We start from the raw sequence: 72,089 nt of genomic DNA on the forward strand, positions 1-72,089 counted from the left end.
AGTTATTTTTTGAACCGACTTATACTTTTGGCCATCACAACATGCCATGGCAATGAGTTCCACATGTTAGTTGTGGGTTATGTGAAAAAGTTATTCCTCTTGTTTGTATTAAACCTCCTGCTTATTAATTGTATTTGGTGATCCCTGGTTTTTCTATTGTGTGAGTGGGTAAATAACATTTCTATATTCACTTTTGCTATACCATTCATGATTTTATAGACCTGTATCATATCCTCCCTTAGTCATCTCTTTTTCTAAGATGAACAGCCCTACTCTTTTTAGTCTCTCCTTGTATGGAAGTGTTTCCCTGAGCCTTTTTCTTCTCCATTATATCCTTTTTGAGATAGGGCAATCAGAACTGGACATAATATTCACGATGGGGGCATACCATGGATTTATATAGTGGCATGGTATTTTCTGTCTTATTTTCCATCCCTTTCCTAATAGTTTCAACATAATGTTAGCCTTTTTGACTGCTGCTACACATTGAGTGGACATATTCAGAGATCTATCCATGATGACTCCAAGATCTCTTTCTTAAGTGGTAATAAATAATTTAGAACACATCATTGTATATGTATAGTTGAGATTATTGTTCCAAGTGTCTTACTTTGCACTTATCATCATTGAATTTTATCTGCCATTTTGTTGCCCGGTTACCCAGTTTTGTGAGATCTCTCTGTAATTCTTTGCAGTCTGGTTTGGAGTTACCTATCTTCAATAATTTTGTATAATCTGCAAACTTTGTCACTTCACTGTTCACCCCTTTTTCCAGATCATTGATGAATGTTGAACAGCACAGGTCCTAGTACAGATCCTTGCGGGAATCCGATGTTCATCTTCCTCCATAGTGAAAATTGACCATTTATTCCTGCCCTTTTTTACCTATGTTTTAACCAGTTACTGATCCATGAAAGGACCTTCTCTCTTATCCCATAGGTAATTAGTTACCTTAAGAGCCTTTGGTGAGAGACCTTGTCAAAAGCTTTTTGAAAATCCACATACACCATATCGGTTGGATCACCCTTATCCACATGCTTGCTGACTCCCGCAAAGAATTCTAATAGATAGCTGGGCATGATTTCCCTTTACAACAGCCATGTTGACTCTTCCCTAACAAAACATGTTTATCTATCTGTCTGATAAGTCTATTATTTTCTGTAGTTTCTACCAGTTTGCCTGGTACTGAAGTTAGGCTCTGTCAGGCTGTCTAGAGTGGCTCACAACCATGAGTGCCAACTTCAGGGAAGACTATTAAGAAGCAGGGCACAAACCCAAATTGGTTGTGTGTTCTATACTTAGATTTCACCATCCACGTACCAAGTGTGAACTTCTCAATCACTATAACAGCCTTATCATGGAGTCACAAACAGTCCTCTTGGGCACTCTGGTTTATCTGGCCACCCCAGCAAATTCCCTTTGTGATAGTTCGTCCCTTACATCAAAAATCACAACAATATACATAAAAAGAAAAGGAGGACTTGTGGCACCTTAGAGACTAACAAATTTATTTGAGCATAAGCTTTCGTGAGCTACAGCTCTCTTCATCGGATACAGACTAACACGGCTGCTACTCTGAAACAATATACATGTTACTCCCAGTCTCAAAGGGCCAATCATTTACCCCAGGTCATTTGTATCTCAGATCTCACCCCAGTGACAATGCTTGTAGCCAAGCCTATGATAAACTAACTAAAGATACATTAATTATAATTATATATTAAATAATTATATAAATAGGAAAAATAAATAAGAGTTATTTACAAGGTCAAAGCAGGTAAACATACCCACACAAATGAGTTACAGTCTTGGTTTCCAAAAGTAATAGAAGCTGCTGTAATGTGGAAGCTCTATATGTCCTTTAGGGCCAACCCAGGCTAAACAGCCAGGTATCCCATGTGTGTGGTGAGAAGTCTTGCCCTCTTCCTAAAATCCAAGTGGCATAGGGATAACAATTTCTTCTTGACTTTTATTCCCTTCCCCCACCACTCAAGTTGATGAGATGAGCATTTGTGCATGTCTCCTCTTCATGGATTTGGTGGGAGCAATCAACAAAGTATTTTATCCATGGATATTCCACAATGGTTTTTCTCTTGTTTATGGGCCTTCTTTTGTTGAAAAGTAGATGACACATCTTGTGGTAAACTTGGTAAACTTCTATCCTATTTGATGACTTACACAATTACAGAGCAAACACTTAAACAATACCTTATAACAAGGGATAAAAATCTTATAAGTGAGATTAATGCATGCAGCAACTTACAAGCATTTCATAAAGTCTAAACACTAAACATGTTTATAAATCTAATACCTATTTTAACAACACTAACACAGAGGTGAGTGAGAGAGGTTTCCAGCTATCCTTTTGTCAATGTTCAAATGAGGCCTAAGGCATAGGCATCAACTTCTGCAGTTCCAGGGTGGAGGAGGCGCTTGACTCCCCGTTCTGCCCCAGGACCCCACCCCCATTCCACCTCTTCCCCCAAGTCCCCACCCCACCTTTTCCTGCCCCTGGTCCTCCTCCTCTCCCACAGCACCTACTGCATGCTGCTGAACAGCTGATCTGTGGCACATGGGAGATGCTGGGAGGGGGAGAAGCTGACCTGCAGGGCCTGCCAGTGGGTGGAGGCACTGGGGGGGAGGGGCAAAGCTGATCCACAGAGCTACCAGTGGGTGCTGAGCACCCACTATTTTTGAAGCACCCACGTTGTCAGCACCTATGGCCTAATGAGCTGGCATCTGTCTGATAATTCTGTTCTTTACTATAATTTCCGTACCAATTTGCTTGGTACTGAAGTTAACTCACCGGCCTGTAGTTGCCATAATCATCTCTGGAGACCCTTTTAAAAGTAGGTGTTACATTAGTTACCCTCCAGTCATCTGGTAAAAAGGCTGATTTCCATGATAGGTTACATATTACAATTAGCAGCCGTGTTCGTCTGTATTCGCAAAAAAGAAAAGGAGGACTTGTGGCACCTTAGAGTTAGTCTCTAAGGTGCCACAAGTACTCCTTTTCATATTACAATTAGTAGTTCTACAATTTCACATCTGAGTTCCTTCAGAACTCTTGGATGAATACCATCTGGTCCTGGTGACTTCTTAATGTTTAGTTTATCAATTTGTTCTAAAACCTCTTCAACTGACACATCAATTTGGGACAGTATTTTAGGTTTGTTGCCAAAAAAAGAATAGCTCTGAGCATCCTCTGAAGTGAAGATCAGTGCAAAGAATTCATTTAGCATCTCTGTGATGGCCTTGTCTTCCTCAAGTAGTCCTTTAACACCTTTGTCACCTAGTGAGCCTACTGCCTGTTTGGCAGGCTTTCGGCTTCTCATGTACTTAAAAAAATTACACTTAGTTTTCATGTCTTTTGCAAATTACTTCTCAAGTTCATTCTTGACCTGCCTTATTATGCTTTTACATTTTGCTTGCCGGAGTTTGTGCTCCTTCCTATTTTCCTCATTAGGACTTGACTTCCAAATGTTAAAGGATGTCTTTTTGCTTGTAAGAACCTCAGTTTCTCTGCTGTTTAGCCATGGTGGGGTTCTTTTTGATTTGGGTTACACATTTAGTCAGCGTTTCTATTGTGGTGTTTTTAAGTAGTCTTCAAGCTGCTTGCAGGCAATTTCCGCTTGTGACAGTTTTTTAAAATTTCCGTCTAACTCGCATCCTCATTGTTGTGCAGTTCCCCCTTTTAAGGTTAGTGTTACAGTGGTGGTGTTTTTTTTGGTACTTTTCCCGGTGTAAGGATGCTTTATCTAATTGCATTATGGTTACTATTACCTCTCAGACCAGATCCTGTGCTCCACTTGGGAGTAAGCAAAGAATTACCCCTCCCCTTGTGCTCTAAGAAGCAGTCATTTATAGTGTTTAGAAATTTTATCTCTGCATCACACCCTGAGATGACATTTACCCAGTCAATGAGAGGATAACTGAAGAAATCACTCATTATTATTGCATTTTCCTCTAGCTTCTCTAACGTCCCTTAACATTTCACAATCACTATCACCATCCTGGTGAGGTGGTTGGTAGTATATTCCTGCTTTTACACTGTCATTATTCAAGCATGGAATTTCAATCCATAGCTATTCTATGGTACAGTTTTATCCATTTAACATTTTCACCTTATTTGACTTTATGTTATTTTTAACATATAGTGCCTGTCCCCCCACCAATGTGACCTACTTTGTCATTCCTATATGTTTTCTACCCTGTTATTACTGGTTTCAGAGTAACAGCCGTGTTAGTCTGTATTCGCAAAAAGAAAAGGAGTACTTGTGGCACCTTAGAGACTAACCAATTTATTTGAGCATGAGCTTTCGTGAGCTACATGCATCCGATGAAGTGAGCTGTAGCTCACGAAAGCTCATGCTCAAATAAATTGGTTAGTCTCTAAGGTGCCACAAGTACTCCTTTTCTTTTTTCCTGTTATTACTGTGTCCCATCGATTATCCTTGTCACAGTTCAGGGCAACTGCATCTGTGTTTCCCCTCAGTGATGCAGCAAGGGCATCCACTCCCAGGCTTGCAGCTCCTCAGCTATTGGTCCTCTTGGAGACACAAATCTCTCTCCCTTCTGACTGGGGTATTTCCAGGCTGTCCAGGTCCCTGCCTATGCTATGTATTTCCCCGCAAAGACAGTCTGCCTAAACATACCTGCTTGCTTTTTCTTTAGAGGCTGATTAGAGTGCTTGCTACAGATACAAGTTACCACAGTTTTCTAAGCAAGCCTACTTTACCCGTTCTTGGAACCAGCCAAGAAATAACCACAAATAAAGGTCAAACTTGAGTAATACCTGGGGTTAATTTATTACTTGCTTCCCTTAGTTGCACAATTATACTCACGCACACATCACATTCATTCTACTGGCAGACTGCAGGCACGGATGTTGCTTTCGATCTTAGGTGACTGGGGGTGATCAGGCTCCAGCTGCACAGAGATCGAACCGCTAGGTGACGAGAGTCCCCAGAGTCTCTTCGGGTCTGCGGGAGGCCTGTACTGCTCTGGTCCGGTCCCGAGTTCTTGCTGTCTTGGATTACATCTCTCTCTGGCTGCTACTGCCATAGGTAGATATACAGCCCCATATACACCTTGATTATCCTAACATCGTAATATTTTGGTTCAAGCCTTGCGATTGTTTCTTACACTCACACTATCTCACTTATTTCTTACATTGATTTACTGCATATTCATAAACATGACTACAGTTGGTGATACACAGCTTTAAGCAAGCGGGAGTGGAGGGGTGGAAACGGGACTTCCACTGCGGTTTGTGGTTTTGCCAGGAAACTGTGCAAACTGTTCTTCAAAGGGAAATGGGGTGGGGGGGGGCAATCTGGCTACAAAAAGCATTACAGAGAAAACCTATTAAAACAATAAAAGAACATACACACCTCCTAATATGCCAGAGATCACCCAACCCTAACAGAGGTTCTGGCAAGAGAAGTCCTTCAACCTTATGTTGATTTTTAAGTGGTAGCTGGTAAACACGGCAAATAATTAAGTTAAAATAAAAAACTAAGAGTGATTAAATAATGAATGTAAACGCTATTCGTGATTTCAAGTATATTGTAATTTAACTACCACTAACAATTGGTAAATACAGAAATTAGACCTGTAAGTATTATTAAGCCCTTTGCCCCCTCCCCCCCCCAAATATAGAAGTCAACCTATGTGTTACTGCCTACTGAGCACACCCTTGTGGCCAGGGGAACATCTACAGTGCCCCACCCTTGTTTTCTCCTTCAGGGGGTTACTTAAACAAACTACATGCGCCCCAAAGGAAAATTGGGATCCAATTTATTCAGTTCTCAGGTGTACACTGGCCCTCCAGGCCCCAACCCCAGTTCAGTGTCTCTTCCTCTTAGTTGCAGGGTTCCTGGCCCTCTTTCTCAGAGCTGTGTCAGAGTTCAGTGTCTCTGCTGGAACCAGTCGTGCTCTCTGCAGCTACTCCCTCAAGTCAGCAGCTTCTCAGGCTTCTCTTTCCTGAGCATCCCCCAGCTTACTCCCAGGCTGCCTGCCTCTGACAGGCTCACCAACTCTCTCACAATCACACCCCCTCCTGTGGCTTCCCACCACCTTTTATATTAAGGTCACCTTTTTAGTCTTAAATGGGGCTCATCGTGTAATCAGAGCTGGCTTTGCCCAAGGCTGTTCAGACCATGGGCCAGCCACCTTATTACATGCTGAGTATATGACCAGCAATTATGACTTCAGTGCCCTTTGGATCAGACTCTATGTCTCTTGCTTGGCAATTAATCATTCAGGGCAGGTGTGCTCTTGGTCTGCAGGTTCAATTTGGATTAGGATGAGATCAGGAATATTCTCATTCAAGGGTTCTCAGTTATGAAAATCTTTTTTCTCTCTTATAGAGTCCTCTTTTCTAGCTGCTTGTAAGGCAGGGACCAAAGCCAATTGATTTTTGGCAAGCTTTTCTGTGACCATCTTTTCTGTTTCATCTCCCTGTTTTGTTTTCGTTTAATTTCCCACCAGGTTTTATTGTTACACAAGTAATTGAAAATTGATTCCTTTCCCCTGGTATAGGGACTTACCTAAGAGCTATGGGGGTTTTCCTTTGTGACCGTTTCTTTGGTTCTTGTTGGCTGTATATTTGGTGGCTTCTTCTTTTTGATGTTGTGAATTACTTTATGGAATCACATATACATGCAATCCATAGGCACCTTTATAAATGTTCAAATAAACAAAATGGATTCAAATTCAGAGTTATATGTCTCTCATGCCTTGAAGGCTATTAAATCAAGATTGGTTGGCTTTATAAAAATATGCTCCAGCTCAGCTAGAAGTATGGACTTGATACAGGAATCTCTTGGTGAAATTCTATGGCCAATGTTATGTAGGAGGTATGAGCAGGTTACCCTAATGATCTCTTCTCACCAGAGCAGACAGATGATGCAGTGGTTCGTGTGCTAGCTGGAGATGTGGGTTTAATTCCCTGCCTCCCACAGTCTTCCTGTGTTATTTTGGGTAAATTACAGAGAGTACATCTACATTGCAATAAAAGACCCATGGCACAGCCAAGCTGGCTCAGGTCAGCTGACTTAGGTTTGCAGTGCTTGGGCTGTGGGGCTAAAAATTGCAGTGTAGGCATTTGGGCTTGGTCAGGAAAGAACTCAGAGCTTGGGCTCCAGACTAAGCCCAAACATCTACACTGCAACTTTTAGCAATTGACTTGAGCTCTGAGTCTCAGTGCTGCAGGTTTTTTATTGCAGTGTAGATGTATCCTTAGGGACAGATTTTTAAAGTCATTTAAGAGTAAGATGCAGATAGGTGCCTAAATCCTACTGATTTCAATGGAATTTGACACCTCACTGCGTTGTAAAGCACCCTTAATCTTTCTGTGCCTTAGAACCTTGTGACAGGATGCACTCACCCCGCACTGGATGGGGACAGGTTAATACTTCCCGGTGGGCTGAGGAAACTATGCCCCCATGTCCCTACTGGGAATTCTTAAAGTGTAGCACCAGTATAAGAGGGAGCAACCCGGCTCAGTCTTGGCTAGCTACCGGAGAAGAAGGATGCATGCTGCAAGCCCCAGCCTGGGAGCTACTGGAGCCCCAGACTGGGGGAGCTGGAGACATCGAGACTCAAGCAGATGTCCAGGCACCTGAGGACGCTACTCAGAGGTTGGAGCCCTCAGGTTCAGCACAACCTGAGGAGACCAGAGACCCCTGAAGATGCCTAGCCCAGGACTGCAGGAGTCACAGTAGGAAGTAGCCCAGGGAGGGACTAGCTATTTTCCCTACAGCAGTCAGCATGTTTTGGGCGGATCCCTGTTGACTAAGTGGTGAGCCTACTTGTCACTACCAGGGACCTGGGCTGAGACCCGGTGGAGCAGGGAGGGCCTGGTTCTCCCTACCATTGCTGCCACCCGCTTGGGAGGTGCCCATCCCTATTGACTCCTGCCACTACGCCTAACCACCCTGTGGACCATACGATTGCCAGGCATCTGGTTTTTGACTGGAATGCCTGGTTGAAAAGGGACCCTGGTGGCTCTGGTTGGCACTGCTGACCAGGCTGTTAAAAGTGCGGTCGGTGGTGCAGTGGGACTCTGGGGCTAAGGAAGGCTCCCTGCCGCCCTAGCTCTGCGCGGCTCCTGGAAGTGACCTTCAGGTCCTTCTGGCCCCTAGGCGCATGGATGGCCAGGGAAGTTCCGTGTGCTGCCCCTAGTGCCGGCTCTTCAGCTCCCATTGGCTGGGAACTGTGACCAATGGGAGCTGTGAGGACAGCACATGGAGCCTCCCTGGCCGCTCATTCACCTAGGGGTTGCAGGGACCTGGTGGCTGCTTCCTGGGAGTTGTGGTAAGCACCACTGGGACCCCAAACCTCCTCCTGCAGCCCAACCCCCTGCCCCAGCCCGGAGTCCCCTCCTGCACCCAAACTCCCTCCTGGAGCCTGCACCCACACACCCCCGATACCCCAATCCTCTGCCTCATTCCTGAACCCCCTCCTGCACCCCAAATCCCTTATCCCTGGCCCCACCCCAATGCCCACACCCCCAGCTGGAGCCCTCACTCCCTGCACTCCAACCCCCTGCTCCCACCTGGTGAAAGTGAGTGAGAGCGAGTGACGGCACGAGGAGCGGAGCTTGGGGCTGGGCAGGGCTGTTCAGTTTTGTGCGATTGGAATGTTGGCAACCCTAGTGGACCAGGGTGAACCTATTGACTCTAGCTGCTAGGCCTAACAGCCCCGAGAGTCAGGGTTTTACTAGGGACTAGGGCCACTAGGCTCTACTGCCCTGGGAGTCAGGGTATTGCTACTGACTCTGGCCACTAGACCTTACAGCCTGGGGAATCAGGGGATTGCAATAGACCCTGACTCCTAGGCCACACAACCCTACAGCAAAGAGCCAATCGGTGGACTTAAACTCTTAGGCCTAGAGGCAGAAGGTTGGCTTGAGAGACAGGGTGCACTCAGCCCGCACTGGACAGGGTCCCACCCCATCACATACTGTAATGGTAAAATGGAGTTAATAGCACTTTCCCACCTCCCAGGAGGATAAAAAGAATGAGGTGCTCAGACTACAGGGTCATATACATGAGGGCCATTTAAATACCTAAACAAGAATTGACATGACAGGAAAGCTGCAGTTTGGTTTTCATGCCCATTCACTCTATTAGGAAGAAACAAAGACATGTCAGCACTTCTCTTTAATCTGATAATCAACATTCACTGTATTTCAACTGGAGACCTAAAAAACCACATTGTTCCAAGTGAGTTAATTTAATCAATTAATCATGTCTAAACATACCCAATTTAGTAAAACATTTTTGATAGAGTTATGATCTGTTTAAGTAGTGTCATCTAAATTTCATTAAATTTTTAACCCTCATTAATTTCTAATTTTCAGGTTTCAAATGCTTTTCTATACTGCTGTGATGTTTTGGAATTGTTCTTGTCACATGCTTCCTAGACAGGGACACTAAATGAAACAAAATATATCCCTATTTTCATCTAGTGTAAAGTTAGCTGAATTAACTGAAAAGGTATCTTACTTTCACCTACTCTGGTTTGTTTTCAGGAGGCCCTATTTGAGCCTGTAGGTATGACCAGTATGACACCCCTGACATACAAATATACATGCTAATAATGGATTCTGTGAGAATCAATGTGGCTGTTCCTTCTGTCTTGCTGGAATAAATACCCATGGAGTTAGGAAAAGAATTTCCTGAAGCACCAGTTAATGTGGGCTTGCCATCCTCGTGCTCTTTAAGGAGAGGTAAATGAACCTGCCATCCCCTTCTCTCATATTTTTGGATTTTTTCTATATCCCAAAAGAAAGGAAACTTTCATTCAACCCGTCTTTGGTGATCAAAAAGAAACTATTCAATTAAATGTTTTAAACATCAGAACAAATACATGGTGCTTGTATGTTTAATGTGAGCACTGCTGTTCACCAAGGAAGTAATGTACTATATAATGAATTGGCTTCTTCACCTTTATTTCCACCAGACCCTCAAGTGTGGCTTTCACAAAGCAAATTCACTAGAGTCAACAGCTCTTCAGTTATTGTGGAAATGTTATGAGAATGTTCTGGTATGTCCGTGGTGGAGACTGAACTGCTGATGTTGAGTCCAGAAGCCTTTCTAGCAATAATCACCTGTTCTTCCCTCAGGCTTAAAGTTAACGCCAAGTGCTGAAAAGGAAAGTTAGTATTCGCTTTGTTGGCCACATAGCAATTATATAATATACTTGCTCTTGGGCAACCCAGGAATGTCTCTTACTTTGAGTATCATAAATAAGAGAGATAGGAATAGTGAAGTATCTTCTGCATGAAAGGCAATAATATACTTCAATATATTCTTCAAGAGCCTTTGGAAACAAATGTACTTGAAAATACAGTTGATAGGCTACAGTGAATTATGGTTAATCATTTCAACAGCTTTCTCGTTTATGCACTGTAGTTGGATGATTTCTTTAAAATGTCTGGCAGTTTTCATAATTTTCAAGAAATAAATTGCCTTGGTAACCTCTTGGTTTGAGCTAATGTATAGGTTGGTGTAGTAGTCTCACGTGTAGCATGCTGATACAGCTGTGTGATACCATTGCGCTAGTAGCTAATTCTGAACTGCAACGCCATTTTACTCAGCCCTCAAATTCAGGGAATTGCAAATGATTAAAGACTTTGGGGTTTGGCTGTAGGTGTGGATAGAATGAAGAGGCACTGTCTGGGAATTCCAAAAGCCCCAATACTACTCAATGGAGTGATTCTCGGCTAGGTTTGGGGGGTTTAGCGTGTTTCTGAAGGAGTCTAATTCTCAACAAGCCCAGCAGAAATAATTGATTTCTCAGGAGAAAGAGAAAACTCTGAGCATTCAAAAAGAATATTCCTATGATTGGAATGCCCATGCAAACAAATATTTGGACATCCCCCACACTCACCAGCCCTTTAAATGGTCTCAGGCTCCAGGAGTAAAAGACTGGAAGGAGGACATGAGCTAAAATGTCAGCTGGTACAGTGAAATGTGTGAGAAGGAAAACTTGAATCTTTTATCCACATAATGTCCTTAATCTCTTTACTATATTATATAATACAATCAAATTTTAAAAGTTTTTATTAATGGTACTTAGCATTGAGTTTTAACATCTTCAAAAAGCTGCCTGTTAAATCTAAGTGTGGATAAATTCTCTTCTGTTTGGTTCTGAAACAATTTAACTCAGCATAGCATGAAGTTGCATATGAATCCAAGGATGCTGGCAAAATCCCATCTACATATGAAAGAACAATTCTAATCCCACTGACAGATGGCAACACTTCCCTTGCACCTTACTGAGTGGAACTGAAACACAGAAAATGAGTTTGGCACACCAGCCTATGTATGTACCTATTTGGCAAGTTACCTTTAAATTTTTCACTGAATTTCCTCAACCTGATCAATAGGTAAATATCAAAATTCATCTTGTACAACAAGCATCTGCAGAGTTCCCATCTGACTCTTCAGAAAACCTGGCTCACTGGAGATATGACTGTCTGCCCTGTATCTGTGCTGCTTAGCTTTTCAGCTACATCCGCCCTCCAAATTATTCCACTTCACAGATGAATATGATGCTTTCTGCTGCTCACAGGCAGAGTGGGACTTATCTGTCCCCTTTGGTAGCTTTCCTATAGTAAGACCATTTCCTCTTCTCCTCTTAAGTAAGGAGCGAGGGCATGGCAGGCTCAGGGAAGGGCACGGTAAGGGGTGGAGTATGGGCAGGGCCTGTGGCAAAGCCAGGGGTTGAGCAGTGAGCACCCCCCAGCATATTGGAAAGTTGGCACCTGTAGCTCCAGCCCCAGAGTTGGTGCCTATACAAGGAGCCTCATATTAACTTCTGAAGAGCCAAAGTTTTAGCCTGCTCTAGGCTAAAAACTCATCCTAAGCCACATGGGCTAACAAGTTGGAATTATTTCTGTCAATAATAAACATGTGGACTTTAATCTTGCAAGTGCCAAATATTCCTGCCTGCCCTCTTTGTGTCTTGTATTTATTAGCTGTGGTTGGTGTTTCAGGTTCAGTTTATTTGGTGCCGCAGTCTAGCCAATTGGTCTTCACTAGAGGACTTTACAAAGTGCTGTGGGAGACGGGAGCATCTGGCTACTAATGGCTGAACTCCCTAGGATGCTCAATTACTGTGGAAGCTAAAATCAAAAGAGAAAGTAAAGTAAAAACTGAACTAACTGATGCTGACTGGAAAATGTTTTGTTTTTGTATAAAACAAAACAGAAATATGGCAATTACCTGTGTGTGTCAGAGAGAGAGAATGCTTGATTGTCTCAGTAAACAAGGCACAGCAATTACTAGTGCTGCCAAAAGCTCTTGGACCTGCTGTTGTACCTACACTTTTTTTCTTATTTAAATCTAAGGATTTTTACAATAGTCTGGGTGAAGATTTTTATAGCATATCTGCCCTCTCTCACTCACATCCACTATTAAAATTGTTATCTTCGATCACCATCTCATTACCTGTTTTTTAATACTAATTTAAATTCTCATGTTCTGGAGTTAAAGCTGCAGGGGGATATAAAATTCATTGAGGGGAATGTTGGGGTGCCATAAAGCAGCTGCTGTATTTCACCACAGAGGTGACTGCATTTCATTAGTCAGGGAAGACAACCTCTGAAAGTGGTCAGGTGAAGCCTGGATGTAGCTTCCTATAATCTGAAATTCCAAATGCATGACCTCTCCACTGAGAACACCCTTTTCTTCACTTCTCTCTTGGTGGTTTTGTCTTGACCTGTGGTAGCCCCATGTCCCCACTGAGTTCTGTTGTCTTTGCGAGTTGCAGATAGGCTCTAACGTCCTATCTCTATCTCATGGACTAACCCAAGGATCAGGAATGAGCATTTGACCTGGTATGTAGTGGAACAACTGCAGTGTGTCAAGTATTGGTGTGAAAAATTCTGTATGGAACTGCATGCTGTACAGGTCATAGTTTATGTGGCTTTCACCTTTATCTTGAGTAGAATGAACTGTAATACCTGTTACAGATGCTATGGATAGAGCTATTCTCAGACTACTGACAGGCTCCTTCTGCTGTCTGGGTGCAAAATAAATAAGGTGCCCCTGTCTGCGTATTCAGGAGTCTCTGCAATACCAATTTGAGCTAAATAGTCTGACTGTGTTTGAAGGCGATGAGGGTTCCTGGCTCCTACTCCCACATCCTTTCAGGATAGTCCCAAATTCCTTCACTGCGGAAGGGGTAGGAGATAGCAGTACCAAACACTTAACAGCTCAGCTTGGAGCTTGCCAAACCAATCTTGCTTGGCAAGGATACTGGAGTCTACTGTCCCTTTGTAAGCAAGGGGATGAGGTTGTGGGAAGGATTGGTGGGTGACCTTCTTGAGGACAGTTTTCCTGAAGCTTTCCAGGAGTCCCCCTTGGGAGTTGCTTAATAACTGTTCAGAACTTCCTGACTTTAAAGCCTTATTCCTCCCCTGACATGACTGACACCCCATCACAAGTGCTGACCAAAAAAACCCCCAAAACTTTGTATTCTTTTTTTGTTGTCGTTGTAGCAAAATTGAATTGACAAGAATGTCTGATAATTTTCACTGAAAAGCTGGTAGAAATTTTTCAGTTTCTGAAATCGAGTCTAATTTTCAAAAAAACAAAACAAAACCCTTGCGAAAATGTTTACTGATTTGTCCCCCAAGCAGCTATAAAGCCATACAACCAGTTTATTGTGTTGTGAAATCACTTCAGTGTGCTGAGAAACCCTCTTCTGTGATGTAGAGCTGATAAGCATACACTGAAAATTGGCTGACCGTAGAAATATAGCATCATAGAAATCAAATGCCCCTCTAATGGTATGATCTTGACTCAGAAATGTAGTCCCATGAAGTCAACTTCAGGATGAGTAAGCCATGAAAAACTTGGCCCTTAGTTACTCATTCACCATTTTGTGAATGCTAAAATTGTTCTTACAATTCATTTTCTAGTGCTAGATTTGCTAATGTACAATAAACTGCCTAAAGACAATTATTGCACCAATAGCTTCATGTCCTCATTGATAATACATTAATTGTTTTGATTCCAGAAAGGGAAAACATGAAACAGACATATATCTGCTCTTATTCATGTGTTTCAAGATAACTACCTACTTCCCTTATACCAGTACTGTGAGATAACTAACTGAGATAATATGTTATAGTCTTTAATCATAAGTGAAAGACTAAAATAGCTGTCAGCCAGGGGTGGTGGGAGTCTGGATATCAGCCCAGTGGGGCTCCAGCTGTTAGCTCCTGGGTGGTGGGGCTCCATCTGTTAGCCCAGCTGGGCTCCAGCTGTCAGCTCGAGGACAGTGGAGCTCCAGCTGTCAACTCTGGGGCAGAGGAGCTCCAGCAGTCAGCCCCAGGATGGTGGGGCTCCGGCTGTCAGCCCCGGAGCAGTGGAGCTCCATCTGTCAGCTCTGGGGTGGTGGAGCTCCAGCTGTTAGCCTGGCGGGGCTCTAGCTGTCAGCCCTGGGGTGGTAGGGCTTAAGTTGTTGCAAGCGCTCCTGGTGAGGACACACATCACCAATACAAGGAGCATAGCGTGAACACTAGAGCCAATTTAATTACTGCAGTGGCTGTAGATTGACCTATCTTAAGTCAACTTAATTTTGTAGTGTAGACATGCCCTTTGTGACTGAACATCCTCTTAACTGGAAGATCCTCATATCTGTGAAACTGGAAAGACTAGAATATGGTTCCCAAAGGAGTAAAGGACTTTGGAAGGGGAAGAGACTGACAACACTGACGTGGGACCTGATAAAGGCCTAGCCTATTGCAACAGGAATTGCCAGAATTGATCTGAACCAAGATCTATCCAGTCTAGTATCTTTTCTCCAATAATGGCCAACACCAGATGCTTCAGAGAAAGGTGTAAGAACCCCACAGTATTCAGCTGTGCAATAGTTTGCCCCCCTACATTGGCTCTCATTAGGGCTGGCTAAAATGGGGAATCGCTTTTCACAAAAAAAAATTGCAGTTCTGAGAAAATTTCCTGAATTTGTTACTAGAAGCCAATGTAAACCTGGAGTGAATGTGGCCCATTATTTGCCCATAACCCCCACTGCAAGAAAAGAATCTGGAAGTACCCCTAAAAGGCTTTTGGCAAGCACTAAACCTAGCTGCAGGCATGCAGATCTCTTGCTGAATGGTTTCACCTTTGAAATATAAATTTAACAGAACAGCCAACCTGAGAAAACAAATTGCTATGAGCTGCTTATTCTAGTCAAAACTTTAACTGATGTAATTTACAATCACTGTCTATCCTGCAGCGTGAGCCAAGAAAAGAAATAATTCAGAAATTAAAACTGCTTTACCCTGCTTTTTCTGAATGCTTTTCTATATCCTAGAATTAGTTGTCTGGTCTCACCAGCACCCAGAAGTGGAGCTGAAATTGAACTGACTGAATAGAATCAAGAGCAGGGAAGAGTCCTATTGCTATAGTGCACAATAAAATGACTCTGCACTTTGCCTGGTGTCTAAGTAATGGGGCATGTCTCTCTTCTATGCAACTATAATGAATCTGTGGTCACACAGAGGTGCCTTGGTGGTGAGGAACTATGGAGGAGGGAGAGGAGAAAATATAAACACCAAAAGCACTTTGAATTAAAAAAGCAAATGCTTTAGCTGTGAGTACATACAGTAGAAGGCTCTTAAGCCCATTGGGACCAATGATTAAAGGCAAACATAATCACCCACTTAAAGCCAGTGTATTAAACAATGATGTTTCCACCAGCTCTGTGTTATGTGAAGAAACACAAAGGTGTTTTTTCTCCTTTAATTTATCCTGTTTGTTGAGAGCTATTATTGATTGCACAATTTCTGTTTGTTTGTATAGATACTGATATATCCTCCATCCCAATAATATCAGAGTATCTCCAAAGTAATTAAAAATAAATGGGAAAAATATAATTCTCATTCTTACCAGCTTTTAGGACACTCAGATGAGACTCAGCTGATTTATATGCCATGTGAACACAATGCACGGGCACAATCAGGGCCCTGTCATCACTGACAGCTCTTATCCTTGACAGTTTACACCACCTTCATTTGGAGAAGTTATTTCCTGATTGAATCCCCTCTTTGTTCCCCTATGACACCCTCTTCAGCCATGCCCCAACAGTATGACCTCCTCTCAGCACTGCTGACCATCAATTAATGATTAATTATTATTATTATTATATTTTATGCAAGCGCTCCGATCCTGCTACAGTTCTGCTGGCCCTTACCCAATGATCCATCTCTGAATAACGAGCTAAGATTCAACCCTTTGGGCATGCCTGGCCCCCTAGAATCCTCCTACTCTGGAACCATGCTTCTCTTCCACCCCACACCCCACACTTCTCAGCCTGCTACTGATGGAACTTGCAGCTGGTGAAACAGTAATGGCTTGCTGGAGACTGGGGAGAGCATGACTGGGAGGAGGGGGATACTGTGGGGAGGTGGCAGAAGCTGAGAGAGCATTCTCAGCTGGATCACCGGGGGAGCTGGACTGTGGACGAATTTCTTGGAGGGTGAGGAGGATATAATATGAAGATCATAGCTGGATTACAGTAACTCACTCTACCTGAAGTTGAATGTGAAGACAATGCACAGGTTCTTGCAGGTATGGAATGTGTCTGCCTGCCTAATCTGTGGTCTAGATCAGTGTGAGTTTTAGGCCCATATTCAAGTCCTTCCATTGGCTACCAGTCAGTTTCAGGTGTCATCTCAAGTTCTTGGTCCTAATCCTCAAAGCAGTTCATGGAGAAAGGTCCAGGTATATTAAAGACTGAATTTCAGTCTATGAACTGCTGAGATAGCTGAGCTCCTTGGGATAATACAGATCACAAAGCCCAGGATGACACACATGAGAGATGGTGACAAAACATCCTGGCTTGTTCTGCAGCTGGATCTCCTCAAACTTCCAGAGGAGATCAGGCAAATTCTGAATCTGACCACTCTTAGGAAATGCTGCAAAACCTTCTGCTTTAAAAAAGCCTTTACCCCACATCAAGAATAACACAACACTGATAGCCCCTCTCCTACCCATGCATCAAAACTACCCCCAAAATAAAAGTCTATAACTAACACATCATCCAACCAAAAATACCACAAGAAGAATTTTACTCCAAAAAGGGAGACAAATGCAAAGTACTCCAGTTAGGAAGGAACAATCAATTGCACACATACAAAATGGGAAATGACTGCCTAGGAAGGAGTACTGTGGAAAGAGATTTGGGGGTCATAGTGGACCATAAGATAAATATGAGTTAACAGTGTAACACTGCTGCAAAAAAAGTGAACATCCTTCTGGATGTATTAGCAGGAGTGTTGTAAGCAAGGCACAAGAAGTAATTCTTCCACTCTATTCTGTGCTGATTAGGCCTCAGCTGGAGTATTGTATCCAGTTCTGGGTGCCACATTTCAGGAAAGATGTGGACAAATTGGAGAAAGTCCAGAGAAGAGCAACAAAAATGATTAAAGGTATAGAAAACAAGACCTGTAAGGGAAGACTGAAAATATTGGGTATGTTTAGTCTGGAAAAGAGAAGACTGAGAGGAGGGAGAAGAATTGTTCCCCTTTAACCTCTGAGGATCAGACAAGAAGCAAAGGGCTTAAATTTCAGCAAGGGCAATTTAGGTGGGACATTAGAAAAAACTTCCTATCTGTCAGGGTGGTTAAGCACTGTAATAAATTGCCTAAGGAGGTTATGGAATCTCTGTCATTGGAGATTTTTAAGAGCTGGTTAGACAAACACCTATCAGGGATGGTCTAGATGATACTTAGTCCTGCTATGAGTGCAGGGGACGGGACTAGATGACCTCTCATGGTCCCTTCCAGTCCTACGATTCTATGCTTCAATGATTCTATGATGCCAGAGACTCCATAAGGTTCGCTAAAGACTTCTCTATTGCTATTAATTTTACATGTAAGATGCTCGGATAGTATGGTGATAGGCAGCAGTATTGAGTCTTCAGAATTCTGAAAAGGGAACATTGCAGGGGGACACTTCTGGTAAGAGGGGTATATTTGGGAAAAGCATGCATGACAGTGGGAACAGAGAGGAGATTGTCAGCCAGAAAACTAGGGAAGCTTGCTTACTGAGAAGGTGATCATCAAAGATGACAGCTACCCTACCAGAATCAGTGTAAGGCAGCTCTAGTGTGGCCATAAAGACAAACTCTACATGACTATGGATGGGTAATTTGGTGGCATTATTTGTATTTTAATTGTTGAGAAATAACTGACTAAAGCACAAACCATTGATTTCTCTAGTGCAAGAAAAGCCTCAGGACCAGATGTCCTAAGTTCTTTAGACTCCTAACTTTGACCTGATCCATGAAAATAAGGAACCTAAATATCTTTGAGGCTCTGGGCCTAAATGAAAGAGATGAGTTATTACTTTATTTCTGAACACTGAAGACTGTGGTCACTAACCCTTGTAGGAGTGAGTCCAGTAGTCCACATCTAACAGCTGCAAAAGTTCTGTCCCCCAGAAACCTAAGGCTTCCCCTATTGGTCAACAGTTTCACTGTTACAGTGGAACACTGCAGTTATGGGAGGTCAAGATCATGAAAAGAATAGTAATCACTCCGGTAGATGGGTCAATCCCACAATAGAGATATCTTGGAATGCATTTTTTATTCAATGGGAAGCCTGTGCTCAGAACAGAACACTAGGGCGATACATCAACCTGATGCTAATCAGCTGGTCTCAGTGTATTTTGTACCATCTTGAGCTCATTCCAGACATGTAGCTTCATTCCTAAATACAATGATTTGCAATAATAAAGAATGGAGATTAAAAATGTATGGATGACCGTGGCCAGGTATATCTCTGATAGGATGACCTGCAGTCCTCTCGTTGCTTTCAGATCGAAGCTGCCCTGGCCATCTGAACATCCAATAGCACTGAGAATATCAAAAGAACTCCAAGCCTGCAGACTGGATTAACCCAACAGCAGATGCCCTCAGTGGTATGAGATATGAGAAAGTGAACTCTTTTCAGGTATTTCCCTTTCACTACCAACATTACCTTAGACTTGTATTGCTTCAACTTTAGTCAACTGCTCTTCATGCTGGTGTTGATCTTGACTAGGCATTGAGAAAGCTGGGTGATGACGTCAGGAAGGTGTAGAGCTGGATATCATCTGAGTACTTCAGCTCATATTGTTGGAGCAGCTTCATTCAGATGTTGAATAATAGGAAACAAAGTGTTTGCGCCTCGTTGGAATCAGCAGGTGACATTGTACTCAAGTGAAATGCTGAGCAAAAATGAAATGGGCTACAAAGACGTTGCATTTTACTTTAGAGCTGTAATAAAGTGGTTTTGAAAGCCTGGAAAGACAAAGAAGCTAAAATTGTCAATATGTTTAATGTTTCAATATGCTCTTGCAAGGTCACATTTGCCGAGTTTCAATACACAGATGCCTAGTCAGTCATTATTCATTCATGGAAGACATCCCTTGCCACCTAGAATTATACACAGAAAAGCAAAATTTATTTTAACAGGCTTTTTGGTCTTACATGAAAAATGTTGTTTGTCACCCTTTTATTCAATTTCTCAAAACAACAACAACAAAAAACAAATAAACCAACCAAACAAAAGCAACCCTGGGTTTGTCCAGAAAAGTATAAGGAAATCTTGCCTGATTTCAATGTTTTCAGCAGAATATATAACTTAAAAATTATTAATTTTGTCTAATAAAAAAGCAGAAGACCTTGCAAAAATACAGTTTTAGTAAAATCCTTTGGTAAACTGCATGGCTGTAATGCCTTGGGATCTGAAAACTTTCTAAAAATTGCTAACTTTCTTTAGATGGTAATGAATATCAGTATTTTATATGGAATTGCAAGTGGTTTTGCGATTTCTAATGGTATCTTCAAATCTTTAGAGCACAGTAAATGGTCCTAAATGTATATGTTATTCAAGGGGTTCAGAAATGCACAACATTTGCATAGCTGTCATATCCTCTATAATTCACTGTCACATCAGCAAATTCAGAGCATCTTTCAGTTGGCTTGAAAACATTTGCTACTATGCAAGAAATACGCAAGTGTTTATATAATAAACTTTTGTTAATTCTAAAATTGTTTGGTTTTTAGGTTCTTGCTTTTAGGGAAATAGGCAAAATGTATTCTTCATTTGAAGATGAAAAATGGTAATTTGTATGTGTAATAACTAGTCCATTGCCTTCAATTTTTTTAAAGTTGTAATACTTTGAGTTATTATTTTGTGTTAGATATAATGGGGAAATTCTGATAACTTTTCAGTTTTAATTCTACATTGAGTGCTCTTCCCTCCTTCTAAGGAAATAAACCATAAGAAGGTGAAGATTCACATAATACCAATGGCTCTTTGTTATCATACAGCTATTCCAGGGGGCAGTGGTTTGTGTTTACATTAGCGTTTAATAGAGAGGTCACATGGCAAGGATGTGCACACCAGAAAAAGTAGAATGTCCAGGTATAAAGCATAAGCATACCCTGCCATTCTAACTCTGCTAGCTCCATGATCTAGTTCATGGGTGGTCACTTTCTCCCAACACCATAGAGCCTCAGGACTGCCACCTGTCAAGTGTTTCTCCCTAATCCATTCAGGATCTTCAGCAAGCAGGAAGTACCCCTTACCCTCACCATATGTTTATGTTTATGGTGGCGTGTAGAGTGCAGAAACTGCACACCCAGCTAGCACAGGAACAAATGACAGTGTAGCTAGTGAGGCATAGATTAGGCGAGTAGAGTAGAGCGTGCTACATACCTGATCCCCCAAAGTATAGAATCATAGAAATGTCAGACTGGAAGGGACCTCAAGAGGTTGTCAAGTCCAGCCCTCTGTTCTGAGGCAGGATGAAATAAACCTAGACCATCCTAGGAAGAAAGCCAATGTTTGTTAATATTTTAAAAGGGTAAATGGCATGACTTGGGTAATTAATGCTCTCTCAGTCTGACATCCATCTCAAGCAAGATATTAGACTGGCTGATATGGGACTCGATTACTAAACAATTAAATGAAGGTAAGATAATTAATGCCAATCAACATGGGTTTATGAAAAAAGATCCTGTCAAAGTAACTTGATATCTTTTTTTTCCATGAGATTACAAGTTGGCAAGTTTGTTCATGTAACATACTTAGACTTCTTTAAGGCATTTGACTTGGTACCATGTGACATTATGATTAAAAAAACCTAGAACAGTGTAAAATTAACATGTCACACATTTAATGGATTAAAAGTTGGATAACTGGTAGTTCTCACAATGTAATTGTAAACAGGGAATCATTATTGAGTGGATGTGTTTCTAGTGAGGTTCCATAGGGATTGATTCTTGGCCCTGCACTATTTAACATTTTTATTAGTGACCTGAAAGGAAATATAAAATCATCACTGATGAAGTTTGCAGATGCTGCAAAAATTGGGGGAGTGGTGAATAATGAAGAGGACAGATCATTGATTCAAAGTGATCTGGATCTTTTTGTAAGCTAGGCACAAGCAAACTATATGCTTTTTAATATGGCTAAATGTAAATGTATAAATTGAGGTTAAAAAAAAGTAGGCCATACTTACATAATAGATAAGTCTATCCTGAAAAACAGTGACTCTGAAAAAGATTTGGGGGTTGTGGTGGATAATCAACTGAACATGAGCTCCCACAGCAAAGCTGTGGACAAATCCTTGGATGCACAAATAGGGGAATCTTGAGGAGAAGTAGAGAAGTTATTTTACCTCTGTATTTGGCACTGGTGTGACCGGTCTGCAATATTGTGTCCAGTTCTGGTGTCTACAATTCAAGAAAGATGTTGATAAATTGTAGTGGGTTCAGAGAAGAACCAGGACAATGGTTAAAGGATTAAAAAGCATGCCTTATAAACAGTGATCACCTCAGGGAGCTTAGCAAAGAGAAGGTTACAGGGTAACTTGATTAGTCTATAAGTACCTGTATGGGAAAAAAAAACATTTAATAGTGGGCTCTTCAATCAAGCAGAGAAAGATATAACATGATCCAATGTCTAGACAAATTAAGACTGGAAATAAGGCATACATTTTGAACAATGAGGGTGATTAGCCACTGGAACAATTTACCAATCACTAATAATTTTTAAATCAAGATTGGATGTTTTTCCAGAAGATACACTCTAGGAATTTTTTGGGGGGAAATTCTATTACCTGTGTTGTACAGCAGGTCAGACTAGAGGATCATAATAGTCCTTTCTGGCCTTGGAGTCTATGAATACTTTTCTTTCCCTATTTCTAATTTCTATGATATTTTCAAAATCCTTTCAAATGGTAGAAAGCTCCCCGATCAAACTGTTTACAGGACTGTAAGATGTGTTATAGTGTGACACAACCCAGCTGGCAGACAGGCAGTTATCTAAGTCTCATGGCTTCTGTAGTTTAGTCATAGTGGGGCTTCTTATTACAGACTCTTTCAGAATAACTGAAAAAGGGACATGAAAACAGCTAGAGAGGCACTGAAGAAAACAAACTTGTTAAAAGTTCTGCAAAGCAATGAAAATGATAATTCTTGGGGGCTATTTTTGCTGTGTTTATGTCCTCAAGTGATTTTTATCATCCAGTTTTTAAAAAATTGTGTGTTTACCTCCGCTACACTTTAATTTTAGAGTGACCATTTATTACTATCTGCAGCACTAGTTTGTGTCTTGCTGTCTAAGTGTATATGCCCAATGATTTTATCATTGGGAAATGTTTAATTTCACTACCAATAAATAAAGACATAAAATAAAAACCCACTAACTGAGCCAGGTACTTAAGCACAAACCTTTCTATCAGAAGCCTTGACTTAGTGAGGTTTGTTTTATTGAATACCTTCTAGCATGTACTCTGACACATCTTTATTGGAAGTATTTTTCTATCCTCTTTCAATGAATATACAGCTGAAATTTACACTGCCGAATCCAGTCACTTTGATTAAGTTTAGCAAGATACATGACAGCTGTTGCATCAATTTTCATAAATAGACAGATAAATAAGATTCTGCTCTTTGGGAGCCTCATTAGAATTATATGTGGTGCTTGTGGGGTTCTTCTTCATTATATTTCAATCATCAGTGAATCTTTTTCTTTCAGCTAGGTTTATTTATTTTTTGAGTATATTGCCAAATCCCCTCAACTAGTCTATTTCCTCTCTTGGCTCATCTTTCTTTTCTATGTTTCTCTTCTACCTTAGAACAAGAAAGGGAGAAAGAAGCAGAGTTAGGGAACAGGGCAAGAGGACTGTGGCTAAAGAACTGGAGGCAAGAGGGCAAACTGTGGTCTTTATATATAGGGCTTAGCAGCCTCCTTGTTGTTGTTTGCTGGGGCCATAATGTATTGTCGCTGAATGTCTCAGACCATAGCATGGGAAATGAGGAGTACACTACAAGGCTAATACAAACAGTGCCTGATGCTTCCCTCTGAGTATCCAAGCACTACAAGTGGGGCCCAGGAGATGCCAAAGCAGGCACAGGGGAGCACAGAATGGGAGAATAATGCCTCAACTCCATGTTCCCCTTAGCACCTGCGAGAAGCTCACAGAAGCTCTTCAATTCCAAATTGGACTTTTGCAAATCAGCCTCTCTTTGCAGCTCCCAACATAAGATGGTGGGTATCCCCAAAATGAATGCAGGTCCTAGATGGAATTTAGGAATTTCCTTTTCCAGAAAATCTCATTCCCAGGGGAGCATTAATTCATGCCTGTGAAGAAGGAGGTGAGTAATTAAATATCTCACTGCTAGACATTTCAGAAGCAGAAAAAAGAGGCTACTGCTAAAAAATGGCAAAGCTCCCGATGAAGAGAAGATTATTGCTGAAATGCTTAAAGCTGGGAAAGAGGTGGCAGTACGTGAAATACATAAACTTTGTAATATTGTTTGGAGGAAATAAATGTGTCCAGAGGAGCGGAAGGAATGTGTGATCTGTAAATTACTGAAGAAAGGAAACCATCAGGGGTGTGACAATTGGCAAGGAATAACACTACAGAAAGTACCTAGAAAAGTGTTCTGTAGTGTGTTATTGAACAGAATCAAACTGGTCATAGATGAAAAACTACAGACTGAGCAAGCAGACTTTAGACCAAAAAGATTGTGTATAGATCACACTTTTACCCTGAGATGATTGATTGAGAAAGGGCTTGCTTATGAGAGAAGATTAGTCTTAAATTTTATAGATTTCACCAAAGCTTTCGACTGAGAAAGTTAATATGGAAGATCTTGTGAAAATATGGGCTTCCTAGAAATATAGTGTCCCTGTCTAAGATGCTGTATAAAGGTTCAAAATGCTGTCTAAGGACAAAATGGTTTGATTGATTGGTTTGATATTGTCACTGGAGTGTGACATGGATGTGTTAGTAAATGAACCAAACTACTATAACCATTTCATTCTCTCTAGGTGAGCCAAAGTCTCAATAAGCCATGTTTCTATAATTCTTTGTATTTAAGAGGAACCTATGATGAACTTTAGATGACCCCAGTACTTTGTGTTAAACTAATGATCAGGAAAATGTCTGTAATCAATCAGTAGGACTGCACTTAATAACCCACTTCACTTTTACTTTCATTTAGCTGACCTAGCCCAAAAAGGGACCACTTGTAACTGATACAGGGAAGGTGTTTTCTATTATTAATAAAATAATCTATTGAAAGATGCTTTTAACTTACCAACTATGGAAATCAGATACCATGAAAAGACCTGCCCAGTCAACAGGTCATTTTTTCTTGGTCTCTTTTCTGTAAACACCCATAATATTTAAAAGGCTGCCTATTATTATATATGTGTATTATAACTGACAAAATGATGTAATTGGTAAGGGATACACATAAATGCACTGTAATTGATAAAATTAGTAATTGACAAAATGGACGAGGAGCATATGTTATAGCAGATGTGTTCTGTAATCAATGTAACAGCAAACCATTAAGTGATGTGTTGATTAATGTTTAAGTCATTAAGAGCTAAATATGATTACAGATGTCATTAGTTTATTGATTAGGATATGTTGAGAATATTCAAACTAAGCAAAATGTCAGCAAAACCAATGCTGGGGGGGAAAAGCATGAGAAAGGATTTTCTTGTTGCTAACTCTCATGATTTTGTCATGAGTCTCATAATGGTCATTATTGTTTTCCTTAAAGCCTCAGCTCCTGGTGTTATGTGGATATTTGTAAAAGCGGCAAAGAGTCCTGTGGTACCTTATAGACTAACAGACGTATTGGAGCATAAGCTTTCGTGGGTGAATACATGCATCCGACGAAGTGGGTATTCACCCACGAAAGCTTATGCTCCAATACGTCTGTTAGTCTATAAGATGCCACAGGACTCTTTGCCGTTTTTACAGATCCAGACTAACATGGCTACCCCTCTGATACTGTGGATATTTGGTGATTTCGGCCTTCATTCTTAAAGCAAAAGTAAGTTTCTACTCTTGTGGCTGTGGAGAAAGCTTCAAAATGAGACCCCAGGGCACCTGAAAGGCTCAAAAAGCATAAGGCAAATATGAACACCAAATTTAGTATTTTTACATAGTCTCCTGATTTGAAAGCCAATCTCATGATTTTTGGTGAGCCTGACTCGTGATTTTTGAGCATATGCGGTTGGCAATACTGTAAACTAATATATAAAAGGTAAGTTTTGGGAAGATAGAAGTGAGCTGAAGCAGGCTGCTTTACTTCTCCAGTCTCAGTTTTGCTATATACGTTTCCTTTTCTGTATTCTGTATAGTGCTGTATCAAGTATTGCTTAATTTTCTTACAACTTCAACTGAGTTAGTTATTTGACATTGTGACTTATTAAATCTGAACATGCAACATGTGCATCTTATCACCTCACCTCTTCTTCACTGTGATAGATCACATGATCAAAAAGCAACATCAAATAAAAATATAGAAATTTTATGGAGAAGAGGAAAACAAGATCTTAACATTGGAGATAACATTATTCTGTTGGACGCAGATGGTGATGCCACTACCAATGTCAAACGTGAGGCTACCAAAGTAGGATTAAGAATCAGCCAAAAGAAAATGAAAGTCAAGATAGTTGAGAGGAGTCAATAATGATGATGCACCCATGATTGATAGTTAATAATATGGCATGGTTAAGGAATTTATATGACTTAGTGCACAATTAATGGCAATTGCCAATTCCATGAGGAGGTGGAATCAAGAACTGGGAAGGAAAGTGGAGTCTTTTCAAGATTGGCAAATATCTGAAAAAATAAGGAGATTCACACAATACCTAGGACAAAGTTATACAATGCCATTCTGATACCCACATTGTGATGTGCTTCTGAAATTTGGCAAATGCTAGAAACCCACAACAGGCAACTTAATGCATTTCAGTTGAGATGCTTGTGAGGAATATTTGGTGTCCACTGGTAGGATAAAGTAACCAGTGCTGATGTGTTAAAAAGGACTGCCCGAGCAGACTAAAGAGACAAAGATTCAAGAAAGAAGGCTGAAGTGGTTTGGACATGTGGTGCAGATATCAAAAAATTGTATTCCTAGACAATCCCTTGATTGGATATGGTCTGATGGAAGACAGAAAAGAGGAGCTCAACAGGCGACATAGGAAAACCACAGAGAAAGATGTTGATATCATGAAAGCAGACTATAACAAAGCAAGAAACATGGTATTCAACAGACAGAGGTGGAAAGTCTGGGTTGCCTCATGTCATAAGGCAGAAGAGCATCTCATAAAAAAAATAATAATAGGAATATCTGTGATGTGACCCTCACAGAGTGTCCTGGGCCTTTTGTTCCCTTTTGTGAATTATGCATTAGGAAACGAAGTGGCATATAACAGCTCAGGTGTATCTTTAAATATGAAGTGGCATTTTGTTATTACTGATTCCATCCTACCCAGATTAGGTACTGCTCATGAAATAACGCACTTATTTGATACAACACACCAACATTTGTGTCCATTTAATTTTAATGTTGTATATACAGCTAGCATATAGTAAATAATTATAGTAACAAAGCTGTACCATGTTCCTGGATAAAAAAGAGATCTCCAGTCTCCAGGACTGTCAGTCCAGCATGTTAAAATATTTCATTCCACTCTAAACAGGCTCCCCTGTGCTAATCTCTTTGGAATGCAACATTTATTACCTGCCTGGCAGGTGTGAAGTGCTGCTTTCTAAAAGGATTATTTCCTCCCCCTCCTCCTTTGTTCAATCAGAGCAGAAGAGGAGAGGAAGGAGATAATCCTCTTTAAATGGAGCATCTATTACCTACCTTGCAGGCGTGAAGTGCTGCATTCCAATGGGATTTAGCACAACAGAGCCTGTTTAGAGTGGTGTTAAACTACATTGAAAACAGACTGAAAGGTCACTCCAACCCAAATGGAGGTTCCTTGAAACAGTTTTGGGGACTTTCCATTGTTCTTCACAATAGCTGAGGTTTTGCTATATCCATGTTCCCTATAAGTGGGTCATTTGTATTATTACTGGCACTCTTTTGCTGCCAGATACAACTAAGTGAAGAGGCAGCAAACATTATTTTTGTATTAATTTTTATAATGTTACTGAGCCTCTGTAAAGGTCTGATTCAGTCTGAGATCTGTTGAAGACTTGGGTTAAACTGGTTTGCTGGTTGCTGTGGGGTCCATCCATGAATTGGTTTCTCGGACAATTGCCTTTCTAACTCCTTCCATATGGTCCTGTATGTATTGTGTGACCTCCTGGAGCTCCCTACCATGTCCACTCTTGAGTCCCTCTTTAAACCCCACTTCTGCCATGCTATCTGTAGTGAATATTGTTCAGGATTACCATACATTAGGGTTGTCCTGGACATAGCCTCCTTTTCCTGGGCCTCCATCCTCTATCCTGGTGGGATTTTAAAATCACAGGAAATGTCTGGGGATTTGCAGAGCAGACTAATTGGAGCTCAGAAAGAGCTCCAATTGGTCTCTTTCCAGATTGGTCCCTCCCCTACATCTGCAGCTGATTGGTCCATTCCCCTGCAAGCCACAGCTGCCGGATGCCCCCCACCCAGGCCCCAGCTCCCAGCATTGGAGAGGGGCTCTTGTAGGGAGGTGCTGACTGATGCCTCTCGCTGCATCCTGGGCTTGCATCAGCTGCCCTACCATTGTGACAGGGAGCAACACTGCCCCGCCCCCCTCCAGTGAGTACTCCTGCCACTGATACCCCCTCCAGGACCCCAAACTGCAAGCCCCTCTAGCTTCCCCCCAACTTCATTCCCCCCCCCGCCCCCAGATCCCCTACCTCTGGCAGTATCCACTTTGTTCCCCTTTGTCTGTCCAGCATTATACAGTGTGTTCCTCAGGGCAGGGACTGCTGGAAAATGTCTAATACATTTTGGTCTACTGAAAACAAATTAATCGTCTTCCAACAGATATAAGTGATGAAGTCAAACTTTAAAGAGAGAAAAATGTGATTTAATTCAAGCTACCTTGTTTTCTGAACCAGCTCTGTGAGTTGGTAGCTTTGCAGTATGTTGGACAGCAGGTTACAGAATATTGCATGGCTATATGAGAAACTTATTCTAGATGCAAAGAATGATCCAGCAGTTTTGGTTGTCAGGACATGGAAGCTTAGATATGATAGCAGAGTGATACATTCATACTCTTAAGTGTATGTACGGACTTCATCGATCTCATTGCACCACTAACCAATAACATTGAATGGCATTCAAAACAGTCTCCCAAATTTCCTCTCTAGTCTAACAATATTTGTAGCTTTCTTCAGCCCAGTGTTTTCCCGAGGAATTGAAATTAGGAGGGGTGTTCGAATTTACATGGCGGGGGAGGGTGGAGAGGGTCAGGGCCAAGGAAGGGTGAGACCATGAGAGTGAAGTTGGGCTGTATGACACCAGAGGTAAAAACTGAAAAATGTTTCATGACCATTTTATTAGATTTAACTCATGTTTTAAAACCATCACACAAATTAAAGTTGGCTACTCAAGCCTTCTATGAAGCACTACATCTACATCCTTCTTGGTTTCTTGTTATAATTTTGCACAACTCTATTAATGAACTTCTTGAATGCAGTATGTTCATCTTTGGTGGCTTCTCATGTGTCCAGTACTTCCATTCCTTCAATTGATATGCTCATTAGTTCATTCACATGATCAGGCAGAAGGCGACTTCTTTCAGAACACAAAATTCTATTCAATGATGAAAAAGAACACTCAACTGTAGCTGTTGTGACTGGGAGTAGCAAGAGATGAATTCCTACTTCTTTCGTCCCAGAAAACATAGCACAAAGATGGGGTCGAGCCACTAGTGATGATAAAAAAGAAGTTGAAGTCAAATTTTCATTCATTCGTTGTATAATATTCCACTCTGTGTTCAAATTCTCTATTCTGTCCTGAGCACATGGCAGCCCCATTTCTGGTAGTGCTGCACTCCACTCAATGGTCAGTGTTTTATACTGTAAAAGCTACGTAGAGGTTGAGTAGAATCTAGAAGACGCTGTTGTAGATTTGTAAGAATCAACTCTGTGTACTTTTTCAGTTGTCTTAACAAACACTTCTTGTCCTCTTCACTTAAGGATTCAAAATAAATGCCTTCATTAGTCAACTTCTGGACTGAAGTCTTTGCTTCTTCCAGTACTTTTTCAATAGATAGCTCTCTGATTGATCCAAATGTAGCTTCTATTGCTGGACAAAGACATACTACTGTTGTAGCAGATGCCTGGATGACATTGTTTAATGACCCAAGTGGTTTCACCAGTAGACTTAGAACAGAGAGAATGGCAATAATCTTCTCTGAACGTAGTAGCAAAAGTAATCCACCAGCCTCACAACTTAGATCCATCGCATCTTGGTAAATACTTTCCAAAGCCAGTAATAATGGCTGGAGTAATTTTAAGACAACAGCCAAGGATTGCTCAGGAGAAAGCCAGTGGATTTTCCCAGGTTGGACTAATTTGAACTTCAGTCCCAGTGTATCTTCTATATTTTCCAAGATATTCAGTCTTTTTGGACTCTTGCTGAAAAAAGAATATAATGAACACATTAAATTTATAGCTTTTTTAATGTCTTTTGTCTAGAATCTGCAGCTTGTACTAGCTCTATTTGGAGTAGATGGCCTCTCCAGTATGTATAGGAGAAATTAGGGTTACACTTTTCTCTGAGCAAAGCTTGTACTCCACCATGTCTTCTAGAGAAGTTTGCAGCTCCATCAAATGCACAAGCAACCATCTGTTTGGGGTCCAATTGACAAGCATTTAACTCTTCTAAGATGTGGGTTGTCACAGATGCAGCTGATGTGTCTTCTATAACTTGAACATCTAGAAACACATCTACTGGCCTACCACTGACATCAAGATAACATACACAATGACTTAATATTTGATCCCCATTTGCATCAGTGCATTCATCAGCCATGCATGCAAATTTTTTGAATGTGGTGAGAGAGTTTTTCACTTTTTCAGCTGTTGAGTCTTTCACTGTTGCACCGCATGCTTCTAGACAGTCAGTTGAGTTTCTCGCAGAAAGATAGTGAGCATATGCCGGTCTTGTTTGAAAACAGTGTTCAACTTCAAGATGAACAAGTGACAATGCACTTAACATTGGCCACCAGTTTGTAGTGTGTGGTATCTCTTGCTTAAATAGAAAGTATGATGCCACAGCTATGCTTGTTCGCATGAACTGTGTTGTGTCTTCAGCATTTTTAACAGCCTCATTAAGTACTTTTGAAAGTGGGCTAATAAGGCTTTCTGCATGTTGATGCACTCCAGAGGCATGGTGTTTTGCAGCCTTTTCACGTATTTGTCAGCATTGGCTTTGCTGATTGGTCTGACAAACCAAGCTCCTCCAGTTTTACCAATTACAGCATTGGGAAGCTTTCCTTCTTTGTAAGCTTTTTTGCAAGAGATGCACCAGTAGCAATCTTTTGTAACTTCAATAAATGGGAACACTTCGACGAAAAAACATCGGGAACTGCCTTTAGCTTTTGGAGACACTGTTTCTTCAGTAGGTAACTGTATTTGTGCTTTGGGTTCTTTGGATGTAGATACACCACTTGAACCTTCAGATGACACGTTGATATATTCTTGGTTCCTGATGTGTTCTTCACCTTGGTTGGTTTTAGAGGCCTTTGAGTGGAAAAATTTTTGCATTGTTTTTTGTCTTTTCATTTTCACTTTGACCTGCAACATATAAAAGAGATGTGAATAAATTAAATGTTTTATTAGGCCTATGCAAATTTAGCATAAGGATAATGCAAATTACACCAAAACACATAACAGTTCTAGATTTCTAAAACAAATAAATGTTTTTTAATATTTTTTAATTTAAATTGACTTTTGAAAAGTAAGCCATTGGGATAAGAGGGAAATCCTCTCATGGATCAGTAACTGGTTAAAAGATGGGAAACAAAGGGTAGGAATAAATTATCAGTTTTCAGAATGGATATATCCCTGAGGGGTCAGTACTGGGAACATTACTGTTCAACATATTCATAAATGATCTGGAAAAATGGATGAATAGTGAAGTGGCAACATTTGCAGATGATACAAAACTATTCAAGATAGTTAAGTCCAAAGCAGACTGTGAAGAGTTACAAAGGGATCTCACAGACCCGTGTGACTGGGCAACAAAATGGCAGATGAAATTCAGTGTTGATACATGCAAAGTAATGCACATCGGAAAACATAATCTCAATTATACATACAAAATGATGGGGTCTAAATTAGCTGTTAACGCTCAGGAAAGAGATACTGGAGTCATTGTGGATGGTTCTCTGTAAATATCCACTCAATGTGCAGTAGTAGTCAAAAAAGCAAACAGAATGTTGGGAATCATTAAGAAAGGGATTGATAATAAGACAGAAAATATCATATTGCCTCTATATAAATCCCTGGTAAGTGCACACCTTGAATACTGTGTGCAGATCAGGTCACCCCATCACCAAAAAGATATATTGGAATTAGAAAAGGTACAGAGATGAGCAACTAAAATGATTAGGGGTATGAAACAGAAGGAGAAATTAAAATGACTGGAACTTTTCAGCTTAGAAAAGAGACGACTAAGGTGGGATATGACAGCGGTCTATAAAATCTTGACTGGTATGAAGAAATACGGAAATGCTATTTAATCCTTCACATAACACAAGAACTAGCAGTGAAATTAATAGCAGCAGGTTTAAAAAAAACAAAAGGAAGTACTTCTTCACACAGCATCAAGTCAACCCATGGAACTCTTTGCCAGGCGATGTTGTGAAGACCAAAACTATAACAGGATTAAAAAAAAGAACTAGATAAGTTCCTGGAGAATAAGTTCATCAGTGGCTATTAGCCAGGATGGGGAGGGATGCAACACCATGCTCTGAGTGTCCCCAGTCTGTTTGCCAGAAGCTGGGAATGGGCAAAAGGGGATGGATCAGTTGGTGATTACCTCTTCTGTTCATTCCCTCTGAAGCCTTGACCACTGTCAGAAGATAGGCTACTGGGCTATATGGACCATTGGTCTGACCCAGTATGGCCATTCTTATGTAAAAATTAATTAGAATAATAAAAATGTTTAGTACAGAAACTCCCCAACATAATGACCTCTCAAGATAGCAACAATGTGAGATAACAACCTTGGCAAATAATGCATTTTAAAAATCTTGGCCTACTGGGAAACATATTTATATAATTTCCATTCCCACTCACAAATCTAGCATTCTGGAGCAAAGTAACTAAAATATAGTTCAACAAACAAATGTTTATTTAACATGCCCCTCATTTGTTTGAGGCGCAAGTGGTCTTCTCGTCCATCCTCCCCGTGGAAGGAAAAGGCCTGGGTAGGGACCGTCGAATCGTGGAAGTCAACGAATGGCTACGCAGGTGGTGTCGGAGAGAAGGCTTTGGATTCTTTGACCATGGGATGGTGTTCCATGAAGGAGGAGTGCTGGGCAGAGACGGGCTCCATCTTACGAAAAGAGGGAAGAGCATCTTTGCCAGCAGGCTGGCTAACCTAGTGAGGAGGGCTTTAAACTAGGTTCACCGGGGGAAGGAGACCAAAGCCCTGAGGTAAGTGGGAAAGAGGGATACCGGGAGGAAGCACAGGCAGAAATGTCTGTGAGGGGAGGGCTCCTGCCTCATACTGGGAATGAGGGGCGATCAACAGGTTATCTCAAGTGCTTATATACGAATGCACAAAGCCTTGGAAACAAGCAGGGAGAACTGGAGGTCCTGGTAATGTCAAGGAACTATGATGTGATTGGAATCACAGAGACTTGGTGGGATAACTCACATGACTGGAGTACTGTCATGGATGGTTATAAACTGTTCAGGAAGGACAGGCAGGGCAGAAAAGGTGGGGGAGTAGCACTGTATGTAAGGGAGCAGTATGACTGCTCAGAGCTCCGGTACGAAACTGTAGAAAAACCTGAGTGTCTCTGGATTAAGTTTAGAAGTGTGTGCAACAAGAGTGATGTAGTGGTGGGAGTCTGCTATAGACCACCGGACCAGGGGGATGAGGTAGATGAGGCTTTCTTCTGGCAGCTCGCGGAAGCTACTAGATCGCATGCCCTGATTCTCATGGGTGACTTTAATTTTCCTGATATCTGCTGGGAGAGCAATACTGCGGTGCATAGACAATCCAGGAAGTTTTTGGAAAGCGTAGGGGACAATTTCCTGGTGCAAGTGCTAGAGGAGCCAACTAGGGGGGGCGCTTTTCTTGACCTGCTGCTCACAAACCAGGTAGAATTAGTGGGGGAAGCAAAAGTGGATGGGAATCTGGGAGGCAGTGACCATGAGTTGGTTGAGTTCAGGATCCTGACGCAGGGAAGAAAGGTAAGCAGCAGGATACGGACCCTGGACTTCAGGAAAGCAGACTTCGACTCCCTCAGGGAACGGATGGCCAGGATCCCCTGGGGGACTAACTTGAAGGGGAAAGAAGTCCAGGAGAGCTGGCTGTATTTCAAGGAATCCCTGTTGAGGTTACAGGGACAAACCATCCCGATGAGTCGAAAGAATAGTAAATATGGCAGGCGACCGGCTTGGCTTAACGGTGAAATCCTAGCGGATCTTAAACATAAAAAAGAAGCTTACAAGAAGTGGAAGGTTGGACATATTACCAGGGAAGAGTATAAAAATATTGCTCGGGCATGTAGGAACGAAATCAGGAGGGCCAAATCGCACCTGGAGCTGCAGCTAGCGAGAGATGTCAAGAGTAACAAGAAGGGTTTCTTCAGGTATGTTGGCAACAAGAAGAAAGCCAAGGAAAGTGTGGGACCCTTACTGAATGAGGGAGGCAACCTAGTGACAGAGGATGTGGAAAAAGCTAATGTACTCAATGCTTTTTTTGCCTCTGTTTTCACTAACAAGGTCAGCTCCCAGACTGCTACGCTGGGCATCACAAAATGGGGAAGAGATGGCCAGCCCTCTGTGGAGATAGAGGTGGTTAGGGACTATTTAGAAAAGCTGGACGTGCACAAGTCCATGGGGCCGGACGAGTTGCATCCGAGAGTGCTGAAGGAATTGGCGGCTGTGATTGCAGAGCCATTGGCCATTATCTTTGAAAACTCGTGGCGAACCGGGGAAGTCCCGGATGACTGGAAAAAGGCTAATGTAGTGCCAATCTTTAAAAAAGGGAAGAAGGAGGATCCTGGGAACTACAGGCCAGTCAGCCTCACCTCAGTCCCTGGAAAAATCATGGAGCAGGTCCTCAAAGAATCAATCTTGAAGTACTTGCATGAAAGGAAAGTGATCAGGAACAGCCAGCATGGATTCACCAAGGGAAGGTCATGCCTGACTAATCTAATCGCCTTTTATCATGAGATTACTGGTTCTGTGGATGAAGGGAAAGCAGTGGATGTATTGTTTCTTGACTTTAGCAAAGCTTTTGACACGGTCTCCCACAGTATTCTTGTCAGCAAGTTAAGGAAATATGGGCTGGATGAATGCACTATAGGGTGGGTAGAAAGCTGGCTAGATTGTCGGGCTCAACGGGTAGTGATCAATGGCTCCATGTCTAGTTGGCAGCCGGTGTCAAGTGGAGTGCCCCAGGGGTCAGTCCTGGGGCCGGTTTTGTTCAATATCTTCATAAATGATCTGGAGGATGGTGTGGATTGCACTCTCAGCAAATTTGCGGACGATACTAAACTGGGAGGAGTGGTAGATACGCTGGAGGGGAGGGATAGGATACAGAAGGACCTAGACAAATTGGAGGATTGGGCCAAAAGAAATCTGATGAGGTTCAATAAGGATAAGTGCAGGGTCCTGCACTTAGGACGGAAGAATCCAATGCACCGCTACAGACTAGGGACCGAATGGCTAGGCAGCAGTTCTGCGGAAAAGGACCTAGGGGTGACAGTGGACGAGAAGCTGGATATGAGTCAGCAGTGTGCCCTTGTTGCCAAGAAGGCCAATGGCATTTTGGGATGTATACGTAGGGGCATAGCGAGCAGATCGAGGGACGTGATCGTCCCCCTCTATTCGACATTGGTGAGGCCTCATCTGGAGTACTGTGTCCAGTTTTGGGCCCCACACTACAAGAAGGATGTGGATAAATTGGAGAGAGTCCAGCGAAGGGCAACAAAAATGATTAGGGGTCTAGAACACATGACTTATGAGGAGAGGCTGAGGGAGCTGGGATTGTTTAGCCTGCAGAAGAGAAGAATGAGGGGGGATTTGATAGCTGCTTTCAACTACCTGAAAGGGGGTTCCAAAGAGGATGGCTCTAGACTGTTCTCAATGGTAGCAGATGACAGAACGAGGAGTAATGGCCTCAAGTTGCAGTGGGGGAGGTTTAGATTGGATATTAGGAAAAACTTTTTCACTATGAGGGTGGTGAAACACTGGAATGCGTTGCCTAGGGAGGTGGTGGAATCTCCTTCCTTGGAAGTTTTTAAGGTCAGGCTTGACAAAGCCCTGGCTGGGATGATTTAACTGGGAATTGGTCCTGCTTCGAGCAGGGGGTTGGACTAGATGACCTTCAGGGGTCCCTTCCAACCCTGATATTCTATGATTCTATGATTTTCCCTCAAACCCCTCCCCCCCCCACTCACCAGTGTTGTCCTTGGTCATTGGAGACTCAGAGTTTAGAGGTGCTTTCACATGAGTTCACCTCCAAGGTGGGGGAAAGAAGGCAACTTGCTTGTTCCTCCAGCTGCTCACTGTTCGCTCTGGCCACTGTTGTTCGTTGTGCATCCGTTCACTCCATCGCTCTGTTGCCAATGGCCCTGCACGATTACCTTCTGCTGCCACCTGCCACTGTGACCTCTGCGAGTTGGTCTCTTGAGGTTCCACCAGCTCTCAGTGATTTCAGCTGAGCTCTCAGCTGGGGAATCTCGCTGCTAGTGCAGACTGGGCCATCTCTTCCACAGAAACACTGTCCCATAGCAGGTCTAAGCACTTAGACATGATTATCAATGATTTCAGCTGTAGTGGTCAATTAACAAAACATAAGGCTATCTATGAAGCCTAATCAGCTCTTTCTTTAAAGAATGGAGAGGGGCAGGTCAAATAGTCCTTGTGACCCAGGCAGACCATCAAGGAAAACACCTGTTCCCCACTCTCCCTCTTGATGCCCTCAATCAGCACAGGCTAAGTATAGTTCTACTGCCCTTTACTCATACAATAAGAATAACAACATTTCATTACCCCCGCATTCAAGTGATTTGTAACCCAACCCCAGCCAGAATCTATCACTTGGGCAACATAGCTCTGTTTGCTGAATACCTAGGTAGATTAGGTGTGACTGTAAATACAATCTGGTCCTGAAACCTTTCCCCCTAGCCCCCAGCTCATCACTAGCTGTCAGGAAGAGCTCATTTAGACTTTGCTTGCAAATCATAATTTCAAATTATTAGGTTGGCCAACATCACCTAAATGGGTGCACTGACATTGTCATAAAAAACAACAGCTGTATAAGGAAGCTAATCTATGTTCATACTTTTCAAATCTATTCTACTTTTTCAGCTACACGTATTTTATCATACACTGTATATGCTTTTAAAGGGTGTATTAATGTTTCAATTTCAATTCAAATTTCCAAACAATCACTAAATTGGCAACACTGCATGTAACTAGTTCACAGAATTGGGGGGTGGGGTTGGGGAAATTTGGTGGGGGAGGAGTGTACACCCTCCCTTGGAAGGGGGGGGGGTCGTCTAGGGAAATCCCTGCTTCAGCCAGAGGAGAGGAGAAATGAAGGAGAGCACAAAATTTAGAAACAACTGCTGAAGACTGAGCACAGATTGACAAGTAGGAAGGATACTATTTATGCCAGCACAAATGGCTCTCAAGAAGCCCTATTCACCATTTAACCTGCTAATCTGTGTCTGGGCATGTGTGTTGCGGGGTGGGAAGAAGAAGCGAATACAAAAATGCCTCACTTCTTCAGCATCTTGACCAAGGCAAGTAATTAAGAAATTATTCTAATAAAAATGTACTTACTGAAAGGAAGAGATTAAAAATATTGAGGAAGTAACTAGGGCCTTCACCCTGGCTGTGTCCTTGCAGCCACATGCAATCGCATTCCATGTGCTATAATTTCCCATAAGGAGATGACTGGATCTATATCACCAAATAAATTCTACATGGATAGCAATTCCATTCTCCATCTTCTCAGGCAAACTGAACTTCAGGAGCAGGTTTGCCAGTTAAGAAATCAGCACAGATTTTGATATACTTAACCTAGACTTCATTACACGGAGCTTTAAGGATAAAGTCCTAAGGCATCTACCCCTACTTCTAACTGGTCTTTCAAATATATAAAATGCAAACAGCTCAGCAGGTGTTTCCTAAGAAGGAAGTAAAAAAGAAAACAAAATTGCCACATTGACAATATTTCCTTGTGTTTATGCCAGTTGGCACAGTAGATGCATGGTAAGACTGATGTTGATTAAATCACTCCCTTATGCAGAACCTCTGATATTTTGCACTTTTCGTATATCTCTTAACTCTGTGACAACTTTAATGTGTGACTTGCTTTCATTAGTCTTTTTTCTGAGAGAATTTCTAATTTACTTGCTGTACTACCAGTGTTTGAGGTTCTTGTAAAGGTTCAGTGACTAAGCTTGCCTTTATTTTCAGCCACTGATGACATGTTTCCATGCCAAGTTTTGCTGGCTCTAAAACACACACCTTGTTCCAGGGTTGTTGTGTGATCCTCACTTCATTTGATCTTTTTTATATAATTTTGAGAAAAATCTCAATGAATAACGTTCATGTTTGCACCTATCTGTTTTGTCTAATACTGTGATGTCACTGCGGGAAATATCCCTCCTAAAGGTTAAGAACCAGGACATCCAAGGTGGTAGCACCTGGATAAAAAAATATATTTGGTTACAGTTAAGCCACCTTAATCCAATATGCACCAATATCCACCTTACCAATACGCATCTGCATTTTCTCAGTTTGGGGATAGGCTATCCATGCGGTACTTGTTTACCACATCTCTTCACATAACAAGAGAAGGGGAAAAACTACTCAAATTCAACTCCCTGTTATTCATGGGGCTATAGTATATGTTTGAGACTATTGGATGATTCTAAATAGTTATGGATAGTTATGCTCTGAGTAGCAATGCCTGGGAATCCTGAAATTTCAATAATTTTATTCTGTCTGTGTATTATTTGCTACTTGCCATTCATTATTCTTCTGCTAATACGTTTGTCATGCGATGAGGGAGCAGAAATACTAAGAGACCACTTAGAGTGAACAGCCAAACTTAACAATCCATCATCTGTTCATAATACATCCAAGCTATTCAGCAAATGCTTCTGAATCCTGAATAGGTTCTCAGCCAGTGGGACTAGTTCATAAACTTTTCTCAAATTAATGAAAAAGCAGCATATATTAAAACCTGGCTTATACCCATTTCTCCAGTAAACCTATAATCTTTTCCTTCCAGCCAAGAGACAAAAACCACGAAAGGATATGAAACACAAATTGAGAGGAAATTCCTGCTGTATGACCATATTTATTAATGCTGTTGCTAGGCAACTTTATGTTGCCCATTTCTTTTATTCATCTGGAACTGACTTGTGATATTTGGTTGGACCAAATACATTTTTGGAGTTTTAACACTGTTCTGAGATTTTTGGAGATTTTTCTGACCTGCAGGGTGAATTCCTTTAGTTAACACTGAGTACGTGGATGGTGAGTGGACTTTTATGGACCCTAGGGCATTCAGAATAAAAAAAATATGCTATTCTGTTGTGTAAAAAAAACCAAACACCGCCACCAAAGGTAGAATGTGTGTACCTATTTCATTCACCTCGAAATATCTTAGCTCTCTGTTGCTGAGTTGAATACCAATACAACACTTTACATAATGCAGTGCTAGGGTAAGTTTTCTCCCCAGCTTCCATGTTAGATCACTAACCTAGCAGCAGCTGTTCTGGACAATGTTCCTTCACTCTTTACAGAGGATGTTATTCAGTCACTAGCAACACAAAGGGATTCACCGAGACTGGTTTTTGTGAACAAAAGTGCGGGATTGTGCAGACAGAGGGTGTACTATGAAGGAAGGTGGTATGAACATGTGATGATCAAAGGTTCAGGATTCTGAGCCAAAGAGTTATTTTGGCCATTCTTGCTATCAGTTTTCCCAGGTTGTCAGTACCTATTGTCTGTTGGGAAGAAAAAGACGGGGAGAGAAATGGGCAAACAATCTCAAATTATGAGTGAAATGAAGATTAGAGAGAGAGACAAGGTGGATCAGGTAATATCTTTTATTGGACCAACTTCAGTTGGTGGAATGGACATGTTCTCAAGCTTCACAGAGCTCTTCTTCAGGTCTTGATTGTCCATGCTAAATATAAGGTGGGACAGATTATTAAGCATAAGTGATTCACACATATTGTAGAAAGAAAAGGAGTACTTGTGGCACCTTAGAGACTAACAAATTTATCTGAGCATAAGCTTTCGTGAGCTACAGCTCACTTCATCAGTGAGCTGTAGCTCACAAAAGCTTATGCTCAGATAAATTTGTTAGTCTCTAAGGTGCCACAAGTACTCCTTTTCTTTTTGCGAATACAGACTAACACGGCTGCTACTCTGAAACACATATTGTAGGCGGCCACTTAAAATGAAGTGGGCAATTAACACCTCTGTAGGACAATGAGGGGTTAGTAGGCAACAGGATGTGTTACAAGTTGTAAGGGGCCATAAAAACCAATGTAGCTATTAAGCCCATGGTTTTCAGTGTTTAGCAGACTTCTGAATTTAAGTTCTCAGAGTCATCTTTTGAAGGTATTGTACAGAATTCCTTTGAGGATAAGAACTGAGAGGTCAGATATGGAGTGATCACTTTGTAAAAAGTGTTCACCCATGGGTGATCGGTTATTACAAATCACTTAGTCTTTTAAAATATCGCAGCTAACAAATGCAAAAGAGAGTGAATGCCCAGGATTTATCTAGTTACTATTTTGTTTTTTGGAACATTTTAATGAAAAATGTGATCTGAGCACTCAGATCAGCATTTTGCATATTTCTCATACACAAAAACCTTGAACCAATAGTCACTGAACAGATGCTCAGTGTGCATTTTACACTGTTGTTCTTTGTCATTCATCGTCATTATGTCACTATAGAAAAAAGCTCTCTGCATTTGAGAGTGGAGGATTTAATTCTGTTATCAGCATAGCTTTACAAAATGAAAACTGGGAAATGAATAGTTGTCCCGCAGTGACAATGAAAAAAATGTGTCATTATGTAAAATGTGTTCATAAATATGTAAAATAAAATCTGCCGCTGCCCTCATTGCCCCATTTACCATTGGCTAGTACCACTTTCTTCCCTTCACCAATAGATGAAAACAACTTGCTGCTACTCCTAAGTGGTGGCGTCATCCTTCAGAGTCAGGGTGTGATCTAAGACTGATTTTTATTCAGGTTAACCTTTAGTGCCATTGCGGGGCAATAAATGAATGTATACGGCAGCAGCAGTTGGCTTTCAGCATTGGAGTTATATATCGGTACACTGGAAGACCTGCATATGTCAGTGAGATATATCAGAATCTTTCATACTGAGAAAGGAGTCATGTAGGTGCTCCTAAACCCCCTCCCAAACAGAACATTATGAAATGCTCCTTCTAATCATATCATAGCAAAGCAAATTTTCAAAGTAAGCGGAAAGAAATGAGTAAAGTTAGAATGCAAATAAGTAACAACCAATATACAGTAAAAAGCATTTTTTCTCCTGGAGACACACAAGAGATCCATTCAGGAATGATATAGTTCAAAACCACATAACACGTACAGCAACAGGAAGCACACAGGCAATATACATGTATAAGAATGTGGAGAAGGGAGTATTTGCATGTATTTTAGAAAGTATAAACTCAAATAATAGCAGTCAATGACACATTAAGGTCACTTCACTTTAATTTACATGTATAAAAAAATTGAATTAGATTCAGTGGGCCAAATGCTGTTCTCTGTTATAGTGGTGTAACTCAATCCTACTGGAGTAAATAATGTAGTTACTGGTGTAGCTAAAAGGAGAATTTAACCCAATATTTCTAAATGGATGAGAGTGTAGCCATCTCCAGAATGACCTATTGCAATCTACTGAGCCCAGTTGGTGTATTTCTTCTGAAATTTATACTGTGCACCTCATTCAGGTTGTCAGTTCCTTTGCGAGTATGTATTCCCTTCTGTCCTGTAGAGAGCATCATGCTTATTGACTAATACCAGGAGAAGAGTCACGGGAGACAATGCTTTAACATGTAGAAAGTCAAAACTGAACCGCAAATGGCATACCTGCAAATACAAACCAATTCAAACAGAGGTGTATTGTCACTCTATACTAGTTCTCCAAATATGCATTGTCTGCAAAGGATCAGTGATTCTATCATGTCACCTCTAATGGCTGAGAGTTAAATCCTCTCCCACTCTGGAAAACCTGCAGCAGGGGAACACTTAGAAAACACCATACTGTTCAAAGCATGCAGTACCAGACATATCATCGCTTTGGGTGGGCAGGAGTTGTAAGTCCGTAGAGGTAGGGGTAAGAGGTGGGGTTATTCTACAGATCTTAAGTCATCTTTACAGAGCACCAGCTCCTCTTCTGCTGATTGCTGGGCCTCATTCCCTTTCAGCATGGTTCACCCAGGATTCCAGCTCGCCCTGGACATTGACCATTGCTTCTGCTCTGACTCAGTATAAGGGGTAAGGAACAACATTAACTCCAGTAAAAAAAATGTTCAGTTCACCAGGGAATGTTGTGCATAGAGCTCCATCTGTCCAGAGAACAGAGCCTTTTAAGCCTACAGAGCCTCCAACTAAATACTGTTTTCATGGGGGACTCCTTTAGGCTTCCAGGGAAGTAGATTAAATTATGCTGTTCTGGCTCTGCTCTCCATCTTCTTCCAGTTTGAGGAGCAATAATGGAATTTCTGCTACTTTCAGCTCTCCACACACTGCCTCACTGAGGAGATAATATGGCCCTATGCTGTGTGGTGGAGAATGGAAGCCTTCTAGATCTGCCTTGGGCATCTTTACACGATTTACTTTTTTATTCACATATTTTGTCTTCTTTCCGAATGGGGGCATATAGTACAGGGCTTTAACCTTGCTCATGGTGCCCTTTCGGGAGGCTGCACCCACTTAAGAGTGTTTAAAAACAATCTGTACACATTGCTTCAACATCTGTATGCCCCTGAAAACAGCAGAGGAGCACAACTTAGGCAAAGCATTAGAAAATGGAATCTCCCCATTCACTTTCTTCCTAGTTCTATCTGCATAACTACATGTTAGGGTTCAGCATGTTTATTAGTTTGGAGGCAATCCCTCCCAGTTAGAATTTCATCACATTGGCAGGACATTGCAGAGAAGCCTGCAATGCATCTCCTCCTGCTTTTCTTTTTCTATGGCTAGATAATTTTAGTTTCCTTAGTCTTCAGAAAGCATTGGCAGAGTCAAAAGTTCTGCTTGCATGTATGTGCCTGCTTTCCTTGGGAAAAAGTGACACTTGGTTAAATATTTTGTGAAATGATAAAAATAAAGAATGTTGACCCACTGTTAAACCTCATGGATACAAGACTAACAAAATGAATGTATTTATTTGACAAAGTGAGTACACAAATCTTAGAACGTTCCTTAAATTCCTGTTTCCTTTCTTGGGCTAAAGATGATAGGCTTGAGTCTTCTCTCACGTACACTGGAGTAAACTGAAGTAACTCTGCTAAATGGAGAGTTCCATGAGTGTAAGATGAATATCATGAAAGGAGAATCAGGCCCATAATCCTTGTGGTCACAAAGCTAATTAGACAGACTTAGATAACACTAAGTGTTATTGCCTGTAAAATGTATATGCAACTCTTTATGCTCTGCAGTATCATATAAACTAGGGTCAATATGTTAGAACAACATTATTCTTCAGGTACTGCAACTGTTGATCTAACTGGTTTATCAAGGCTTTTTGGATCGAGAAGCCACCAGGTGATGCTAAAGTTCTAGATATTTCTGAATATATCTAGAAAAGTATGCATTCTAAAATATAAACTAATGGTGCATTTATCATTATGAGCTTGCTTTTAATGTAGAAAAATAGAAAGTAATTATAGAAAGACTGTCTTTTAGGGTCGTTTTAGACAAATATAGGACTCAAGGGAGGTAGTGGACTATAAGCATCAAGAGTCAAGTTTCCCCTCTACAGAAAAGTTACAAAACAAGCAGTGGCAGCCTAATCTCAACACTGTCGAGTCAGTGTGCCCAAAGAGAGAGGGTCTTTTCAGGAGTGAAATCATAATTTGGTCTCCAAGAATAGTTTCACTGTGTCGAGCCAAAGGGGGGCACAGATACACTCAATGAAGCCATCCCAGGTGTATAAGTATAACCGGTTTTATTGCCAAAGTATAATAAGCTTTTCAGCCTTCACGTGTTATTAAATACATAATTTCCAGAAACCGAGCAAGCATGCAAGAATTAATGCTTACGCCCCTTCTGCTACAGACAGTCCCGGACCCTCCAGCCTTGTCCTTGAGGGCTTGCAGCAGGCGCTGCTTCAGTGTGGGGAATTCCTGAGCACCCACTAGGCCAAGGTCCGTAGGTGAGACTGTTCATCTAAAGCAATTCTCATAGCTGTTTTTATCATCATCTCTTTCTAAGGAGGCATATTCATACACAAGCAGGCGCTGGCAGGAAAAACTTTTGCTTTCTATTCCCACGCTTAACACCCGTAGGCCCACCTTATCTCTTTACTTGATTACCCAGTCAGAGTGGCTGCAAGCCAGCCCAGCCGGTCAAAGCCAGTTCACCACTAGCTCCACCTGGACCATTCTGTAACAACAGGCCAAGGTAACTTGTGGTCAGCCCCAACACACTGGCAACCTATTTATTAAGAATGACAACAAGGCAATTGGAAGCAATTGTAATGATGTTTTCTGTGTATGATCTGACAACAATTGGCCGTCCTATTCATAGTGGACACCACAAACTGTTTAAACAACCATTAGATAATGTTCTATTAACTCTACACCTGTGGGATGAGGTATATCAGGCCTTCATAGCCCCCTGCAGGAGGCCCTGCTGCTCTGCTGCACCCTTCCCAGGAAACAGTAATCTGGGAAGAAAACAGCAGCCATTATGGAAGATGCAAGATATGCAACATCTGATCCTCCAGGAGTCTGGAGACCAGCAACAGCCAATCAAGGTGCAGCATACCAAACTGAAAGGAGCTCCCTTTTGTCAGCAAATCAGTTTCTAGCTGGAGCTAAAGAAGTGAAGAGGAATGCTCCCTAGACTACAGCCAGAGGAACCAGGCTGGGCCACAATCAGTGGCAGGGACTAAGAAGGAATGCCTGCTGATTGAATCACAGAGAGGGAATTTAACCCAGAAAGGATAAGAGATTATTTTGTTTGTAATTGACCCTGAAGGGCAGGGAATTATATCTGGTTTTGTTTGTTATATCCCAGAAGGAGTTTTGGACTATGTGACCCAGCTGGAGGGCTGAGTCTGAGAACACCCACAGAGGCCAGCTGACAGCCTGCAGGGGGTGCCGATCACTGTTCCCTCTAAGCTGTGTGAATGTGCACGCGCACACAGATCCTAAACCCCGTGCTCATGGTGAAACACCGTGTGCACAACAATTTGCACAGAAGCACAACAATTTGCACAGAAAAAATATTTTGCACACACGGCCTGTCAAAAATTAGAGGGAACATTGGTGCCAATAGCTAAAGAGCATGACAGCGCTGCAACTGGAGGGTAAGGGGACACTTAAGAGGTGAGTGCAACCCACTATGGCTTGGTTTAAAGCTGACCTAGAGTCTATAGGGAAAAACTCTATTTCACATTACAATGAATACAGTCTTTATTTCATAAAATCATAGAAATATAAGACTGGAAGGGATTTGAGAGGTCACTTAGTCCAGTCCCCTACAATGAGGCAGGGCCAAGTATACCTAGATCATCCCCGACAAGCATGTCTCTAACTTGTTCTCAAAAACCTTCAGTGATGGAGATTCCACAACCTCCCTTGGAAGTCATCTCCAGTGGTTAACTTTTCTTATATTTAGAATTTTTTTCCTAATATCTAATTTAAATCTCCTTGCTGTAGATTAAACTGATTACTTCTTGTCCTATCTTCAGCGGACATAGAGAACAATTGATCACCATCCTCCTTATAACAGACCTTGACATATTTGAAGACTGTTATCAGGTCCCCACTCAGTCTTCTCTTCTCAACACTAAATATGTCCAGTTTTTTAATCTTTCCTCACAGGTCAATTTTTGTAAAACTTTTATCACATTTGTAGCTATCCTCTGGGTTTTCTCCAGTTTTTCCACATCTTTCCTAAAGAATGGTGCCCAGACCTGGACACAGTAGAGCAGGACAATTACCTCCAGTGTCTTACATATTATTCTCCTGTTAATATACCCCAGAATGATATTAGCCTTTTTTGCAACTGCATCACATTGTTGACTCATATTCACTTTGTAATTCACTATAACCCTCAAATCCTTTTCAGCAGTATTATTGACTAGCCAGTTATTCTCCATTTTGTAGTTGTGCATTTGAATTTTCCTTCCTAAGTGTATTGCATTTCATCTTATTGATTTCAAACCAATTCTCCATTTTATCAAGATCATTTTGAATTCTAATCCTGTGCTCCAAAGCGCTTGCAACCCCCTCCCCTGCTAGCTTGGTGTCATCTGCGAATTTTATAAATATACTCTCCATGGCATCATCCAAGGAACTAATGAAAATGTTGACTAGTACCAGACTCCTGATAGACCCCTGCAAGCCCTTCTAGTGTGAGAGCAAGCTGTTGATAACCACTGACTGAGTATGGAGTCTCAACCCATTGCATACTCACCTTACTATAATTTCATCTAGCTCACATTTCCCTAGTTTGCTTATGAAAATGTCATGTAGGACTGTGTCAAAGCCTTACTAAAATCAAGATATACCATGTTACAGCTTCCCCCATCCACTAGGCCAGTAACCCTGTCAAAGAAAGAAATTAAGCAGTTTGGCATGGTTTGTTCTTGACAAATCCATGTTGGCAATTACTTATAGCCTTATTATCCTCTATTATATTTATATAATACCTTTCATTCCAGAGAATCCTGAAATGCTTTGTGAACTAAGATACACCGAGATGAGTTTATCCACCACTGAAATAGATTTCGGCTAGAAGGAGAAAAGTGTTAGTTAAAGGTGATGGCAGCTATTGAGCAGCTTACCTCAACAGTACCAAAAAATGAAAAGTCCTTCAGCCCCCTGAAGCTGTAGGGAACATTGAAAGAGGGAATGCATTTGGGAACGTGACCAAGGGACTGGAGTTTTACAATCCTATTCTTTTAAAAAGTGCCATTCGGTCTTTTATGACCACAATTAGTCAGAGCCTCAGTCGTATCATTTCATCTCAAAGCCGTTATCTTCAGCAACACAGAGCCCTATAAAAGCAGGGTTATGATTCAATACTGACGCAGAAAGTAGAGAGTCACCCACTGAATCATAAACACCACTTTCTGCAACATCTTGCTGTTCCTTTCAGCTTTCTCATATAAGTACTGGCCCATTCAGACCCTTATCAGTTTATGAAATTGGACTGAATTACTGCACTTGGGGGCAATTCTCTGCTCCACTGTCATCCATTTATGAAAAGGCAGTTAAAGGCTCAAGGGAGAATTCCCCCTGGTACAGGCTTTGTATAAGGCAATTTATGTTACTTTATGAGGCTTTAGCCACAAGGCCCAGTGAAGGGCACATATCAGAGGTAGGAAGTCAATGGGTTGCACTGAGTAGTAGTGGGGTGGGATTTCCAGGAGACATTGCTGCCCAAAGGGATTCCTGCCATACGTAGGCAGCACTGGCTCCTCCAACAGCCCAGAAGGCACTGGGAAAGTGGAAAATGGCATAGACACCCTTCCCCCACCTCCCTGGGCTGTGATTGTGTGTGTGTGTGTGTGTGTGTGACATGCTGTGCAGCACAGAATCTCACCCATGGAGAGTAATGCAGAGTAATTCCATTAGGCATTCACACTGAATTGTACAATGTTTGAATAAAAAGGGGTAGCCTAAGGTCCAGGTTATCAAAAGTATTTAGTTGCCAGATTCCCGTGGGAATTTTTGGCATGTAAATACCTTTGAGAATCGGGGCCTAAGTCACTTAGGCACATATGAAAATTCCACTCGGATGTAACACCATAAGTGTGTATATTGTTCCTTAAAATGCAATGGAACAACCATCCAAAGGATATGCAGATTATTTTACAGTAACCATTATCAGTGCCTCAAAGGGCTTTATAAACTCTAATTTATTGCCCCAGACCTCTTCCCTTAATAGCAATTCCTGTAGCAAGAGAGGGGCAACTGACAAAAAACTTTTGAAGTTTTGAAGTTTTCACCAATTTGCAATAATATCAATGTGAGCAGTAACTGACTCTTGGCTTATCACTGTAACTTTACAACCTGACCAAAGTGGGGGGCACACGTAGTTGTGACACTCAAAATGCAGTGTAGAGAATGTTCCATTCTTTTTTGTGTAGCAGCTTATTCTTCCCTGTGTGCCTGGACAAATACTGTAGCTGAAAGGGGTAAAAGAATGGAGCCCAGGCTCCTCCCACTCTTTTCTCACTTGCTCAGAATGAGGAGTACTGGATAAATAGCTCCTGCTCTTCCCACCATGTCCAGACTTGCAAACACAGCAGGGCTGAGTTGGGGAGTAAGAGGCCTTGAGTAAGGGCTTTTAAATCCAGCTGTTTGTGAGTAGTTCCATTTAGCCCAACAGAACCACATAAGAAGGAAGAAACTACTCAACGTGAGTAAGGGTGACCCAAATGAACTCAAAATTAGAAAGGTGTCCAGAAACCCACAACTTTCAATGTTGTATATATGTTTCAGATTTGAAGGGAGTGGTAGGTTTACATCGTGAATATACAGCATTCCTGAAATAACAGTACATGGGTCTCATATATTTTAATTGTTCACAATTCTGTGAATGCATTGTCTAGGTGCTGTCAAATGCAACGATGAATAGCTTGGATCATCTCTATACTGTGCTCATTGGCAAGAAAAATTGTAAATAGGCACCCTTTGTTCATTCTTCTTCATTTGATATGGTGGCAGCTGCAGCTTTTATTGAATGGCTCTGTCAATTTTCAGACTGATAAAGTAAAAATCCAACTGGCTAAAGATATACATTTCAACAGGAGCTATTCTCTGATCAGGGAGTATACTATGAAAAGGCTTGAAAATCTTGATGTTCCGAAGCAGAAATCAAAAGCAGCCTTCAAAGCTGGTGAGGTAAAGAAGCCAGAAGCAGACATAGGGTGGGCAGTGGGTGAAATGTATGAAAATTTAATGACTCTGTATTTGTTTTCAAATGATAATAAGATTGGGGAGCCAAGTTTGGATTGGTAATGATTCTAGAAGCCCCAGGGCAGTACTTTACAAATTTTGACATTTTCTGCCTTGGAAATTTAATTTTAGAAATTTTTCACAAAATGGATTTTTATAGCATACGGAATGGTATAAATGACTTAAAATGGTCAACTCGTAAAGTAAGAAATATGATACACATACACATCAATTCAGATTTGACTTCAGTGGACCCACATCAAATAGTACCTTAATTTCACGAGTTAGGGTATAAGAAATCAATTATTATCTTTAAGTATAAGTAAGGATTAACCTTTAAGTAATAACCCAGAATTGTCCTGATTCCCAGTTGGGTATATCAGGTACACAAGGAAGACCTAACATGAGCTATTATGACAAAGTACAAGGGCACTCCCTAGCCAAGATCCTACAGGGTTAATGCAGCAGCTAATTAACTCTGACCTACTAGAGGGAGCTGGGGAAATGCAAAAGGCTCTGTGGGAGGCAGCAGGGGAAAAACAGATGGGTATGAGCTGGTGCTTTGCCCACAGGCTTGTAGGGCAGTGGAGACAGTTGCTGCCTTTGTTTTGCTGCTTTGTTTTGTTCTGTTTGAACTCTTTATTAGTTCCCATAAAGGTGTCCCTAAAGAAAAGAGACAACTGATGGCTGGTTGATGGTTATATTTTTGGCTAGGAAATTAGTGAACCAGCCCATATTTATAGGTGATGCAAATTATGTTATCAGTTACTTATTGGTAAAGTGATCTAAGACTATGTCTATAATGCAGTCGAAGATGTGGTTTGCTACTTGAGTAAGTATACCTGTGCCTGTTTTAATCTAGAGAGGTCACTCAAAATAACAGTGAAGATGTGTCAGTGTAGGCTTCCGTACGGGCTGAAGTGGTCTCTCTGGATACATACTCTCATTGCTAGCCTGTGCCACTGTGTCCTCACTGCGTTTGAGGCATATGACCGTTGTATAGAATGTGTTGCTGTATGACATTTATTCAAGGATTTAGCTACTAATATTCTACCTTTCTGTCCTTTTCTAACCTGTTGGCAGACTAGCTGTTGGGGCCTCCTTCTAATGGTTGTCTGCACAGGAGGATAATAGCCTGCTTCCATGGCTGGCTAATTGATGTACTCCTTTAGCTCCCGATGGTAGATATCTGTACTGTGGTGCTGAAGGTCCTGTGTCCAAATCCTGATCTTGACCTTAGTGGAGGTTCTGACACTTCCACAGAATAATTTTAGATTTTCAAGCTTGCTAATTGATTTTTATTAAAAAAGAAAGTTAAAAGGTTAGGAAAGCAATTTCTGTCCTTTTGGTGTAATACTGAATTCTTTTGTGCTGTGTTCCTAAATTATCCATGGAATCCTTAAAGGTTTTACAGGAAATATTATATTTATAACTTCACTATGAGTGGTTGAGTATTAAAAAACAGAATAGCAATGTATCAATTTGTTAGGAGTTATGCAAGACAATACAGTGTTTCTGTTATTTTCCTTTAGCATCCTGATGTTCTAAAACTACTCTGTTGCCATTTCCTTACAATATTAATATGCTTGTGCTAAGTTTAGAGAAGAAAGCAACATTGATTGAGCTGAGAATCGATGAGAAGAATAAAAAGGTGAGATGTACCAATCAAATTTTCTATGACTGCAAAACACAGCAGCTGGCATTCCTAGCCATATATGAACCTGTTTTTTCTTTTTTATTCACTCTAAACCACTATTCTATGCCTTTGAAGCACTAGACTTCTTAATTGATAGAACAATCTATTTAAACATGTAGCTTTCATGCTTAGACAAACTGTCGGTATATTGGAACTCAGTGAACTGTATGTTGTTGATTGTCTATTTAATGTAACCATGGAAGCAACAGAAAAAAGTCACCGGGAGAAAACCTTTCATGGAAGGGAGAGTTCAGTTCTGAACCTTACATAATACCCAGCTCTTATATAATTTTTCATCCATGGCTCTCAAAGCGCTTTATAAAGGAGGTCAGTGTCATTATCTCCATTTTGAAAGCAAACTCATTTGTGACATCTCTTCCTCAGAATTGCTCTCTGTACAACATATTGTTTACAACAAATACGTTTATTTTTAACATATGTATCATCTCATCTTATTTTTTTCATCTGACATCCCTTACTCTAGGTGCGACCGAAGTTTTCTTGGGAGAGTGCCAGTAAAAGTCTTTAAAGTATATAAATACTCTGGGCTCAGTCGGGAGGAAGGCTGCACATCTTTGCAGGGAATAAAGGGGTTTAAGGAGCCCCTTATTCTTTGCAAAGTGTGCTACTTATATTGCTAGACCATGAGTGGAGCAAAAGCACCTGCTGCCAATTTTGCTACCTCTCCCTGCCTGATAGGTAGGCAAGCAGGAGCAGGCTGACTCAGCTTACATTGCCCATGAACAAAGAGGAAGTAGGGACTGAATGTGACTGACAGTTCTGTCCCTGTCTTGTCCTAGGACAGTTCACCTAGATGTCAGTCCAGCTTACGTAAATAAAAGTGAGGCCTTAATAGCTCAAGTGTATGGTATAGCATTCATAACTGGGATGAAGTACAAAAGCAAGGTCCTCTATCTGTAGTCATGAACGATCCCAGGACAGTCTTGCAAAATGAAGATGGGGAGCCTTGATAACCTTGACAAATGTAGTAATTGTCCTACCAAATTAAATTCATTTTCACTTACAGTTTCAGGTGGATTCCTGTAAAATGTTGAATAGCCTTTTTGTGTGCTGTCAAATGCCCTGAACTGGATCCTGTAGATTTTTATAGTTAAATAATAAATAGCTATATTAGAGTCCCTGGTTAGAAGTGGGGCTTCATTGAAAACACAAAAATAGATATGGTCCATGCACTAATACTCTTGGACAGTGGTTCTCAAACTTTTTTTTCGTGGCCCACTTGAAAATATCTGAGGGTCTCGGCGGACCACTTAATGATCTTTCCAAATGTTGTGTGTACCGTTAGCTAACTATTGTAAAGTGCTTTGAATAAAAGCACCATATAAAATAATAATAATTATTATTTTTTTGTTCTACAAATAAAAGCACACAACTCATATTTTAATATCAGTAGTCTTATCTTTCAAATGCAACGGATGTGCCCTCTCTCCCCCGCCATAGCAGCCTCCAAGCTGGGGATGGGAAGGGGGGGGGCTCTCCCTTTCTCCCTCACCATGGCAGCCCCCGAGCTGGGGCTGGGAAGGAGGGAGGTCTCTCCCAAGGACCCACAGCCCTAGAGCTGGGGAAAGATGCCTCTTTCTCTGTCTGCTGCAGCCCTGCACGTCCCAAATTTGCCACACCCCCTCTTCTCACCCCACTACCCCCTCCCTCCTACCTCCTATTCCCCCCACCTCACCTTACATGTACATCTTCTCCAGGGTCCCGGCACCTAATTAGTGAAGTCATGTCTGCACGGCTTCACTAATTAGGTGGATGGCCCTTCATTATCTTGTGTGCAGCTGCCCAGGTGCACACCTTAGAGGATCACCTGAATGGAGCTCGTGGACCACTGGTGGTCTGTGGATCACAGTTTGAGAACCTCTGCTCTAGGAAAATAAGCAACATATGGAGGAAGGGAAAGATGAGATAGTCAGATACATATATATGTACAATTTTTATTTATGCACACAAGCCCCAGTTCATGAAAGTACTTAAGTGGGTGTGTAATTTTAAGCTCATAAGTAGCCCCGTTGATTTCAATGGAACTCTTGATTTGGTAAATATCAATTTCTCCAATTACTCTTCATTCTCACTATTAGAGACTGGATGATTTCTTATGGTGTCACAGCAGAATTGAGTTTTGAGGGGAGATTCAAAGGAGGAGAGGGTGATAGCCTTATGGAGCAGTTTAGGGTAGGGATGGTCTGGACGTAGTGGGGATTCACAAAGAAAGTGTAATGACACTTAAGGGAGAAGTAGACAAGTAGTCTTGTAGAGGCTGGCTTGACAACAGAGATGGGATGGACATGAGATAACGAGTGTTTTATGTGACAGCACAGACACTGCAAAATCCTATAGGCTTTTTGAACACAGTGTTCAAACATTTTGTAGTCTACTAGTGGAGAGATAACATGAAAAACATTTGATTTGTGAAAGCCGAAATATACAACATTACTGATTCTGGCTTGCTAAACTTGGCTTGCAGTGTGTTTCCATAAAAATACACAGAATACACACTTCAGTTTGCACATACAGTGAAATGTTGTTTATCTGCAAAATGTAACCTTGGCATAGAAAAAAAAAATTGCACTAACACTCTGATGTTCATACCATAGTGAGATTAAAGCAATTTTTCCTCAAGACAGGAAACACCTAGTGATGAGCATAAATGAATTAGTGCCTGGTTAATGCAGAGAAACAAGTGTCTGAGACTATAGAGCATAAACTGAGGATAAGACCACATGTTCTGGCACCATCCCCCACGGTAAATCCACTCATTACAAACCAAGCTCATCTTAATTGTAACCTTAAAATGTATTTTCAGTAATATTGCCCTCTTTTCCAAAAATATATTCAGATCCCTCTAGAATTAATGTAGGCTACTTCCTATTATTTTTATATGTTTGTTTTCATATCACAAACATCTTTTGTCTAAAGAGAAACTCCCTTCATTGCTTTGCTTCCAAGCCCAACCTCTCATGATTAGGTCCATGGACAATAAATTTCAACATAGCTACTTTCTTTAATTGCTGACTTTGGCCCTAGTTCAGCCAGGTACTTAAGCATGTGCCTAACTTTAAGCACACAAATAATCCCATTGACGTCAGCTTGCTTAAAATTAAGCATGTGTTTAAGCATCTTGCTGAACTGGAGTCTTATTCCTTTTATGTTCAGAATCCTAGATAATGTCACCCAGTGTTTGTTAAGCTGTGAATGGAAACAAATACTTTGCCGGGTTTTAAGGTTCAAATCTAATCACCAGTGTGTGAAGTTGTGAGCAGAGCAGTTAACTATTAAAACTTGCATCTTTGTTTGCTCAACTGGCATAACAGTGGATTTAAAAAAAAAGATGAGCAGCATGTAGCTGAAATTATGATCTGACAGAGAGGAACATTGCCTATTTTTGATAGAGAGGAATGTAACCTGTTGTTCACTGGGATCTCAATCCAGCCTTTGTAACCTTGTGTTCAAAACCACATGTCAAAACTGGGATATGAACATTCAAATTGTTCTGATTTAAATGCCTGCTCATTTAAACCTGATTTAAATGACTTCTCCAGGAAATAACAAAAATCTGTTGCTTAAAAATGATTGTTTCTAATACGGGGGGGCAGGATTGAATTTAGTATATTTGAAGATTCTCTGAGTCAGTCGCTTAGGGCAGAAGCTTGTCTACAAGTGGTACTCATGTACAGGTTTTACTGTAGCTTTACTGCAGAAGGCTCTTGTACAGGTTCAGGCTACTGCATGTACAGGTTTCACAGCTAATATTCAACTACCTGATTCGCAAGCACAAGTGCTGGTAGGGATGGCGTTTCAAGTTTGGGAATTCATTCAAGAATTTGAGTGTACAATTTTATGTGTACGAATTTAGATCTTTCGCTTGAAATTCTGGCCCTATATTGAGCACTTATGTTTAAGATGGATAGTTTTAAATGATCAAATATCTAAATTACAATATAAAATCAAAACAGCCTACTAAACAAGCTCTTTACTGTGCTATAAATATAGCATACATTTAATAATCATAAGCAGCTAATTTACACAGCCTTCGCAATAATGCATTATGGCACACTGCATGTTTCAGAGATACTACAAGTTCCTTTCTGAGGCTGATGGGATTTAGGGCAGGTGGTTTTTACCTTTAGAATTGTCAGTTTTATATATCTGCAATTGAATTCACAAAGTGACGCTGCAGTAAAATAGAAATTTGAATTTTGGTTTTCAGTGTTTATAAATGTATTCTTAATCAAAATGAGTTTGCTGGAGGCTCCATAGAAGGAGCAATTTGCTTCTCTACAGAAATTCTTCAATACACTAGCAAAACTTTTTAAAATATTAATCTGACACTCATGAAATTCAGAGATTAAGAATGTACCTTCATCTTAAAAGAAATTCTGCATTCATCCATGTCTTATCTCTGTAGCCAGCAGACCTCTGTACCATGAGTTACCTAAGAGCGCTGTCATCAAAGGAATGGGATGTTTTTAAAATACTTTTTCATTCTCTAATATTAACTCATTATTAACTCTGCAAATACCATTTAACTTGGATTTTTGTGGCCCAAGCACCAAACTTATATTTGGAGAGTAGATGTAATATTATGCAATGTCTACATTAGATATCAATTGACACAAAAATATATAATTAATCTAAAATCAGAGAAAGCATGATATTAAAAAATCTGTAATAGAATTCAGGTAGATATATGCATCCTGCATACAATTGATATATTTAATAAATGTGTGTGTGTATGGAGAGAATTGAAGAGAGATGTAGATATTGTTTGTTATGAGATTAAAAATCCTTAAGTACTTCCAAATACCATTCAGGATGTACTTTTTCAATATTTTGAAGGGAACTTTGGTTGAATATACATTCTCTTTACCAGTTCATTTGAAATGTATACAATAATTAGTAGGATTTAGGTTATGAACACTGTGGTAAGGAGATATGTTCCAATCAATAATTATTCTGTAGTAGAGAAAGACCACCCTTTGATTATGATTACTGAGGATATTTGCCTACAGTATTGTCTGTATTGTCTTTAAAAAAACAAACAAACTTTTTTTTTCCAGATAGCAAGATGCATCCATATAATCTAGTGGGGTTTAGGTTGGCCAAAAATCTGCCTAGAAACAAAACCTACTTTTATATACAGTGAAAGGGTTCCTTAGGTTAATCTCTGATGGGCCCAGTGCAGCTCAGGTGAAGGATTTAGTGTTTTTAACCACCTTTGTTCTCTTGATCCTGGGATTAATTTGAATTAGGCCAGATCATGGATGCAAGTTAGAATAGCCTTCAGGTTGCTCAAACTTGCATAAATTACCAACATCCCACAGGGAAAGTTCCATGAACTAGGGGTTGCTAAGTAGGGATGCTCATATATCTCAACCCATCTGTTTTCCACCAGAGGCCAGGTGGGAGGTTGCATAGAAGCCCCCATGAAAGTTGTGTACCACTTGAGTATTCGTCCTGGCAGGAAAAATAGTCAAGTTGCCAGTTAAGACAGAATTAGAGCTGTCATGTCTATTGGAGCAGTACCAAGCAGCCTACTATTTATTAGCAATGTGTGATTTATAAAATGGATTTTTATAGGAGTAAAATGTTTTATCCTTTGTTTGTCTTGAGATGCAATGAAGAAAGAATTTACAAAGGCCTAAGCTATAAGCCATATCAATAGAGCCTCTTTTGAAAGGTACAGTACTCAGCATATTGTGGCATAGTTTCAATGTCTACATACTTTACAGTTAAATAGATAGTACTTTGGATGGTGCAGGCTTATTACTCCTTTAAAACTCAGAATATAAAGAGGGTTAATGTAAGGCAGATAAAAGAATGTCTTTCTTGCACTGACACTCTTCATTTGTTGTGTTCCAATTGAAATAACAAGTTAGGCACCTAAGTCCCAGTTTCAGCTCACTGTGATGCACAAACTCCTGCCTAACTCCTGTAGGTGCCTAAACTGACCCAGTGCCTCCATTATTAGGGTAAAATTTCCCTAGGACCTTATGTTCCTGCTGTGCACTGCTGCATTTCTCTAGGTGTCCCGGAGCCTACCTCTCACCTAAGCCCCAGAGCACTTCACAAATGGGAGAAGATAGGCATTCAGGAGCCTAAGTTGTGTGCAGGGCCTGATCTGCTTGGAGGCCACCTACTGGATGGGTCCCATTCAAACCTGGGCAGAGGAGGAGGAAGTGGTGGTGCCCAACTTTATAACTTTTAGCCTACTATTTCCTCTTCCTTGCTTCCGGCAAAATGGCATAAGCACCTAATTCCAAAGAGGGTTCTGGCTGTGGACTGCTAAGCAGAGAAGAACATCCTGGCAGCCTGGACTTAGGTGCCTCCTCCATGAGAGGGGTTGGGCTTAGTACATCCCTCTGGTTGGCACCCCTATTGGCTTGCTTAGGTGGTTCCCTGCCTAGCATTCAGGCTTTTATGAATCCCATTCTGAGGCACCTCCCTCTTCCCATTCATTGTATATGTAATCTACGCACCTAACTAGGGTTTTGTGAATCGTAGTTCCTTTAATTTTCTGGTAGCCTAAAAGTTAGGTGTTGTGACACAATGCCTTTTGAGCGGTCAGGCCTTAGTCCTTACTAATGCAATTAGATCAGGGATCGGCAACCTTTGGCACGTGGCCCGTCAGGGAAATCTGCTGGTGGCCCGGGGCAGATTGTTTACCTGCAGCGTCTGCAGGTTCGGCTGATTGCAGCTTCCACTGGCCGCGGTTCGCTGTTCCAGGCCAATGGGGACTGCAGGAAGTGGAGTGGGTCAAGGGATGTGCTGGCCGCCATAAGATAAATCTTACTGGTGTGTTTCAGGAAATATTGCTGTCAGGTCTGTCAGCATTTCCCTGGAACAAAAATAACAGTATGCTCTTGCTTCTGTTGTTGGTTTTGTAATGAGGGAGTGGCAGGTGGGGGGCATTCTCTTCTCTTCTGCTATGATCTTGATAGTTCCACAGCTCTCAATTTCTAGGCAGATATTCCAGGTACAACAAATCTCAATGTATCCTTTATTGAGTCTGACATCTGGTTTTACTGGATTTCCATTTTCTTGTCTGATGTTTTCTGCCATTCCCAAGACAATATCCATCTAAATATATTTCCATTGTAAGGTTCGTAGGCGCAAAACCTGTTAACTGAAGCCTTATCTGATTATCTTAGCTTTTCATTTTAGAATGTTAAGAACTTATCTCGGTAGAGCCAAAGCCAGCCAGTTGTGGGTCATACTGGGTTAAGTTTTTGCTAGCTTCCCTGGATTGTCCAACTGAGAAAATATTCAGTAAGCTTGAGACTAAACAGACCTCCTTTCTTCAAATCACCGAAGTGCTTCCCATGATTTTTATCTCTACCTAATTTTGGTCAGATATTTTCTATGGCAAAATTACATAGTGAGCTACCAGCCATTTTACATTACATTTGAAGAGAAACTCATTGCCCTTCAACCAAATTTTGTGGACAGCTTAGAAATATTTCACATCATGCATTTCATGCATATTTTCCCCCTCTGCTTGTCTCTTCAGTTCTCATTTGTTGAATTCAATTGTCTGTTGTCTTCTATCATAATCTATAGTTTTACTTAATAAAACCATTCTTTTTATAATATCAATTGTGCATATGAAATAAAAAAACTGTAAATGAGAAAGATAACATACATATGGTCAGAAGAAGCAGTAAGGTTAATAACAAACATACTTTGTTATTTTTGTAATATTTGTGATATTTGAGATAACAATTTCTTTATCCTACATAAAGATAAACCTAATTAACCTTAACAAAGGGTTAGATGTTGAGGGAGACATGGAAAATTACAACAGGTCAAAGTAGCAACAAGAAGGAAATCAATGGGGGAATCTGATCAACATTTTAGATGTCTGTATACAAATGCAAAGAGTAAGGGGAATAAACAGGAAGAACTGGAACTATTAGTACATAAGCTAAATTATGATTTAATTGGCATCGCAGAAACTTGGTGGAATAAGTCTCATGTCTGGAATATTGGTATGGAAGGGTATTACTTCTTCAGGAAGAACAGACAGGAAAAAAAGGGAGGAGGCGTTGCATTATACATAAAGGATATACACACTTGTTCTGAGGTCCAGAAGGAGATGGGAGGTGGCCAGTTGAGAGTCTGTGGGTAAAAAGTAAAAAATAGGGCTGATGTAATGGTGGGGGTCTATTATAGACCACCAAATCCAGAAGAGGACGTGAAGGAGGCATTTCTAAAACAAATAACAAGAAGTATCCAAAACACAGGATCGGGTAATAATGGGGGATTTTAACTACCCAGAGATCTGTTGGGAAAGTAATACGGCAAAACACAAAATCTCTAAAAAGTTCTTGGAATATACTGGGGACAAATTTGTTCCAGAAAATGGAAGAAGTAAGCAGAGTGACAGCCATTTCAGACTTAATTCTGACCAACAGGGAGGAATTGGTAGCAAATCTGAAGGTGAAAGGCAGTTTGGATGACAGTGATCATGAAATGATAGATTTCATGATTCTAAGGCCACATCTACACTACCCACTGGATCAGCGGGTAGTGATCGATCTATCAGGGATCGATTTATTGCATCTAGTGTAGACACAATAAATCAATCCCCGATCGCTCTGCTGTCGACTCCAGAACTCCACCAGGGCGAGAGGCGGAAGCAGAGTCGACGGGGGAGCAGCTGCCATCAGTCCTGCGCTGTGAGGATGCAAAGTAAGTGATTCTAAGTCGATCTAAGATACGTCGACTTCAGCTACGCTATTCTCATAGCTGAAGTTGCGTATCTTAGATCGATCCCTCCCCCCCGCCCCTCCAGTGCAAAACACAAAATCTCTAAAAAGTTCTTGGAATATACTGGGGACAAATTTGTTCCAGAAAATGGAGGAAGTAAGCAGCGTGACAGCCATTTCAGACTTAATTCTGACCAACAGGGAGGAATTGGTAGAAAATCTGAAGATGAAAAGCAGTTTGGATGACAGTGATCATGAAATGATAGATTTCATGATTCTAAGGCCATGTCTACACGCTGGATTGAGAGGGCGGGCGAGAGAGGCGGAAGCAGAGTCGACGGGGGAGCGGCGGCCGTCGATCCCGCGCTGTGAGGATGCGAAGTAAGTGATTCTAAGTCGATCTAAGATAGATCGACTTCAGCTACGCTATTCTCGTAGCTGAAGTTGTGTATCTTAGATCGATCCCTCCCCCGCAGTGTAGACCAGGCCAAAGGAAAGGAAGGAGTGAAAGTAGTATAATAATGAACTTCAAAAAAAAAGCAGACTTTAACAAACTCAGACAACTGATAGATAAGTTGCCATGGAAAGAAAATCTAAGGGAAAAAGTAGTTTGGGAGAGTTGGCAGTTCCTCAAGAAGACAATATTAAAGGCACAATTGCAAACTATTCTGGTGCAAAGGAAAGATAGGAAGAATAGTAAGGTTCCAATATGACTCCATCAGGAGCTCTTTAAGAACATAAGAACATAAGAAAGGCCACACTGAGTCAGACCAAAGGTCCATCCAGCCCAGTATCCTGTCTACCGACAGTGGCCAATGCCAGGTGCCCCAGTGGGAGTGAAACCAATAGGTAATGATCTAGTGATCTCTCTCTTGCCATCCATCTCCACACTCTGACAAACAGAGGCTAGGAACACCATTCCTTACCCATCCTGGCTAATAGCCATTAATGGACTTAACCTTCATGAATTTATCCAGTTCTCTTTTAAACCCTGTTATAGTCCTAGTCTTCACAACCTCCTCAGGGAAGGAGCTCCACAGGTTGACTGTGCGGTGAGTGAAGAAGAACTTCCTTTTATTTGTTTTAAACCTGCTACCCATTAATTTCATTTGGTGGCCCCTAGTTCTTATATTATGGGAACAAGTAAATAACTTTTCCTTATTCATTTTCTCCACACCACTCATGGTTTTATATACCTCTATTATATCCCCCCTTAGTTTCCTCTTTTACAAGCGGAAAAGTCCTAGCCCTTTGAATCTCTCCTCATACGGGACCCGTTCCAAAACCCTGATCATTTTAGTTGCCCTTTTCTGAACTTTTTCTAATGGGAGTATATATTTTTTGAGATGAGGGGACCACATCTGTAAGCAATATTCAAGATGTGGGCGTACCAAAGATTTATATAAGGGCAATAAGATATTCTCCATCTTATTCTCTATCCCTTTTTTAATGATTCCTAACATCCCGGTTGCCATTTTGACTGCCGCTGCACACTGCGAGGACGTTTTCAGAGAACTAACCACGATGACTCCAAGATCTTTCTCCTGATTATTTGTAGCTAAATTAGCCCCCATCATATTGTATGTAGAGTTGGGGTTATTTTTTCCAGTGTGCATTACTATACATTTATCCACATTATATGTCCTTTGCCATTTTGTTGCCCAATCACTTAGTTTTGTGAGATCTTTTTGAAGTTCTTCACAGTCTGCTTTGGTCTTAACTATCTTGAGCAGTTTAGTATCATCTGCAAACTTTGCCACCTCACTGTTTACCCCTTTCTCTAGATCATTTATGCATAAGTCGAATAGGGTTGTTCCTAGGACTGACCCTTGGGGAACACCACTAGTTACCCCTCTCCATTCTTAAAATTTACCATTTATTCCTACCCTTTATTCCCTGTCTTTTAACCAGTTCTCAATCCATGAAAGGATCTTCCCTTATATCTCATGACAACTTAATTTACGTAAGAGACTTTGGTGAGGGACCTTGTCAAAGGCTTTCTAGAAATCTAAGTACACTATGTTCACTGGATCTCCCTTGCCAACATGTTTGTTGACCCCCTCAAAGAACTCTAATAGATTAGTAAGTCATGATCTCCTTTTACAGAAGCCATGCTGACTTTTGCGCATCAATTTATGTTCTTCTATGTGTCTGACAATTTTATTCTTTACTATTATTTCAACTAATTTGCCCAGTACTGACATTAGACTTACTGGTCTGTAATTGCCAGGATCACCTCTAGAGCCCTTCTTAAATATTGGTGTTAAATTAGCTATCTTCCAGTCATTGGGTACAGTAGCTGATTTAAAGGACAGGTTACTAACCATAGTTAATACTTCCGCAATTTCACATTTGAGTTCTTTCAGAACTCTTGGGTGAATGCCATCTAGTCCCGGTGACTTGTTACTGTTAAGTTTCTCAATTAATTCCAAAACCTCCTATAGCTGCACTTCAATTCCTCAGATTTGTCACCTGCAAAAGACAGCTCAGGTTTGGGAATCTCCCTAACATCCTCAGCCGTGAAGACTGAAGCAAATAATTCATTTAGTTTCTCTGTAATGACTTTATCGTCTTTAAGTGCTCCTTTTGTATCTCGATCGTCCAGGGGCCCCACTGGTTGTTTAGCAGGCTTCCTGCTTCTGATGTAATTAAAAACATTTTGTTATTACCTTTTGAGTTTTTGGCTAGCTGTTCTTCAAAGTCCTTTTTGGCTTTTCTTATTAAATTTGTACATTTAATTTGGTAGTGTTTATGCGCCTTTCTATTTACCTCACTAGGACTTGACTTCCACTTTTTAAAAGATGCCTTTTTATCTCTCACAGCTTCTTTTACATGGTTGTTAAGCCACGGTGGCTCTTTTTTAGTTCTTTTACTGTGTTTTTTAATTTGGGGTATACATTTAAGTTGAGCCTCTATTATGGTGTCTTTGAAAAGTGTCCATGCAGCTTGCAGGGATTTCATTCTAGTCACTGTACCTTTTAATTTCTGTTTAACTAACCTCCTCATTTTTGCATAGTTCCCCTTTCTGAAATTATACGCAACAGTGTTGGGCTGTTGAAGTGTTCTTCCCACCACAGGAATGTTAAATGTTATTATATTATGGTCACTATTTCCAAGCGGTCCTGTTATAGTTACCTCTTGGACCAGATCCTGCGCTCCACTCAGGACTAGATCGAGAGTTGCCTCTCCCTTTGTGGGTTCCTGTACCAGCTGCTCATTCAAGAAGCAGTCATTTAAAGTATCGAGAAATTTTGTCTCTGCATTTCATCCTGAGGTGACATGTATCTAGTCAATATGGGGATAACTGAAATCCCCCACTATTATTGAGTTTCTTATTTTGATAGCCTCTCTAATCTCCCTGAGCATTTCATTGTCACTATCACTGTCCTGGTCAGGTGGTTGATAATAGATCCCTACTGTTATATTCTTATTAGAGCATGGAATTACTATCCATAGAGATTCTATGGAACATGTGGATTCATTTAAGATTTTTATTTCATTTGATTCTATATTTTCTTTCACATACAGAGCCACTCCCTCCTCCCCCGCATGGCCTGTTCTGTCCTTCCGATATATCTTGTACCCCAGAATGATTGTGTCCCATTGATTGTCCTCACTGCACCAGGTTTCTGTGATGCCTATTATATCGATATCCTCCTTTAACACAAGGTACTCTAGTTCACCCATCTTATTATTTAGACTTCTAGCATTTGTGTACAAACACTTTAAAAACTTGTCACTGCTTATTCATCTGCCCTTTTCTGATGTGTCAGATTCTTTATGTGAATGTTTCTCGTCTGATCTGGCCATACTTTATCCTCTTCCATCCTCTCCTCCTGACTAAAACCTAGAGAATCTCTATCAATAGACTCTCCTCTAAGAGAAGTCTCTGTTTGATCCACATGCGCCTCTGCAGCAATCAGCTTTCTCCCATCTCTTAGTTTAAAAACTGCTCTGCAACCTTTTTAATGTTAAGTGCCAGCACCCTGGATCCACTTTGGTTTAGGTGGAGCCCATCCTTCCAGTATAGGCTCCCCCTATCCCAAAATTTTCCCCAGTTCCTAAGAAATCTAACCCCCTTCTCTCTACACCATTGTCTCATCCACGCATTGAGACTCTGAAGCTCTTCTACCTGGCCCTGCGTGTGGAACTGGAAGCATTTCTGAGAATGCCACCATAGAGGTCCTGGATTTCAGTCTCTTTCCTAGCAGCCTAAATTTGGCATCTAGGATGTCTCTCCTGAAAATCAAAAAGGAATTCCACAAAAGTGGAACAGGGTCTAATTGCTAAGGAATAGTATAAAAGAACAGCATAGGTATGTAGGGACAAAATCAGAAAGGCTAAAGCACAGAATGAGTTACCACAGCAGGAGACATAACAGGCAATAAAAAGAGGTTCTTTAAATACATTAGGAACAAGAGAAAGATGAAGGAAAGTATAAGTCCTCCACTTAGTGGGGAAGGAGACCTACTAACTGATGACTGAGGTGCTTGAAGCATATTTTGCTTCAGAATACTAAGGTGCTTAATGCATATTTTGCATCAATCTTCATTAAAAAGCTTAATGATTACCAGATACTCAACACAATTAATATTGACAATCGGGGGAAGAAATGCAAGCCAAAATAGGGAAAGAACAGGTTAAAGAATATTTAGATAAGTTAGATGTATTCAAGTTAGCAGAGCCTGATGAAATTCATTCTAGGATACTTAAGAAACTAGCTGAAGCAATCTCAGAGCCATTAGCAATTATCTTTGAGAACTCCTGGAGATGGGTGCACGACTGGTTGAAAGACCATATTCAAAAAGTTGCTATCAACGTTTTTCTATCAAATTGGGAGGGAATATCTAGTGTCCAGCAGGGGTCAGTCTTGGGTTTCATATTAGTCCATATTTTCATTAATGACTTGGATAATGGAGTAGAGAGTATGTGTATAAAATTTTCAGATGACACCAAGCTGGGAGGGGTTGCAAGCACTGTGGAGGACAGGTTTAAAATTCAAAATGACCTTGCTAAATTGGAGAACTTGTCAGACATCAACAAGATGAAATTCAATAAAGACAAGTGCAAAGTACTTCACTTAGGAAGGAAAAAGAAAATGCACAACTACAAAATGGGGAATAACTGTCTAAGTGGTAGTGCTGCTGAAAAGGATCTGGGGGTTAGAGTGGACCATGAACTGAATATGAGTCATCAATGTCATGCATCTTTGCTGCATTTATATGATTCTGGGGTGTATTAACAACAGTATTGTACGTAAGACATGGGAGGTAACTGCCCTGCTCTACTTGGCACTGTTAAGGCCCCAGCTGGAGTACTGTATCCAAATTTGGGCACCACAATTTAGGAAGTCTGTGGACAAATTGGAGAGAGTCCAGCAGAGAGCAACAAAAATTATAAAAGGTTCAGAAAACCAGACCTATGAGGAACGGTTAAAAAAACTGGGTATGTTTAGACTTGAGAAAAGAAGACTGAAGGGCGACCTGATAACAGTCTTCCAATATGTTATGGGCTATTATAAAGAGGCTGACAGGTTTCAGAGTAGCAGCCGTGTTAGTCTGTATTCACAAAAAGAAAAGGAGTACTAGTGGCACCTTAGAGACTAACCAATTTATTTGAGCATAAGCTGTGAGCTGTAGCTCACGAAAGCTTATGCTCAAATAAATTGGTTAGTCTCTAAGATGCCACTAGTACTCCTTTTCTTTTTATAAAGAGGATGGTGATCAATTGTTTTCTCCATGTCCACTGAAGGTAGGATAAGAAGTACGCTCAATCTCCAGCAAGGCAGATTTAAGGTAGGTATCAGGAAAAACTTTCAAATTGTAAGGGTGGTTAAGCTCTAGTATATGTTTCCAAGGGAGGTCATGGAGTCCCCATCATTGGAAGCAATTAAAAACAAGTTGGACAAACATCTGTCAGAGATGGTCCATGTTTACTTGGTCCTGCCACAGCACAGAGGGCTGGACTTGATGATTTCTCAAGGTCCCTTCCAGCCCTACATTTTTATGATTTTATGATTCTGTGGTGTGTACATATATAATTCCTCTTTTTATGCTGCCTGGGGTTCACAATGAATATTATTTATCTTAAATTCTCCTTATTCCCCCCCCCCCCCACACACACACTCTTTCATAGTATCTTAATCACCATATCAACAAAGGAATTACTGTAACTACACTGTGCTAGGCTTTGATCCCCTCCAACATATGAAAATCACTATATTCATGAGATTTTCTTTGTATCACGGTGAAATTTGGCCATTAGATATTATTATGCTAGTGGGACTGAAGGGATTAATTTCAGTATGATGCATATTTGCTGCCTACATAACATCTCAGGCCAGCTGCAATAAATAATTTACAGGATTTTTTAACTGTGCATATGCTGCAGGACCAAAGCCAAATTCTTACTTTAGATTTACTGTAAGTACGATAAAAGTAATTACTTTAATCAGGGCATTGTTAATTATAATTCTACTAATAAGGCCCAGTCCTGCAAGCTTTTCTCTGGAAAATCCTCCATTGATATTCACAATGCAAATGAAGCCAAAGAATACAGGAAATGATTCATGTTCTTGCAGTGAGATATAAAATACTCGCAGTCGCATGGGTGTAATTTGTAAAGTCATGTTGAAGTTGAAGGGGGAAGAGATCACAACAGACTGCAAATGCTAGTCACGATTGACCCTGGTCATATTCTAAACAAAAAGAGCTCTGTCATGCTAGGTAGTGGTTTCTATTGCTTCACCAACGGATTTAACCAACATTCTAGGTTTCAGAGTGATGTCCAGGGTTATTGTGCTGGTTGTGTTTCTCTGTTGTGTTGACTTGCATCTGGGGGGTTGTGCTGGGAGACTTGTGTTGATTTGTGCGGGTGGCAATGGGGCATGTCTTGCAGCAATAAGGGGCTCTGGGAGCTTGGAACTATTGTGTATGCTGGTGGTGTTATGTGGGCGGCTGTGTTTGGGTATGTGTCTGGGGGGTGTTGTGTGCTGTTACGATACAGTAGAGGAGCCACACTGCACCTTCTGTTACTGTGTGTGCTGGTTGTGTGGTCTGTGGTTGTGTTGCACTGGGAGAGTTGTATGGATTTGTGCAGTTTGCGAATGAGCTGTGTGTACTGCCATGAGTGGTTATGTGTGTTTGGGGTTATTGTATATGCTAGTTGTGTTGTGTGGCTGGTTGTGTTTGTTTATGTTGGGGGGTTGTCTTGGGAGATTTGTGGAGGTGGCAGTTGGGCACATGGCTGTAGCACAGAGGTGGGCAAACTATGGCCTGCGGGCCACGTCCGGCCCGTGGGACCATCCTGCCCGGCCCCTGAGCTCCTGGCCTGGAAGGCTCGCTGTTCCCCCTCCCATGCAGCTCCTGCTGCTCTGAGTGGCATGGTAAGGGGGCGGTGGGGGGGGGGTATTGTTAGGGGGCTCCGGGGGGAAGTCGGGGACAGGGAGTAGGGGGCAGTTAGGGGTGGGGGGTACTGGGGGGCAGTCAGGGGACAGGGAGCAGGGGGCGGTTGGATGGGGGGGAAGTTCTGGGGCAGTCAGGGGTCAGGGAACGAGGGAGTTGGATAGGGTGTGGGAGTCCTGGGGGGCCTGTCAGGGGGTGGGGATGTGGATGGGGTAGGGGCAGTCAGGGGACAGGGAGCACGGGGGGTTGGATGGGGGTGAGGTCCCAGGGGGGCAGGGGGTCCCAGGAGGGGGCAGTCAGATGACAAGGAGCAGGGGGTTTTGTGGGGGTCAGGGGTTCTGAGTGGGACAGTCAGGGGGCGGGAAGTGGGAGGGGGTGAATAGGGGGCGGGGCCCAGGCTGTTTGGGGGGCACAGCCTTCCTTACCCAGTCCTCCATACAGTTTCGCACCCCGATGTGGCTCTTGGGCCAAAAAGTTTGCCCACCCCTGTTGTAGCAGTTGGGCCAAGTAATCCACTATCGGTGCAGTCTCCCTCATACAACCAACAGAACTGTTGCATGGAAATTAGCTGTAAAGTAAGTGATGATTGGTTGAGTTACTTCTGATATCACAATGGTCTAGGACTCTTGGTATGGCATAGATACAAGCCTTAGTGTAGTTGTACACCGCATACAGGTGTAATCTGTAAAGTCAAAATGACTGAGTACCTCAAATTTGGATGGTAATACCCTGTGAAACCCAGTGATGATCAAACATGGTAATATTCTGAACAAAAAGAGCTGTCGACTAGGCTTGAAGGTGTTTTCATAACTTCACACTGACTCCACAGACATTCTAGGCTTCAGAATGACACACAGACAGAGTGACATTCTCTGGATTCTTATTATATAGATCACCTTAAACGTAAATCTAAAAGAATGTGTTCAGGTATAATTCTGTCATGCCTGGTATATTTTGTAGACCAGTGAGTGCTGTTAATGCTTTCTTTCTCTGCTTACCTGTTTTGATTCCCTACTGGTACTCCTCCCCATTCCCTTCATCAGTTATGCTTTCATACTCTGCTTCTCCTACAGTACTCTTTGAGCTCTCTTTTATACCCTTAACTCATTTAGGACCGCCTCCAAACCCATGGAACTTTGGATCAAATTTTAAATCTTTCTAGAAGACTCACTGCTTCCGTGAGACCTACAAGAAACTGCCAAATTAATCTACTTATACTGGGTGTAATCCTGGCTCCATTGCAGTCAATAGGAATTTTACCATTGACTTCAATGGGTTCAGGGTTTTACCCAACAGGTGTATCCCTTATTTAAAAAGTTGTGTAGTTCTAAATGTTGTGGAATTGCAGCAATGCACAAGTGCATAGTTCCAGAGGTCACTTTAATACTTTTAGGGACCAGACTAGATATGGGCAAATAGATTCAAAACTAATGACAAGGAATCTCCAAATAATGATATTTTTCTATTTCAGACGAGTAGTGAATCCAGAGAAATGCTGGTCATGCTATCTGCTTTATTATCAACATTACCAGTTACAAAAATTCTATATTAGAGGGCCTAATTCAAATAACTCAATAAAGAATAAAAATTGGAGAATTACACACACAAAAGATTTGTCTCAGCTGTATATGAAACACACTATGATTTCTACACTACTCCAATATAGGTAAGATTCTTATTTGGAAATGTGATCTGGGAGGAAATGCGTAAAATAAGGAAAAATCTGAAGCATTATATAGGTCTCTATATATGTAATATGTAAATATTATATTTGTATAGTTTTGTTTCATCAAAAATCTAGGACAATATATGGGGTTTTTTAAAGGTATTTTTGATTTGTTAAGTGTGGACAACCAGAAGCATCTTTTGACCATATCCTGTGGTTCTGTAAAATCTTTTGTAATGAAAGAGGAGAAAACTAGTTTTTTAATGCTAAGCTATGCAACATTGTGCAAAAAGTATATCATTCTCAATCTTGTAACAGACTTTACTGTTCTTAATGTTACAGGAGAAAAAATTCATACTGATGGAATGGAAGAAACTGGATGAAACAAGTCAAAGAACCTGATGTTACAGCAAAAACTAATACATAAACGTAGATGCTGGTCTCACCTAGTTTCACCATTTCTGATGGTGAAAATTTAGAGTAACTTCTTTAAAGTCAGTGTAATTACTCACAGTTCATTGCAGCTTAACTGGTGGAGGAATCAGTCACAATTTCAGGACACAGATTTGTTTAAAGAGAAAATGGCAAGGGAGGTACATTTTCAAAGGCACAAATGGCAGTTGGATTCCTATTTCTCATTGACGTTTAGGCCTTTGAAAATCTACCCTATGACCTGTTAGTTTCTTTACTCAAACGTATAACTGCATCTTCTCTATATCTGTTTAACATTGACTACTGTATAAATGCATTAATGAAAAACAACCTGCTCTGACAACTGAATAATTTGTTAAATTATTATTGTACTCTTCTAAATATGCTAATTGGATAAATATATTTTCTACCTTAGAAAAAATAAACTTCATATGTAAGTTTAACACTTGATACAAAGAATGAACTTTTAGACTCCACGTAGAAATGGTATTCTGTTTTGAATCCAGAAGCCAGCAATATAAAACTATACATGAATTAACCACAGGAATTCTGAACAAGGGATACTTGATGAAATGATGCATGTAGCAATACACCAACAACATGTAGAAGTAGAATATTAAAAGCACACAATAAAAAAGCAAGCTGATGTTGCAAACTTGGCAGAAAAGCTCTATGGACCATTCAGTTTTCAGGCAATTTCAGCTTAGCGTTGGTTAGTCAAAAGAAAATTAAGAGAAGCAGCTGCTAGAAAGAATATTATAGTTTTGGTACTGCTATGGTGTACTTCAATCCACTAAAAAGTTAGTCTGTCTTGTCAGAGTTAATGCCAGAAATGGCAGCAGGCCTCCAGTGACACTAATGAGGCTGTAAAAAAGCCAGCTAAGAGCACTGATGCAGATGTGGAGGGAGTGCTGTGTTTTCACAGGGAAGGTGCGGCGCGATGACTCCACAGCACAGCGTTTCCACTCCTTGGTCCCACACAGATGCCTCTTCACAGGTGCTTCACGTGGAAGAGACTAAAATTTCTGAGGTTGGTGAGGGCAGGATAGGGTTAATCAGAGAAGATTCCACTCTCTTTGGAAACATTGCATACTCTGTGCCTGAATTTTTTAGCACAAGGTGATACAGTAGGGAGCCATATTGTCAGAGGGAAAAGGCCCATCAGGCAGAGTGTCCCTTAAGACAATCTCAGGCAAGACGCTAAAGATGTCATGTCTATAGGTAACCCTTTTACATTCAGATATGGGCCCTCCCATCCTGGGCTGAGGCATAATATTGGGGGGATGTGATGAAGCATGTGATGTACTTATTCAGTGGAGAGTTGACCTCCGACTTCAAGCAGTGAGTGTGGCATAAGTACCTATATAGAACAGAGGACCTTTCTCACACACTAAAATTCACTCCTTGTACAACTAAGATGCCCTTTTAATCTACATATGCTCCAGTAATGAACAAAAATAGCTTTTTTAAAAACAAAACTATATTGAGCTATACAAAGAAGAAATAGAAAAAAGAATACGTTTGGACAATTAGGAAGTGAGAAAGGTCTTATAAAAATAGCAATTGATAAAAAGCAGGTAAGGGAATACTTGGAATATGTAAACCTAGAGAAGAAGGTGTCTCAAGGCATTAAAAGAAACAAATGGATTTACTGAATTCATAACAATTTTGTCAGAGTCACAAAAACCAGGCTTGGTTCTTGAATACAGGGGGAAGCAAATGCAGGTATGGTATCAAAAGAAGGATACCTGCACCCTTGGGTCCATCTGAGCTCTGCCCAGGACATGGCCTGAGTGGGAAGAGAAGGTAAAACACCACATTTACACCTTCTTGATCCTGGGGCTGGCTGGGGGTTCCAGTTTGCTCTAATTTATGCTTGATTACAATGGCCCTTAAGGGGCTGTTATGACAGCTGGGAATCAACATAGCAGAGCAATGCTCTGGCCATACTCCTTGTTTCTTCAGGCTCCCTGACATGCTCCCGATGCATGGAACTGGTTATGCTACTGGAGGATTTCCGCACATAGGGAGAGTCCTCAGATGATGCTTTAAACCAGTGTTAAGTCTACTTGTGCTGTTGGGATTGAGGATCTTTCCCCACACATATAATTTTTATCCTTACTGAAATATGGTATGAAGAGATAAAAAATCACCATCTGTAGAGCATAATGGAACCATGAACCACAACAGCATTAAATTACAAAGAATAAACATAACTGGACAATGTGACTGTTAGTGTGCGAGTATGTGTGTGGATGGAGTCAGGGGATTGAAAGAATTAGAAAATGAGGGTCGTAGAAGAACTGGGCAACTTATTTGTAAAGCTACATTAGGAAACACTCCTGCATTGACATGGCAGAGAGCTGACTATAGTCCCCTTCCTCACCTAACTTGTCTGGAAAACTCTTATACTTTCTTGGATTCTGATTCTTTACACTGGTTTTGAAGTCACCAAGCAAAGTAAATTCAGACTTTTTTCACTGAGTTAGCAATATCAGAAACAGACCAGGAACAAAAGGTCATTTAGGTCCCGGACATAGCAGTCAGCAACAGGGTTACTTTTTCTCTTGGTATGTTTTGATATTTATCTTCAGATACTGATCATATCGCATGGTATGTTTTTATATTTGTCTTTGGCTACTAGCCAAACTTTTTACTTAAGTGAAAGCATAGTCCTAAAATTAAGGTGACCAATATGCTGAAATCTTCAGGTAGCACAAAGCATTTTTCTAAACTATCAAGGAAAGAAACTACAATAAAGCCATAATAAACAAAAAGAAAAGGAGGAATTGTGGCGCCTTAGAGACTAACAAATTTATCTGAGCATAAGCTTTCGTGAGCTACAGCTCACTTCATCAGATGTGGATGAAGTGAGCTGCAGCTCATGAAAGCTTATGCTCAAATAAATTTGTTAGTCTCTAAGGTGCCACAAGTACTCCTTTTCTTTTTGCGGATACAGACTAACACGGCTGCTACTCTGAAACCCCTAATAAAAAACAGTTACTATTATTATTTTATTGTCATTAGTTTATTGTTGAGCATTTATATAATGCTTAAATGGAAAAATCACATCACAACACAAGGCTGAGGTTGTGAAGCCTCCATCCATCCATCAATCATTTGATTCCTATGGTGATGAGTGGTTGTTCAGGAAATGAAGTGAAAGCCAAACTCAAATGCTTCCTTATTTAGTGGCAGACTACAATACTGACACACATACCAAATAGCACCTTGTTCATAAGCAGCCCCCTTGAAATCAATAAGCCTGCATAAAGGGAATAAAGGGCTATTCATTGTGATTATGGGTATCAAAATATGGCTAGGTGAGCAGGTAAATTTAATGCCTGCCTTAGTTACATGCATTTCTTTATTCCGTGGGCTTGGTTCACTTGCTGGGGCCAGTATAAAGTCTGGTCTGGTCTAGAGATGGTCAACATTATCCTTCTCCTTTTTCCTCCTTCCAAAAAACTACTAAGGGTAGTTTTTTGAAAAAC

Source organism: Eretmochelys imbricata, chromosome 1, assembly GCF_965152235.1.
Source record: "Eretmochelys imbricata isolate rEreImb1 chromosome 1, rEreImb1.hap1, whole genome shotgun sequence".
In the NCBI taxonomy this organism is placed as follows: Eukaryota; Metazoa; Chordata; order Testudines; family Cheloniidae; genus Eretmochelys; species Eretmochelys imbricata.